General features: G+C 39.5%; 2 protein-coding genes across 3 annotated transcripts; both read right to left on the bottom strand.

Annotated features, from left to right (window-relative positions):
- Nucleotides 1-13,766: 13,766 nt before the first annotated feature.
- ap1m1 (adaptor related protein complex 1 subunit mu 1) lies at nucleotides 13,767-45,669 on the bottom strand. The gene is made up of 12 exons (XM_052134260.1): nucleotides 45,475-45,669; nucleotides 43,124-43,280; nucleotides 41,878-41,945; nucleotides 39,335-39,465; nucleotides 38,384-38,531; nucleotides 37,919-38,045; nucleotides 36,615-36,757; nucleotides 36,318-36,389; nucleotides 36,045-36,203; nucleotides 33,063-33,188; nucleotides 18,104-18,179; nucleotides 13,767-15,281 (listed from the first exon to the last, which is right to left on the bottom strand). Exons 1-12 carry the CDS (start codon nucleotides 45,514-45,516, stop codon nucleotides 15,259-15,261), a joined length of 1,272 nt encoding a protein of 423 aa, XP_051990220.1. The 5' UTR covers nucleotides 45,517-45,669; the 3' UTR covers nucleotides 13,767-15,258.
- A 7,080-nt stretch (nucleotides 45,670-52,749) lies between these two features.
- On the bottom strand, nucleotides 52,750-66,733 carry LOC127649242 (lipoprotein lipase). Of its 2 annotated transcripts, XM_052134255.1 has the most exons (10): nucleotides 66,569-66,733; nucleotides 65,456-65,631; nucleotides 63,069-63,248; nucleotides 62,745-62,853; nucleotides 61,659-61,892; nucleotides 60,742-60,984; nucleotides 60,219-60,339; nucleotides 55,480-55,656; nucleotides 54,240-54,347; nucleotides 52,750-54,136 (listed from the first exon to the last, which is right to left on the bottom strand). In XM_052134255.1, exons 1-10 carry the CDS (start codon nucleotides 66,657-66,659, stop codon nucleotides 53,989-53,991), a joined length of 1,587 nt encoding a protein of 528 aa, XP_051990215.1. In that variant the 5' UTR covers nucleotides 66,660-66,733; the 3' UTR covers nucleotides 52,750-53,988. The 2 variants fall into 2 exon arrangements, with proteins under 2 accessions (XP_051990215.1, XP_051990216.1); XM_052134256.1 differs by lacking the exon at nucleotides 63,069-63,248.
- Nucleotides 66,734-72,089: the final 5,356 nt, after the last annotated feature.

The raw sequence follows: 72,089 nt of genomic DNA, 5'->3' as shown, positions 1-72,089 counted from the left end.
TTTGCGAATTTGAGTAAATTCACTGTTAAATAAAATACATTTTACATGACCTTTCGGTGCTGGTGTTCCCAGCATGCACTGGGCTTGAATAATTAATGAGCTTGCATGGTTTCATAACTTCTTGTTTTGTGCTGTCTGAAGTTCATTGTCTGCTCAGAATGACCCGTTCATGATCAAAAAAATAAACGTGTGTTTGTAGGTTTATAAGTTCAAAACGTGAAATGTTTGAATAATGTTCAATTAATTAGTACTACTTTTAAAGGACCAATATGTCACATTGAACTGCAGTCCAAATTCAAAATATTGGAGAGAGTTGTCTCCCTGCCCACTCCTCCCCAGACTCGAAGCTCAGGGGGGTTGCCAGGTTTAGGACACGCAACAGGAATGAGAATACTGACAGTGGCAAGCGGCGAGCCTTACACTGTAAGTTGATCAGCTAATGTATACGTTTGCAATGTTTTTATTGTTTGCAAATTATAAACCAGCTCATGTGGATATTTGTAATAACTTTTAATGGCATCCATAGCTGCAGTGCGCTGTGTTTGTCCACTAACTTGTTTCAAATCTGGCAACGCGGGGTGTTGAAATACTATTGGGAAATGGGCAGTGGGCGGGACCACACAGGCCAAAACTCAAACGGAGTACCATGAATAACTTATTTGTAATATTATTAAGATTTACTTACATGTGCAATCAGTAACTTTTGTCTTTGCATCATCTTTCACTTACACTGACACCTAGTGGTGTGGATGCAGCATCATTTAAAATCAACAGTTTTCAGTTTTAGATGTTACTATAGAAATGTAGTATTCACAGTCAGCCATGATTACTTTAATGAATGAGTGAACGTGTCCAATAACAGGACGGTTACTGAGATTGAGTAGTATTCGACTGGTCATGTGATTCTAACATGGCCGCCCCCATGTGCAGACCCTCTCCATGTAGAATAAAACAGCTTTTATAAGGTTACTGATATGACTGGAGTCTAATATGATAATGTGAGTGCTCACATTTCAGTATGGCTTTCTTCCGGCACAGTTTAAGAAACATTATTTCATCAGTCAATGACTCATTAACTGCTTATCTGAAGCAAAGGAATGCAGATACAAGAATTCCTCAGGTTTTATCGTGGGGCCCAGCACGCCTCTGCAAAAGGATAATTTACCTTTTGACGTCATATTGAAGATTACAGTCCTTCCCAGGGCGATTACATAACTAGGGCATCCCTCTCTGAACCCGTGTTGCTAGGCAGCAGGGCTCCGTGTTGAAACCAAACACAGGGGTTCTGTGCGACGTGCCTTTGAGTGACCCGGTGAAACGCCACGCTGTCCGACCTGGTGAAATGACGCTAATCTGTTCCAGTTTCATAATAGTCTGAAATTACAGTCAGTAAAACTCCTTCACAGTGCGGTTTATTACCCGTGGGTTTATCTGCAGTGTGGCACATATAAACTTGCTGACAGTCACATCCTCTCCCCTGCGGAAATTAAATTTAACCAAAAATTGTACAATACAGTTTTGGGTTTTAGACTAAACACACCTGTTTTGGAAACAAAGTGCCAATACAATATGAATTTGATTAGACTGTGTTGTGATTTCTGAGACACTGGGGTGCATTAAAATGTAAAAAATATATTATTAACAGAACAATGTGAGTAAAAAGTTAAACTGAACAATTTATATGAATTCCACGAATTAAAGTGGGGCGCGTCTGGTACTTTTATATTTCCTGGCACTTTTAATTATGATCCAAATGCCATGTAACCTGACATTTACCCATATGGAAAAGCTAAGGATGTGTCCTACCTTAATCAAAAGCAAAAATTAAGAAATGCTGGGACAATGAACCTTTGAAGACCAGCTTCTGGCCAAATCCCAGATCTTTTGTATTCCGGCAGTACGGGATTTTTTTGATCAAAGTCATTTATTTCAGGGATGCTGCACAGATTTAAGACTTTTTAAGACTTGAACAAATAAAATAAGTACTGTATGTCCATGCCAGATCCACCAATATATCAACACGTACCAATTAGAAGTTGACCGATATTGGATTTTGCTGATACAATAATGTGTTGGAAGAAAGGCGATAACGGATAAATTGGACGATAGTTTTTAAAAATTGATACATTGAATGTGTTTAAAATGTTCTAAGTGTTTTTTACTGTGATGGGCACAGACACAGAGGTGACAAGAAACCAAATTTCCAATAATAACCATTAAAAAAAAAAGATGAAGTTTTGACGCATAACACAGGACTTTTAACTATAAACAAGCTGATAATACAATGGGGACTCTTATTTTGAAATAGCTGTACTCCCAGTTGCTCACACAATCATATAAGGGAAATATAATATGCTCACTTACAGTCATCTACAACTTATTACCATATTTATGCTGTAAAATAAACATTTGTAATGAAGCAATGAACTGATTATGAACCGCTTTGAAACCGCTATAAACACAGTATCATGAGCTCCCTGCATGCTTGAAGAATGTGCAACAGTTCTGTGTCTTCACTTTGAAGTGTGCAGCACATAAAGACTATAGAGTAGATTTAATTCATTAAATCACAGCCTTTTGCAGTTTCATAATTACATTCGGCCATATTGCGATTACTGTTTTTCTGTACATAAATTTAAGACCTCTTTAAATGATAATGAAGATTTTTGTTATACCATTTAAAGGTGCAGTATGTAAAATTTTTCATGTAATATTCACCTTTTTTTTTCCATTGTGTGAACAGCTTGTTATGCAACTTAAAAAACTTGCCCTTTTCAGACTTCCTAGGTTGTCTATAAACTACTGTGGACTGTTTTACATGTGAAGGGAGCGGGTCGCTTTTGCCGGGACAATCCAAATTATGTGACGTTTATGCGCGCTCTCGAGAGCCGTGGCTCCGTAATCACTTCTCTTCTGTTATTCAACATCGACAACAAACTGCAACACTAGATAACATTATCTTAGAGATGGAGTCCAGCAAACGACCAGCTCCCAGCACTACACCGACTCCTACACAAACTCAGAGTAAGCCAAAAAAAACAAAAACATTTATCTACTGAATCCCGTCTGGCTAAGCGGGAACTTGATCGTGGTCGAGCAAAAACTAGAGTGAACATCGACAGGGCATTTGATTCCTGGAGGGACCTTCGTTCGGTTTTGGGGATCAAAACTGACCCTGAATTGGCGTTTTTCTTATTGGACAGGTAAGCAACATAACTGCAAATCACGTGTGTGCACGAGCACGAGCAACAGGTAGCTGCTGCAGTTCACTTAATGGCCACAGGTGTCACTATGGAGTGTGTGCACGAGCACGAGCAACAGGTAGCTGCTGCAGTTCACTTAACGGCCACAGGTGTCACTATGGAGTGTGTGCACGAGCACGAGCAACAGGTAGCTGCTGCAGTTCACTTAACGGCCACAGGTGTCACTATGGAGTGTGTGTACGAGCAACAGGTAGCTGCTGCAGTTCACTTAACGGCCACAGGTGTAAATATGGAGTGTGTGTACGAGCAACAGGTAGCTGCTGCAGTTCACTTAACGGCCACAGGTGTAAATATGGAGTGTGTGCACGAGCAACAGGTAGCTGCTGCAGTTCACTTAAAGGCCACAGGTGTCACTATGGAGTGTGTGCACAAGCAACAGGTAGCTGCTGTAGTTCACTTAACGGCCACAGGTGTCACTATGGAGTGTGTGCACGAGCAACAGGTAGCTGCTGCAGTTCACTTAACGGCCACAGGTGTCACTATGGAGTGTGTGCACGAGCAACAGGTAGCTGCTGCAGTTCACTTAACGGCCACAGGTGTCACTATGGAGTGTGCGCACGAGCAACAGGTAGCTGCTGCAGTTCACTTAACGGCCACAGGTGTCACTATGGAGTGTGTGCACGAGCAACAGGTAGCTGCTGCAGTTCACTTAAAGGCCACAGGTGTCACTATGGAGTGTGTGTACGAGCAACAGGTAGATGCTGCAGTTCACTTAACGGCCACAGGTGTCACTATGGAGTGTGTGCACGAGCACGAGCAACAGGTAGCTCCTGCAGTTCACTTAACAGCCACAAGTGTCACTATGGAGTGTGTGCACGAGTAACAGGTAGCTGCTGCAGTTCACTTAACGGCCACAGGTGTCACTATGGAGTGTGTGCACGAGCACGAGCAACAGGTAGCTGCAGCAGTTCACTTAACGGCCACAGGTGTCACTATGGAGTGTATGCATGAGCGTGAGCAACAGGTAGCTGCTGCAGTTCACTTAACGGCCACAGGTGTCCCTATGGAGTATGTGCACGAGCAACAGGTAGCTGCTGCAGTTCACTTAACGGCCACAGGTGTCACTATGGAGTGTGTGCACGAGAAACAGGTAGCTGCTGCAGTTCACTTAACGGCCACAGGTGTCACTATGGAGTATGTGCACGAGCAACTGGTAGCTGCTGCAGTTCACTTAACGGCCACAGGTGTCACTATGGAGTGTGTGCACGAGAAACAGGTAGCTGCTGCAGTTCACTTAACGGCCACAGGTGTCACTATGGAGTATGTGCACGAGCAACTGGTAGCTGCTGCAGTTCACTTAACGGCCACAGGTGTCACTATGGAGTATGTGCACGAGCAACTGGTAGCTGCTGCAGTTCACTTAACGGCCACAGGTGTCACTATGGAGTATGTGCACGAGCAACTGGTAGCTGCTGCAGTTCACTTAACGGCCACAGGTGTCCCTATGGAGTATGTGCACGAGCAACAGGTAGATGCTGCAGTTCACTTAACGGCCACAGGTGTCACTATGGAGTGTGTGCACGAGCAACAGGTAGATGCTGCAGTTCACTTAACGGCCACAGGTGTCACTATGGAGTGTGTGCACGAGCAACAGGTAGATGCTGCAGTTCACTTAATGGACACAGGTGTCACTATGGAGTGTGTGCACGAGCACGAGCAACAGGTAGCTGCTGCAGTTCACTTAACGGCCACAGGTGTCCCTAATAACAAGGGTTTCTGAATCTTAAATACTGCACCTTTAAGATATTTAAGACTTTTAAGGGCCTTACATTTTGAAAACTGAATTTAAGACATTCTAAGGACTCGCGGGAACCCTGTATTTACAGGTTTAAATAAAAAACTAAATAAAATATCCCAGATTATTTTTTACATTTGGACCCGGCTATATATTTGGTTGGAAGATCTGAAATGTACTGTGACCTTTTCTCTCTTTCTGTGCCTAATCCTGCAGTGTGCCAAGTATCATCACAAAGAAATAGGGGCCAAGAAAAGTTCAGGCCAGTGAACCAATCCACACTGAGGGGTTTTCTTGTGGTTTATCCAGTCGCTATTGCAGTCTTGTGGTCTCTATGTCCATTTGTGTGTTGTGTAAGCTTTGAGCACCTGATATGAGTTATGTGCGTGGTATGAATGGAAGATCTAAAAGTGTGTAGAACCTGTTCATACATTCATACCTGTGAAATGCAGACAAGTCTTCCTCTTTTCTATTCCCACAGAAACTAGTCGAGCCGCCAGAGGTGGTGCAAGTGTTTTGCTGTCCAGAAAACCAAACAGTAACCATGGCAAACACACCTTCATCACAAAACCTTTTTTTCCTTCCATCTACAGTAGTAAACAAATTCCACTGTTAGAAGTTCAGAGAAGTCTCTTTAAACATAACGATTAATTCCTTGGTATGTTGCAAGTATATGCAATTATTATTATTTATATTTTTTTTTACCTTTTCCCCAACTTTTTTGGCAGATGACCCAGCCTATAAACTGCATTCAAATCTATAAGGAACTTCGGTTCAATACAAGTTAAGCTCTATCCACAGCATTTATGGCATAATGTTGATTGCAACAAAAGGGAATTTCGACTCGTCCTGTTTTCTTTAGAAAAAGGCCAAATCTGTCTTACAGTGCAGCTCTTAAAATGGAAGTGAATGGGGCCAATTTTGGGAGGTTTAAAGGTAGAAATGTGAAGCTTATAATTTTATATTGGAACTTACAGTGGCAAGAAAAAGTATGTGAACCCTTTGGAATTAGCTGGCTCTGACTGGGACATTTTCTTTTTTTGAAGTCATTCTGTTGTGGATTTACTTTGATCTTTAGGGTCATTGTCCTGCTGCATCACCCAAATTCACCCTGACATTATCCTGTGGGACATCTTGAAAACTTGGGAATTAATTTTTCCCTCGATGATGGCAAGCGGTCCAGGCCCCGAAGCAGCAAATCAGCCCCAAATCATGATGCTTCCTCCAACGCACTTGACCGTTGGGATGTATTGGGTGCCCTTTTTATGCCATACATAGTGCTGCGTGTTCTTCACAAAAAATTCAACATTACTTTCATCAGTCCACAAAACATTTTCCTAGTAGTGTGGTGGAAGTCAAAGTGGTCTTGGGCTAACTTCAGGTGAGCAGCGGCTTCCTTCATAGCGTCCTGCCATGGACACATACCTGTTTATTGTTTTCCATATAGCAGACTCATAAACAAAGATTTGAATCAGTTGCAATGATTCCTTCAAGTCTTTATCTGTCACTCTAACTTTTTGACCTCATTGAGCATCCTGAGGTGTGCCCTTTGAGTCATCTGGGCTGGACGGCCACTTCTAGTGAGAGTACCCATAGTACTAAATCATCTCCATTTAGATGAATGACAGATGAATATCTAAACTCTTTGAGATATCATTTTAACCCTTTCCAGCTCTATGCTTCATGTGAATAGCAAACTCAAAATGTTTGAGTGCTTTTTACAAATCAAAGTACCTCTAACCCACACCCCTGATCTCATTTCATTAATTGGATGCCAGGTTTGCCAACTTTTGTCTTTAATTAGCTTTTGAGAACGTCATTAGCCTAGGGGTTCACAAACTTTTTCCATACTACACTGAGAATGTTTGAATGATGTATTCAACATGTACAAGAACAATAAAATAATTTGTGTGTTAGTTAAAACAGATTGCGCTATTCATTATTGCAACTTAGATGAAGATCAAAACAGATTTTAAGACACATTTATACATGAATATTATGCATTATGCACTATAACAATTACAAACTGTATTCTCATATATTAACATTAAACCTGATTTGATACCAAATGCATTTACTATTGTTAAAAAGATATAACATTATTGTACAGTGTTACTCTTCGTTCATGGTTAGTTCACAATGCATTAGCTAATGTTAACACATTACTTTTAACTCGAGATTTTGTGACTTTTCTGGATACTGACTTCCGCCTCCACACCAGGGAATGTTTCTTAGAACAATAAAACTCTCGGCCAATTCCAGGAAAAATACATGTCAAAAGCATGGGCGTAATGATGAAAACGAATCCATTTGATCATGTCTTATGTGATCATTCACACAATTTTGCACAACTGGGAGTGTAGTTGCCACGTCCTGTGGTATAGCATAATATACTTCATCTGAAATTATTTAAACAGTATTTTGCTAATTCTTTTGAATTATTAAAGGAATATTACGAGTTCAAGTTAAGCTCAATCGAATGCATTTGTGAGAATGTTGATTAACAAAAAGACATTTTTCTTAAAAAACTAAAAAGCTTGAGAATGAGACTGATTTTTGGAGGATTTATAGGCAGAAATATGAAGCTTATAATTGTATAAAAGCACTGATATTAATTCTTCTGTTAAAACTTGTATTATTTGAGCTGTATAGTAGTTTAAATAGTTGTTAGGGTTTACAGCATTACGTCGTCATGGCAGCAAAGTAATAAATTGGCTATATGTTTACACAGATACGGTTAGTAAGTGATTTTGTCACACTATTATCATGTTAACACACATATTGTTTATGTCTTGTGGCTGTACTTTTGAAACGGTGAGTATTTTACATAAGATTTGGTCCCATTGACTTCCCTTGTAAGTGTCTCACTGGAACAGATTTTTGCTTCAATTAGTTTTATTAAGAAATGGAGGGACAAGTCAAAATGAATATTTGAAGTAATCATCATTACGCTGGAAATGCTGTTGATTGAGCTTACATTTATTTAACCTGGAATATTCCTTTAAGCATGCAGCATTTATGACCTCATATTAAATACTATATGGAATATTTGCACTTTAAAAAAATGCATTTATCACACCGCTGTGGGACCATGAAATAAATTAATTGACAAAAGGCAAAAAGAATACAAATGTCGATTTTTTTGCATTTTTTTAACAGTTACAGTGCCTAAAATATACACTTTCCCTTATACATTAATATAAAATGTAACCTAAAATATCCTGATGTTGATAAAAACAAGGTCCATGGAAAGTTTTGAATCAATCACCCATTTATTCGCAATATATGCAACATTACAATCGGTGAAATTATTTTCAAAAAGTAAACATTACAATAGTACAAGACCAAACACAATAAAGAATAATGTAATGAATGAAGATATGCAAAAAAACAAACAAAAAAAATATATATATATACATATATATATATATATATATACACATTTTATGTTAAATGTAAACGTTTGGTGTTTTGGTGATTAGCCACCCTACGAACATAGTCAAGTTTATTTTTTTTATTTTTTTAAGGGACAATTTTGTGCATTTACATTCTTGACAGACAATTTCCTACTTTTCATTTTGTACAATTGGAAAGCTATTAAAGGATTAGTTCACCCAAAAATGAAAATTCAGTCATTGTTTACTCACGCATGTGTTGTTGTAACTCTACATGACTTACTTTTTTCTGAACACAAAGGGAGACATTGTGAGTAAATGTTGTGCTCAGTGATGTCATACAGTGTCAGTTTATGGTGACCACCTCTTCAAGCTTCAAAAGAACACAAAAGTATCATTCAGAAGTCTAATTAATTATTCATGATACTCATGATTGATATGAAAGTATACGATAAGATTTGATGATATACAAACTGAAATCTGATGTATTATTTAGTGTAAATATTCACTGACCGTTGATCTCCCGTTTGCGTTCATGATTGAGCACGAGAGCAACAGTTCCCCTTGCTACATTGGTGCGTTCAAGCGAAAACTTGTTTGTTTATCTAACAACAGGTCCTCTACAGTGATAGTGACAACAGAACACAACACAACTGCACACAAAACAGAGAACAGAACTTACTAAACATGTCTGAAGAGTTTGTAGTCCAAGAATTGATGCATTTCTATGCCCAGCCTTATTTTTATGAACGGAGGACTCGGAAATCAGAGTTTTTGTGCTAACCAGCAGTGACGAGCGACGGTACATTCTATCAATCACTTGTTTTCTATTTTAGGCATCATGCCGGGTGAACTCAGTCCACTGGGAACTGGCAATGGTCCAAAAACATTCAAATAAATAAGGCTGGGCATAGAAATGCATCAATTATTCGACTACAAACTCTTCAGACATGTTTAGTAAGTTCTGTTCTCTGTTTTGTGTTCAGTTGTGTTGTGTACTGTTGTCACTATCGCTGTGGAGGACCTTTTTTTTTAGATAAAACGTGTTTTCGCTTGAACGCCCCAATGTCGTGAGGGGGCTGTGTGAACTGTTGCTCTCGTGTCCTATCATGAACGCACACGGGAGATCAACGGCCAGTGAACATTTACACTAAATTGTTTTGTTCCTCACCAAATCTTATTGTTATCTAGTCTCATGAATAATTAATTATACTTCTGAATTATACTTTTGTGTTCTTGTGAAGCTTGAAGAGTTGGTCACCATAAACTGCCATTGTATGACATCACTGAGCACAACATTTATTCACAATTTCTCCCTTCATGTTCAGAAAAAGAAAGAAGTTATAACACAGAGGTGAGTAAACAATGACTGAATTTTAATTTTTGGGTGAACAATCCCTTTAAGAGTAAAATGGACTTGCTATAAAACAAATGACATTTTAAACGCCAAAAAAATATGAGTGATGCACATCCTGTTTTATTCCACAAAAGTGCCGGGACAAAGGCACCCAAATGAAAATATAAGTACATTCAACAAACTGCTGTCTTATTGTCCATTTTAAAGGCCGCACAACCTGCTGTGATGACCTAACAGACCAAACTGAGGACTAACGTCATCATGAGTCGAGTAACAGGAAACTCATAAGCATTCAGACAGGACATCCCATATAAAGGAAAAACCAGTGACTTTGAGTGTATTTAACTGATTTACAGTGTTACAGACTGAATAAGGCCCTTGACCCAGGATAAAAATGTAAACCGTAGAGCATGTACTATTTGTTTGGATCAATCCGGTCCTGATAGTTCAGGGTAAGGTAACTGCCAATTTACCTTTTAATACGCCTTTGATTGACATGGTTGAACTTGTCTTGTGTGGGTTGTATAAGTTGATACATGCTGGCATGCCATCAGAAGCACTGAGCACGTCGGTGGACATGCCATACACATATCTACTATTGTTTTTAGGATGTGTTTGTTGTATTATTCCAGTAGGTGTGATTAAGGGTTGCATTTTTATTTTGAAGGAGCAGTAGTATTGCTCATGCTGTATTAATTTGGGGTTATATATATATTATATCAGCCGAGGAGAGAGATAAAGCCGATATATTGTTATTGTTAATATAATACACTCACCTAAAGGATTATTAGGAACACCTGTTCAATTTCTCATTAATGCAATTATCTAATCAACCAATCACATGGCAGTTGCTTCAATGCATTTAGGGGTGTGGTCCTGGTCAAGACAATCTCCTGAACTCCAAACTGAATGTCAGAATGGGAAAGAAAGGTGATTTAAGCAATTTTGAGCGTGGCATGGTTGTTGGTGCCAGACGGGCCGGTCTGAGTATTTCACAATCTGCTCAGTTACTGGGATTTTCACGCACAACCATTTCTAGGGTTTACAAAGAATGGTGTGAAAAGGGAAAAACATCCAGTATGCGGCAGTCCTGTGGGCTGAAAATGCCTTGTTGATGCTAGAGGTCAGAGGAGAATGGGCCGACTGATTCAAGCTGATAGAAGAGCAACTTTGCCTGAAATAACCACTCGCTACAACCGAGGTATGCAGCAAAGCATTTGTGAAGCCACAACACGCACAACCTTGAGGCGGATGGGCTACAACAGCAGAAGACCCCACCGGTACCACTCATCTCCACTACAAATAGGAAAAAGAGGCTACAATTTGCAAGAGCTCACCAAAATTGGACAGTTGAAGACTGGAAAAATGTTGCCTGGTCTGATGAGTCTCGATTTCTGTTGAGACATTCAGATGGTAGAGTCAGAATTTGGCGTAAACAGAATGAGAACATGGATCCATCATGCCTTGTTACCACTGTGCAGGCTGGTGGTGGTGGTGTAATGGTGTGGGGGATGTTTTCTTGGCACACTTTAGGCCCCTTAGTGCCAATTGGGCATCGTTTAAATGCCACGGCCTACCTGAGCATTGTTTCTGACCATGTCCATCCCTTTATGGCCACCATGTACCCATCCTCTGATGGCTACTTCCAGCAGGATAATGCACCATGTCACAAAGCTCGAATCATTTCAAATTGGTTTCTTGAACATGACAATGAGTTCACTGTACTAAAATGGCCCCCACAGTCACCAGATCTCAACCCAATAGAGCATCTTTGGGATGTGGTGGAACGGGAGCTTCGTGCCCTGGATGTGCATCCCACAAATCTCCATCAACTGCAAGATGCTATCCTATCAATATGGGCCAACATTTCTAAAGAATGCTTTCAGCACCTTGTTGAATCAATGCCACGTAGAATTAAGGCAGTTCTGAAGGCGAAAGGGGGTCAAACACAGTATTAGTATGGTGTTCCTAATAATCCTTTAGGTGAGTGTATATTGTTTTTATTAGGTAGTCAAGTATCTAAATTGAAGCTAGAACACGATGCAATGAAAAATTGAGCATCTCCAACGTCATATCTTGTGAATAATAATAAACTTTATTCCTCATTAAAACTCATCTGGTAAAGTATATATACACAAAACCCTTCATCTGGTGAATATGTACAGCCGTGGCCAAAAGTATTGGCAGTGACATACATTTTGTATCTTGGAAAGTTTGCTGCTTCAGTATTTGTAGATTATTTTATAACATGTTTCTATGGTATACAGGAAAACAATGATAAGCGTTTAATACGTTTTAAAGGCTTTTATTGGTTAAAAACATACAATTTATGCAGAGTCAATATTTACAGTGTTGACGCTTGTTCTTCATAACCTCTGCAATTCGCTCTGTCATGCTGGATATCAGCTTCTGGGCCAAATCCTGACTGATGGCGATCCATTCCTTATTAATGCTTGGAGTTGATCTCAATTTGTGGGCTTCTGCTTGTCCACTCGTCTTTTGAGGATTGACCACAGGTTCTCTATGGGATTAAGATCCGGGGAGTTGCCTGGCCACGGATCCAAAATTTCAATGTAATGATCTCTGAGCCACTTCATTATCAATCTTGCCTTGTGACATGGTGCTCCATCATGCTGGAAAATGCACGGATCATCACCAAATCGCTCCTGGATCATTGGGAGAAGTTGCTCTTGCTGGACGTTTTGATACTATTCTTTATTCATGGCAGTGATTTTGGGCAGGATTGTGAGAGAGCCCACTCCCTGTGATGAAAAGCAACCCCACACATGGATGGTCTCAGGATGCTTCACTGTTGGCATGACACAGGACTCATGGTAGCATTCATATTTTCTTCTCTGGACTATTGATTTTCCAGATGTCCCAAACAGTCGGAAGGGGGCTTCATCAGAGAAAATAACTTTGCACCAGTCTTCTGCTGTCCAATCCTTGTACCTCCTGCAGAATTCTTCTTTGCTGCCCTTCTTGACACCAGGCCATTGTGCAAAAGTCTTCGCCTCACTGTGCATGCAGATGCACTCACACCAACCTGCTGCCAATATTGAGCAAGCTCTGCACTGGTGGTGACACGATACCGTTGCTGACTCCTCAGGAGGAGACGGTCCTGGCGCTTGCTGGACACTCTGGGACGTCCTGAAGCCTTCTTCACTGCAGTTGAACCTCTCTCCTTGAAGTTCTTGATGATCCGGTAAATGGTTCTTTCAGGTGCAATATTCTTTGCAGCAATTTCCTTGCATGTGAGGCCATTTTGATGCAAAGCGATGATGGCTGCACGTCGTTCTTTAGATATAAACATTGCGAACAAGAACACAATGATTGGAAGCACTTCTTCCCTCCTTTTATAGCAATCAGTCTGCTCTTATAATCCAATCAGAACGATCGAGTGATTTCACCTGACTAGTACTCGTTCACACTTTCCCAGGTGCTGCTGATATGATTAGTGAAATTATGTTAGCTGGTCATTTTGTGCCAGGGACACAAAAACAGTGAAATTTGGGTTTTTGTGATAAAGTTAATTTTTTTGGCCAATGAAGCTTTTTGCAATTATTTAAAATGCATAAAAAGCTTAAAGCAGAAAAATTTAGAAAAACTACATTTATATCACTGCCAATATTTTTGGCCACGGCTGAAAGGTACAAAATGCATAATTGAATTACACTTAAATAAAGAGCATAGTAACGCAGCTTCTGAAGTTTCAGTCATTTCAAAATAAGAGCGTTTCAGGCTAGTTTATAGTAAAAACTCCCATTATTATTGGGATTATGATCGAACAAAAAACTACATCAGGGATTTTATTTATTTCAGAGTCTTGTATGTCTGTCATAGTAAGGAAAGACTTATTTACTAATAAATCCTTCTATAAAGTGATTTTAATAACTATTGGTTATCAGCCTTTTCCAGCACCTCAGTTATTGTATCGGCTAAATCCACTATTGGTCGACCTTTAGTTAATACAGTAACAATGTACAAGGAATTGAAAACAGTGCAACATGAAACAGATCAGGTGTGGTACTTTATTAACAGATAGTTTATGATGCTTGACATGTACAGACAGATGCATTTTGAGTTTGAGATACAGGAACATTGAGGGAATGCTTTTACAGTATGTTACATTTCAGCTCCACAGCATGCAGCACCATTGTAAATATGGTAACCTTCAAACTCTACACTCTCAAGGCAAATGAATACAACAATTTTTTTTTTTTTTTTTTTTTTTTAAAAGGCACCAAGAATGACTTTAAATGTAACTTTTGTAATATTTGCGAAGAGACAATTTAAATAAAATTTAATTCATGCGTTTTAGCAGTGCAGAACACGTATACGAGGTACTGAGACCAAAACTCCTGTAACCAATAATACTGAGAAATATACCTCAATGTAAATTAAAGCAAAAATAAACCAAACAAAATATTAATACCACAATGAATCGATGTGCAGGAATAACGTCAAAAACACTGACTATAAAAAAACATTTCAGGATGGTCCTGATGTGAAACACTGAGTGAAATGAAGTTGACCTAGAAGCATGACAGCGAAGGAATTAAATAGGTTAATTTGACCTTTTTAAGACTTCTCAACGAACACTTTTGACATGTTATTGAATGCACGGTTGAACATCAATATTATAAGGTAAATAAATCCGTTTCAAAACGTGAAGCATTTACAGTATGAAAACGTTCTCTTCTGAAATGTGACGTATAAAAGCTCCCTCGATATACTGATAGTTATGAATTTTGTTGTTTCTGTTGATGCCGAGTGAGAACAGGGTTTTAATTACATGTAAAGGAACGTGATTGCTGTTTACCGTCAAACACATATACACACACACACTGATGGTCCATTACAACAACACTTGAATTGAACGCACCCATCTGCACTATTGCAATTAAAGCACATCGAATAGCTACAAATCAATGATTGTATTGAGAAAAATCAACTTGGTGAATCTCACGAAACCTGTCGAGAACATTTCCAGGTCACAATCAAAAGTAGCATTTTTTAATTTTTAAATCATTTCAATTCGTATTTAATTTACTGCCTTTCATTTTTTTACTGTGATACACTAGAGTTAAATCCAGTAATGAGAATAATAAGAATGACAAAATCTCAAAAGTTAAAATTAGGGGGGAAATGTGCTTCACTGTCATGCAAAAACTCGTAATGGCTCTAAAAATTAGCCTGTGTTTATATACATTCAAAGTCTATTTTCTTATATCTTATCTTTTGATTTCAGGGTGAAATGAGACCTGCATGTGTTTTCATGAGATTCACCAGCTATTTTTTCAATGTATAGACCTTTATAGTTTGATTAGCAAATATTGGATAAATCAAAGTCAAAATCTAAGAATCCCTGTCGGGAAGATTCGATTCTTTTAAATTGTACAAATCACTAAATTCTTGTCGATACTGCAGATGTGCGTCTAACCCCATGCAGAGCAGAGAGAGCCTTCACCCACGATGCTCTGGACTAATGCCCCTCGTTTACTTCGTTTACTGCGTCCGCAGCTGATAGTCTGCACAGAAAGGAGGAAATGAGACGAGCTTAATTAAATGCACAGAATGACAGGAAACAGGGAAAAATGAAAACAAGGAAAGTTAATTGTGACAGCTGAACTTTCACTCTCCACCCATCAACAGCCACTAATCAACACTTAAATCAATAAAAGAAGATTGAATTTTAAGTTTCACCCAGGACATCAAACCCAGATTATAAAGTGAACAGTTCTGGGACCTGGATGCTGATTGGTCAACTTCAGCGTTTCAGTTGTATTAAATTACACACTATAGTATCAGCTATGACGTGAAACAGCCGTTTATCGTATATATCGCTGCACAGCACCCATAGAGACACACTATTAACAGCATCTTATCTCTTAGTGGACGGATGGCACATTATCATATTAACTAAAATATTTGTTTTAAATCAGAGCATTACTTGCATTGAAATAAATAGGAATAAAACTAGAAAGCACTCCAATTTACATCATTTATAACAAAGTTCTGCAGTTCATTGAAATCAAATGAATTGGACATCACTATGAAAGCAATATGGACGAAAAACTTTTTCTCCCCAATTTGGAACGCCCAATTCCCAATGCGCTCCAAGTCCTCGTAGTGGCATAGTGACTCGCCTCAATCTGGGTGGCGGAGGACGAATCTCAGTTGCCTGAGACCGTCAATCCGCGCATCCTATCACGTGACTTGTTGAGTGCGTTACCGTGGAGACGTAGCGCGTATGGATGCTATTCTCCGCGGCATCCACGCACAAATCACCACATGCTCCACCGTGAGCGAGAACCACATTATAGCGACCACGAGGTGGTTACCCCACGTGACTCTACCCTCCCTAACAACCGGGCCAATTTGGTTGCTTAGGAGACCTGGCTGGAGTCACTCAGCACCCCCTGGAATCGAACCCAGGTGTGGTAGTCAATGTCTTTTACCTGATTTCTATTCTGTTCTCTCACTGGTACAGAATTGGCCTTTGCCATGTTAAACCTAACAAAATCAAACGTACGGCTTAAAATACAAATAATAAATAAGGGATGGGTTAAAATGTCGATTTTCCAAATTAATCACGATCTTCATTTGAACAATCCCGATTTCAATCTTTTACACTTTACTTACTTTTTCCCAGCGTGTTGAGAGTAAAAGTTTCTTTTGACTCGTCCCGTGTAATGCATGTCCAAAGTTGAGATGCATGCAATCCCATTTGTTATTGAATAATGTCTCTTTTAATACTCTTTCTGTTCTTTACAGTTTGTTGAGCAAAAATAACAAAAAAAGGAAACATTAATTCTAATTAAACACAGCAGGGATGCGCTAAATGAACAGTTTGCATCATCTCTCATTAATATGCGCTCTAGTATTCTTAAAGAGACAGTACCGTTTTAATTCTTGTTCTACATATCAATGTAAATACTTGTAATTAGTACAAACTATGCATGTATTATAACTAAAATATGCCTTTTAAATGAAGTTAAAAGATTCAAGGAATCTGGTCAAATCTCTGTGCGTAAAGGGCAAGACGAAAACCACTTCTGAATGCACTCAGACGTCACGGTCTTAAAAAACATCATTCATCTGTTATGGATCTCATGAACATTGGCTTGTGATTCCTTTAGTAAACCTTTGTTAGTCAACACCATTTGCTGCTGCATCCACAGATGCATGTTAAGACTTTACTACGCAAAGGAGAAGCCGTACATCATCACTGTCAAGAAGCGCTGTTGACTTTTCTGGGCTTGGTCTCATCTAAGATGGAAATTAGGACAGTGGAACTGTGTTTTTTGGTCCGATGAGTCCACATTTCAAATCGTTTTAGAAAAACCAGTGCCTGTATGGGCCAGGGGTGTCTCAGTGCCCATGGCATGGGTAACTTGCACATCTGTGAGGGCACCATTAATGCAAACAGATATGTAAAGATTTTGGAGCAGCATTTACTTCCATCCAGCACCGTCTTTTCCAGGGATGTCCTTGCATTTTCAGCAGGACAACATCAAACCACATACTGGCCGAATAGGCAGAGTTTGTTGGTGCTAGATTGGCCTGCCTGCAGGCAAGACCATCTCCAGTTGCGAATGTGTGGTGCATTATGAAGCGCACAATATGGCAACGAAGACCCTGTACAATAATGCAGCTATAGACCGCATAATGGATGATTGGGGGAAAATTCCTCTTTCTAAACTTAACAAAATTGTGTCTTCAGTGCCTAAATGCTAGTGTTAGTAGAAGAAATGGTGATGTTTCACAGTGGTAAACACTCGACTGTCCCAACGTTTTTGGAGTGTGTTGCAATCATCTGATTGTAAATTACATAAATAAATAAACCATGATATTCACAAGATAAAACATATAATGTTAATTGTAGTGCTTTCAATATAGCAAAGGGTGAATAGAATTTACAAATCACTCCTTGCATTTACTAGCAGATTTTAAGACAAATCTCCAAAGGGTTCACATACTTTTTCTTGCCACTGTATATGCATGCATATGTATATATATGAAACAAATCAAGGCACAGTTTTGGTTGTAAACAGGTCTTCACCACGCACACCGTGCCAAACTTTAAAACGCATCAAGTAAAAATATCCCCTGCAAAAACACACTACACACTAACAGCGTTTCTAATTTTAGATACGTTTCACCATCTCTGCATGCGTCTGTCCAGAACATCCTCTTTTCAAAGAAGAAATTCACCTCACACTCGACACTAATCTGCCATCATACTTTACTACATTGCTTAATTGTTGCCAAATACCTGCAATGCTGTGAAAAACAATGACAAAATTAGAGAAAGAGAAGGATGAGAAAAGAGGATGAGAGAATTTCGTACCTCCATTCTGGGTAATGTATCGAACCCATGGAAGGGCCTGATATCCGCTCTTCTCAATGATCTTCAGGTAACGCACCTGTCAAACACAGAGAACACGAACAAGTATCATTTAACCAATCCTGCGAAGTAAGTCAGTCCAGTAAAAATACATGAAAGGCATTTGAATATTTGATGAAGGCCTGGCAAGTCAGTTTTAACGTGACTTTCACATAGGTCGAGTCTTTACGTTAAGTGGTTTGGGGTGAATGTTTCAATACTTAAGAAATATACTGCAATGAAAGAAAAAAAAAAACGCAGCATGGCAGTAAGTCTGTGATTACTTAACTTTCATTTTGCATTAGCTTTATTATTGTCTTATTTTGCGTTAACTTCATGACAGTTTTTTTGTGGGCATTGGGGTAAAGCGGAGTACATGGGCAGCAGAGCCTGGGAAAGTGGCAGATTGTAACATGAAAGCCGGAAGTGTATGAAGAAGTGAGATTGGGGAAACGGCACCTTTCTGTGCCGGGCGGTATTGAGACACCCGTTGTGCCCGTACGGCAGCGCCTTGCATCACCATTAACAACAGAAGCTTTTGCACAACTGTTCCGAACGTGCTGAAAGAGCACAATCATGTTTTGTAAGACCATTACTTAGAATTACAGCTGAAAAGTGTCGATTCTTCGATGTGCAGAGAAAACTAAATTTTTACATTTTATAAAGAGAAAATGATACCTGCAGGTGCAAAACTCACCAAAATGCTGGTTATGCTTTTCTGTAAGGCACTTCTAGCTACACAAGCTCGATTTTGTGCTGCGTTCCAAAATGTCACGGACAACAATTGATAACAACTAGAGTACGCGTTGCATCTCAATGTCATCTCAAGGGGTGTTTGTGGACATTTGTGTACACTCCCCACTTCTGTAGTGAGTTTTCTCATTCAAGACAACTACTCTCATGGCGGAGCAATGGTTTAAAGAGAATTTAAGAGTCATTTATAGTCTTAATGAATAATAAAAAATGTGACTATCATGATTGTTCTCCCTTGAAAGTGCCCTTAAGAGGGTGAGTTATGCCGGTTTGAATGCAGTCTATGATGATCTGCACGGTTGAGACCTCGAGACGGTCCACTTGTAATCACACGTGATCTGCACGGATCGGTCCATTGAGTCCACGGTGACTAATCCAGGTAGAGTGGTTTCTTTCGTTTCTGGACATTTTACCGTTTGATATTTCTCATGCGCAACAAAACACGACAGCGCATAATCAGAAAAGCCAACTTTGACGTTGCACTAGTGTGACCTCCTGCAAAGTTTAATTGCACTGTTAGGAAAAATGGTTGCAAAATGAGCCTTGCAATTTACGTTAAACTACAGTCTTGACCAACAAAAAATAAGTATCGTTTGAAAGCTTAAAAACATGCTGGCATTATGACCAAAACTGAACAAAGCTTTGAAATTTCCAGACAAATCAGTAAAATTCCTTTATAAAATTGATTAGTACATATTTTTGCAAGCGGTAAAAACATCAAATTGATCAAATAGCCATGTGTCATATGTTGTTGGAAAGCTCTTAAAGAGTTGAATACAACAAGCCTATTTGTGTTACTCACGGAAAAAAATTTAGCAAGCAATAGCCAAGTATATATCTTTGACAATTATATTGGTGTTGCTTATATGCCACATTTTCACTTATAACTTACGAAAAATAAACAATCACATACCATTACTTAGAGGTGATTCTCTTTCAAATAAGCCCACACACAAGGTAATCAATGCATACATAGATCATTAGATAAAGCACAATGTTACATATGGCCACCAGGAGATGGCGCCAAATACACCACACAAACTCAATGATGACTCAAATGGCACAGAATGAAACTCAATCAGTAAAATCTCATTACAAAAATCCTTTCTGCATGCTATACAAACCTTTAGTCATTGTTGTCCTTGCATGTGCAATTAGTACTTGTGTACAATTATTATGTATTATTTGTTTGGAGAGGCTTTTGGACACGATGCATCAACACTGTCACATCAACACAATTGTTTTCTCGGAAACAGTTGACGTGACAAAAGCAGTGAACAACAAAAGCAGTTTTTCTGAGCCACCTTGTTTACACCCAGAGATATATAATATCAAATAAGAAAAAAAGAAAGCACATTTTTGGCTCAAGTTTATTTTAATTTTTTCTGCAGTTTCTTTAGGTTGAGAATCTCAGAATGTGCCACCAAGGCTGGGACTGGAATATTCTTTAAAGCATCTAAAACCGGACAAAGCATTTACAGTGCATTGGCCAGGTGATCAAATTTGCAAAAAGTCAAAAGAGTCCAGATTTTCTGATCTTGAAATATGGTTTGGGTCCCTCCAACAAAACAAGTCTTTGTGTTTTTAAATCACCATTTATCATCCAACAGAAGAAAAAAAAATCTAAGTCTAAATAATAGCACACCCTTTGTCAATAATCCACATTATTATGTCAGCAGCACAACCGTGACAGTGTAAAGACTAGGGTATGCTTAGTTTTTCTGCATGGCGTTACATCTTGCACGCGTTCGAGTGCTCTAGCATTTCACGGTAAGTGTTTTTTTTTTTTTAACTGTGATCCTGTATGGATGTGCACTACGACTGCTTTGTGATGCTCTTTAGTATAGTCAACAGCAGGTACACGTGCAGATGACGCGTACAGTCATGGAACATCTGCATGTCTACAAAAAGGAAACTGCACAGGGACAGTCCATGCGTACTGTGCTAATGACGAAATTTGCATCACGTTCCACCGAAGTATATTTTGGCCTTAAGGGTTACATGTTTGGAAACAACATTCATTTTTGCTGCTAGTCACCTTTAAACTTCTTTTGTTTGCAGGGAGGACCATTTTTTTGGATTTATTCCCCCTTTTTCTCCCAAATTGGAATGCCCAATTCCCAATGTGCTCCAAGTCCTCGTGGTGGCATAGTGACTCGCCTCAATCCGGGTGGCGGAGGACGAATCTCAGCTGCCTCCGTGTCCGAGACCGTCAGCCCGCACATCTTATCACGTGTCTTGTTGAGCACGTTACCGTGGAGACATAGCGCATGTGGAGGCTTCAACTCACCACACGCCCCGCCGAGAGCAAACCACATTATAGCGACCACGAGGAGGTTACCCCATGTGACTCTACCCTCCCTAGCAACCGGGCCAATTTGGTTGCTTAGGAGACCTGACTAGAGTTACTCAGCACGCCCTGGGATTTGAACTATCGAACTCCAGGGGTGGTAGCCAGCATCTTTACCACTGAGCTACCAAGGCCTCCCTGCAGGGTGGACTTTGATGATTTTAGACAAGTGGAATTATAGTACGCCTATCCAGCGAGCTAACTATTTATTTGTTGACATTGCAGAGTTTTTCTAATCGTGGATTCTCTTCTCTGAGAGGACTGAAAACCTCCCTGTCCCAGTGTTTAAAAAAAGAACTCTGCAAACACAAAACTGAAGCACGGTCTTGCATAGAATAAGAGATGTATTCTAGGAATCAATGCATTGTGTATATATATATATATATATATATATATATATATATATATATAAAAAAAAAAAAAAAGACTTTCGAAGAACTGGCTTTAAATAAAACGTAAGAACAGCCCGTTTGTCCGCCTTTGCGGGCACATTTTAAAGGGTATTTTTAAGACACTGTGTCCTGGCGTCCATGGGCCGGTAATGTGCCACTCTTGGGTGCAGCTAACACAAACTTACCAGGCCATTATCAGTGTCCACCCTGGCGGGTCTAGGCGAAGGCTGGAGACGAGTACGATGAGACAGCCAGACTGTAAAAGTCTAAATGTAGTGCAATCTAAGTTACTGTTTGGTGTAAATGTAGCGATTCGGTCTTGTTTTGGTTGCGTTTGGTCCTCTTTGGCTTAAACAAGCCCTTGATGGATACAGGGAAACTTGGTGCAAGTCCATATTTGTAGTTGGATGCTCTCCAAAGGCACAGAGGACCGATGTGTGTGTATGGTGCTTGTCTGATGTAATGTAGCTTAACCTTAGTAACACGTCTTTCTGGACATCTTTGGATATGTTGGCAGTGCAGCGATCTCTGGCAGTGTGTTTGTGTGGTGAGTAGCTTTACTGCATGCCGGTCTCTCATTAGCATGTATGTTTCTCAGACGTCATGGCCTACAGAGTAAGCTCACACCCGGAGACAGACAGCTGGACAACACGAAACAGCCACAGACATGCCCGGACTGCACTCTCGGCCAGTACATGAACGGCTGATTCAGCTCTTAGTGAAGTAAACAAGCAAACTTGTTCATTACTGACTGTTTACTTGAAAAGTTTGGAGCCGTGTTTACATTAAGGAATATTCCGGTTACGCTCAATTGACAGCATTTGTTGCATAATGTTGATTACAAAAAAAAACTCCTTTTCTTTAAAAAAAAAAGATATAAATGATATGCATATGTTAACAGAACATTTAATTGTGACATAATCGCATAAAGTTCTATTCTATTCACAACTTTGCCATAAACCCTGTAATCCTGATAATTTAGTAGTTTGCTGCAATAACAATGATTTAAACAACTTTACTGCTCAAATAATGCACAAGTTCGAACAGAAGAATGAATGTAAGTGCTGTTACAATATTATAAGCTTCACATTTCTATATTTAAACCATCAACATTACGCCACAAATGCTGTAGAATGAGCTTAACTTTTATTGAAACCCGAATATATCTTTAAATAAAAAAATACTTTAAGACATGCCATTGTTTTAATTTAATTTGTTAACATTTATAATATTAATATTATTATTATTTTTGAGTGTGTTCAATAGCCTATTCGTTTAACTATAAGAAAAATTTGAATAAGAAAATGTATTTAAATTTGACTATTTTTCAAAATCTTTAGAAGCCACACAATTACTTAGTGTGAAGAATAGATGAAATTTAAGTCGTAATTCACTCTCAAATCAAATCATTGATCAACTCCTGTAAGCGAATATGTCAATAACATCATAACTAACTGCTTCTTGTTCTGTTCATCATATAAAGTAATTGCATGCATTATGAACACTTGGAAAATAGTGCACTAGTCATATCGGGTACTTTTTAGTTTTTATGTTTTTTTATCCTTTATGCCCCTGTTTCAACCTGATATTACGATGCATCTCGGGTGATCCGATCACATGTGGTCATGTGAGACACATCGCCGTTTACACCTGGTCACTTAAATGAACCTCCTGTGACCACTTGTGTTTGGATTTGGAGGGGAAGGTCTCTTTTTCATGACCACAGACATCAATCACTATGTCAGTGTGTTACTGCCTGATAATAAAGCGCAACAAAGTCAGAAAAGACAAAAAAATGCCACGCTGTTTCTCCCAGATGCGCTTGAAATTTAATCTAAGCACAAACGCTCTTGATTGTGCATGTATCCACTTTTTTACATGTTCAGATAATATGGTTATTTCTATTTTAATGTTGCTCATAATTGGTACATTTTAAACACTTGTTTTAGCGCAGTGGATGATTGACTGGTGAGGGGTGGAGCTTCAATGCTGCAGAGACAGGTTGGATTAGCGTTTTTACCACATTCATGTGTAGTTTTAGTGATCTGTTCACAAAACAGTTTAGATCATTTCACATGTGATCGTTTCACCGAAATGCATCTTAATACCAGGTGGAAAAGGGGTCTATGAAGCTTTACAACCCAGAGTCACACTTTACTCATTAGTCATTACAAGGCTAAAACAAAATCCTTTTGTATTTAACAGTCATACAGGTTTGGAACAACATGAGTGTGTGTAATTTTTGGTTGATTTATTCCTTTTGATTAATTTGAAGAGCTGCGTTGCCTCGCCAACCGCTTACAAGATCAGAAAACTGCTCTCTATAACCTTTTCTGCATGAACTTGCACGGCAGGCGATTCATCATGCGTAAATATAGCCTTGCTGGGAAAAGTATTCCTGATTTTATATAAAACCATGCATGCTAAAAATAACATGTTTCCAGTGTATGCATGTGTCTATTCGTGACTAAGACAGGGCAGTTGTGTTGTACCAAAGGGATGCTTGATGCCAGTGTCTGGGACACTGTATAGACTGCAGATCTTTAGATGCGGTTGGCCAGTCTTAGACAAATGGCCTGAGATCTAACGTCCAAACAAACCGCAACTTGGATCTTCAAGCGTGGGACAACCACACAATCAGCTGGCAGCGCTAATCGTAGGGGACTTGACGCCTACAGTACAGAGTTTGTCTCAGGCTCTGAGACAGGCGCTTAAAGGCATAGTTCATCCAAAAATCATCATGTCATCATGTTTTGAATCAGGACCGTCTGCTGTTTTTATGTTCCGTTTATGTTTCATGAACCAAAAATAACATCCGTTTACTTTTTACGGCTTTTACTTGATAAACACTTGGTCTGTGAGTGAAACAATATGCTTGTTAAATATGATTGTGTTGACTAAAAAATGCTTTAAAACGATTTTGAACCCATTTTGTGTTAAGTACACTGATGAGCCAAAACACTGACCACCTGCCAAATATGCTGTTGGTCCTCCACATGCCGCCAAAACAGCGCTGATCCGCTGAGGCATGGACTCTACAAGACCCCTGAAGGTGTCCTGTGGTCTCTGGCACAAAGACATTAGACGCAGATACTTCAAGTCATTTAAGCCGCGAGGCGGAACTGCCGTGGATCGGACTTGTTGGTCCAGCACATCCCACAGATGCTCAATTGGATTTTGATCTGGGGAATTTGGAGGCCAGGGCAACAGCTTGAACTCTTCATCATGTTCCTCAAATCATACCCAAACAATGTTTGCATTGTGGCAGGGCACATTATCCTGCTGAAAGAGGCCACTGTCATCGGGGAATTCCATTGCCTTGAAGGGGTGTATCTGGACTGCAACGATGTTTAGGTAGATGGCAGGTGTCAAATTGATGTCCATATGAATGACCGGACCCAGTGTTTCCCAGCAAAACATTGCCCAGAGTACCACACTCCCTCCACCTGCTTGTCGTCTTCCCACAGTGCATCCTGCTGTAATCACTTCCCTAGGTAAACGACTGTCCATGTGATGTAAAAGAAAACAGGACTTATCTGACCAGGCGACCTTCTTCCACTTCTCAACGGTCAAGTTGCGATGCTCGCGTGCCCATTGTAGGTGCTTTCAATGATGGACAGGGGCCATCATGGGCACTTTGACTAGTCTAACGCATCGAAGAGCCTTGGGTGCCCAACACAGTGTCGCCGGTTTGTGGCTTGTCCCTCCTCTGACCACTGTCGGTAGGTACTCACCACTGCTGAATGGGAGCACCCCACAAGCCTTGCCATTTCAGATATGCTCTGACTCAGTCGTCTGGCCACAACAATTTTGCCCTCGTCAAAGTCGCGCAGATCTTTAATGCTACCGATTTCTCCTGCAATTGACTCGTTGACTACGAGAACAGATTGTTCGCTCATCATCTAAACTACCCAGACCGTGACATGTAGCCTTGTAAGGAGTAGAGGTTGACCGATATATCACAGAGGCCAATAAAACAAATATCAATAAAACTTCTATTACATACCATTTGCAAATATGCAGATATCTCACTTAAAAAGATGTTATTCACGAACCTCTCGAAAATCCAGCATTTTCTTCCCATCGAGCGCTGCTCTAATATCTTCCTCTGAAGCGTGTATTGCATCAGCCAAAATCAAAACTTCAGGATCAGGATCAAATGTTCCTCTGATTCACAAACCTTGATGGTCATTGGTCACAATCCAAGCAGGCGATTCAGGCTGTTTAAACGGTCAGGAGATTGCTACTGCTTGCTGGATCCGCACGAGCGAGTGAGTGCAACCAAAGTCTTTCTAGGAAGTCAGTCCACTGTCGGCCATGTTTGGAACGCTCTCGGAAGACTATTTCCAGTCATGAAAGTGCAGCTCCTATCTACTTGAATGGGGAAAGACCAAAATATCCAAAACGGTTGGTCAAGTTTACGAACAAAGAACATATTTCAAATCAGCAGTAAAATCTGACAACACTGGAATCATAAAACGGTGCTTCTTTACCTCAGATTACGCTAAATTACGCAATTGTTCCAGCTTTCATAGCTAATACGCATGCGCCTTCTCGAGTTGATTGACAGGCGATGTCTGTATCTAAAAGGTGATTGGCTCTTTTACCTGTAAGGTGGGACTTCCTTTAAAAACCCATATCGGTCGACTACTAGTTCGCTTCACCTGTGAGTAGTCATATTGTTTTGGCTCATACCATATACAGTATATGCCAGATTTATGGAACATGGATAATAAATAATACATATGTAAATCTTAACATGTTTGTATACTTGATAAATTTTTCCAGCTACAATAATTTAATAATTACTTTTGAATCGACAAATTACATTGCTTTGGTTTATTTATGAACTGTATAATTATTTCAGAAATTAAGGCATGTATTGTCAATGCACTAGCATTTTGGCTGTGTATTTGCAGAGCGACGAATACACACCAAATATAGACGCAAATCACCACGTAGACCACCACATATGGAACTATGCCGTAGGTTTGATGCAGAAGAATAAATCTGCCATAACTTCTCCTTTTGTGGTCCACAGTAGAAAGAAAGTCTTACCCTAATGTTGTTTCAAACCTGTAAGTAATTGATGGCAGCATTTTCATTTTGGCCGAAATATCCCTTTAAGAACACTGATGCATCAAACCTGTGTTGGGCGGGAGGGCTTGCAGGCACGCTGACCGCAGTCGAGAGACGTTATCAAAGCTTTCCTGAGGTTACAGGCCGGGTTAGAACCCAGACTGCCTCTCTCACGGGAATGGAGAGTCAGCAAGCTTAAGAAGTTATGTGACCCAACCTCACGACACAAGTGGAAACCTTGAGACTACACGAAAAGCCAAGGTTTTCATGTTTGATGCACCTCTAATTGAAGCCCACTCTGGATCTGATGTGGTGGATTTGTGATAAGTCTTGATTTATGGACAAAATAACATGCATTTTACGTTCCCAAAACTGTAATTGTTTGGTCTGTTGAGGAGAAATAATCTTGAGGGAAATAACACAGAACGTTCTGGACAGCTGGGAAGCAGACTGCACATGAAAATGACAAAAAATTAGAGAGAGGGATTCTCACATAAGTTAAGCGCTTAATTTGATTTGACACACGGCTGACTTTGCCCTCATAATTTTGCCGAAACATCCTCACTCTGGGGGAAATTGAGTTTCGGGAGACGGTTTTATGTGTTTGATATCCGTGTGGGCTGCCTAACACAACTAACCATTGTAACAGAGGAAATCTACCATTCCGGTCAAATATGTCACGTTTAAAATCATATAAAATTAAGCATAATTTTATTGGAGTAGTTATGAATATGCACAGAGTTCACAAACAGTTCAGTCATAGCAAAATGCCATTTCATGTGTTACGTTTCTCCAAAACTCCACTTTTAAAAGTTTTGGCTATTTCTTTGTCATTTGCTTGATTCTGTATGTCAGAGCAGTCTGTTATTTAAGTGTGGATGAATTCTGGGTTTTATTGTCTTTTGTTTATCTGGTTTGTGGGTAATAGAAACAAATGGTTGAATGTCAATGTACAAAGATGGTAACTGGAGTGGCAACAGCTGCGAATAAAGAAATCTATCAAAAGCAATACACATTCACTCAGTTTTCTAACAAAATAAAAGTTAAATTTAAATGGGCCTATGAAATAAAAAAAATTAAATCACAGAATATAAACATATTAGGGCTGTCGATTTAACGAGTTAATTAGTGCGATTCATTTTACAAAAAATTTACGCAATTAATCGCATGCCCACGGACCATAATAAGGAAGATTCCTGAGAAATGCATGCTTGTAGTACCACCTGTTTACTCCAGGGGGCAGTAAGTGAAATTTCAGCTGTATGAGCAACACGCAGTTTATACAGTGAAGAAAACACTTCAGCAGCAACAACACAAACATGCGTTACGTTCTAGCGTTCAAAACACTTGAAGGTGTGCAAATCCGATCTAAGGGATCTCAATTTGTGTTTTAAGTATTAAACTATATTTAACTTGACACAGTGACCAAAACATTGTATGTTTATGATACAACACACCCGAGACGCTACACAAGCATGTCTGACGCAGGTGTATTTAAACAAGCCCTCATAATAAATCTCCAACTGATTGACAAATTCACTTGTGAAATGGATTGCCGTGAACTGTTGATCAATGATTGACTTATGATCAATAATATGGTAGTAAACAATACATTGTATTCTAAAGACGCTTTTTATATTGTCTTATCAATGATGAACTCTTCTGATACAAGAATGTAATGCATTTTAATTATCTGAATATTTTTATTATATATATATAAATCATTTTTAAATATTTAAAGATAACTTTGTATCATTATTATTACTATAACTACAGTATAGTAAAATGTGCTGTTGTACTGAATACATGTCTTCATCAGTATTTTTATTTATACTGTGGAGCTCTGATGTACAAGAATTTATTTTAAAAAAAAAGAAAAAGATAAAATAATTAGGGCAGTTGATTTAACGCGTTAATTCAGTGCGATTAATTATATTAAAAAATTTGGCGTTAAATGAACACAATCTTGTCCCCGGACTGTAATAACTAAGATTCCTGAGAAATGCAAGCTTGTAGTACCACCCGTTTTCTCCAGGGGGCAGTAAGTGAAACTCCAGCTGTATAGGCAACGAGCAGCTTATACAGAGAACAAACCGCACTTACTGACAGCAGACAGCACAAGGTGAGAACATGTTCTTGTGTACAAACACAGCATGATGGAGCGTAAATCCGAATGCAGGGATCTCAAGAGGTGTTTTTCTAAGATTGAAACTACATTTAACTTGACACAGCGACTTAAAATGGTATGTTTATGACATGACGCAACCAAAGTGAGACGAGAGAGACGAGTGAGATCTGAAAATGGCTGTGCACCGACGCTCCCCATCCAACCTGATGGAGTTTTAGAGGTCCTGCAAAGAAGAATGGGAGAAACTGCCCAAAAATAGGTGTGCCAAGCTTGTAGCATCATACACAAAAAGACTTGAGGCTGTAATTGGGGCCAAAGGTGCTTCAACAAAGTATTGAGCAAAGGCTGTGAATACTTCTGTACATGTGATTTTTATTGTATTTTTTTTTATTTCAAACAAACTTCTTTCACATTGTCATTATGGGGTATTGTTTGTAGTATTTTGAATACGATAATGAATTTAATCCATTTAGGAATAAGGCTGTAACATAATAAAATGTGGAAAAAGTGAAGCACTGTGAAGACTTTCCGGATGCACTGTATATATATAGATTTAATTTAATATTTCCTAATTATATATTAAATTATTGTTATTTGAGGAGCTTTCTCAACAAATATTTATATATGTGATTAATTGCTGTTAATTCGATTAATTAACTGCTATAAATTGTTATTAATTAGATGAACATTTTTAACCAATTGAGAGCCCTAATAATAATGTCATGCTTTTTTGAAAAATTATTTTCATATTAAATTAAAATTAATTAAACTTTAAAACATGGAATAAAAATTAAAAAAAATTATTTCAAAAGGGATCTTTGGAACGGTCTGCCTTTAACTTAAAGAATTGCAGTTCACCACTTTTTTGTTCTCTTTTTTTAATGCTCAAATGTTTTGTTTTGCAATAACTCTTTATTGCAAAACAAATTTTATTATTATCATCACTACTCTTTGTTTGTGTGGAATTAATTCTTTCATTTAAATCAGGATTTGTGGGAAGCACTTTGTATTACCCCTAATGGGGTGTTTTGTTTTTTTTTACTTTCCCAGCACTAACATTGCTAACATTGTTTTTCTTCATTAAATCTGCTTTAATTTCATGTTTGTGTGCAAATTCATTTTTTTTAAACATTTTAAAAAATGGGAACTACTAAAAGGTTCCTAAAAATATTTTTTACTCATCCACGAGTTTGTAAAAAGGGACAAAAACACATTTATACCATTAAGCCCCATTCACACCGCCAGCTACATCACGCGAGACAGCGACACGATCCCATTCGTTTTCAATGAGAGCACAGAGACTTCCTGCGACACCTGCCGTCTCGGCCGATGGCGACAGAGATCGTCCTGGAGAGCGGCAAGACAAGTTGAGAAAATGTCAACTTTATGCAAATGACGAGCGACATTAGTGAGCAACTACCAATGAGAGTGAAGACAGCGGAGCTAAAGTCATCTGTCTCCTGGCAGACTGGAGGCATTTTTATTGTTCTATATCATTTGTCTGTAATCACATGCATGGATATAATAAAACAATGATGCGTTCTGAGTGAATTTGATTTATTCATTCACGATAGACCAGAATCAGGTCTCATCTGCGATCATATTGTGCAGTCCTCCAATAACATCACAGCAACAAACACTAGGAACACAAATATCAACACCAAGCCACAAAGTCTCTGGTGGTGTGAATGGGGCCTTACAATGGAAACCTATCAAGAAACCGTCCAGCATTGCAAATAAACGAAAATACAACATAACCCCTTAAGTGATAGATTAGTCAAAAACAACATTCTGTCATCGTTTACATTATGTTGTCTATCATGTTGATCCAAACCTGTATGACTATCTTTGAACACAAAGTAGATATTAGACAGAATGACAGACTTCCTGTCATTGTATGGAATAAAGATACAATGAAAGTGAATGGTGACTGAGTCATTTTGCCATGAAGGAGAAAAAGTCATTCGTTCGGAACATGAGGGTGTGTAGATTACAGAATATCAATTTTTGGACTACGATTCATTTGACTTGGAATAAAAGTTGCGATTAAGGTCAAAACTGCACTGCACGACATCTGTTTGAGAAAAGCATCCTGAAGTCAACAAACATCAGACAGATTGTGTTGCATGCAGGGTAAGTTTCCACAAACACGACGCACAACTCAACTGCAGTCTTGTCCTGTAGACTTCAGCTCTGCCCACCTTTACAAACTGCTGAGGCAAGAGAAATCCACACACGACTGACCCTAACAAATAAACAGTGTCTGCTAAAACACAAGATTCAGCACAGCAGAAGCCACGACTCTGTTCGGTCTGTGCTGGCTTTGACTGTAAGCCAGTGTCTGGATCAGGCCACCATCACAACACGCACTGCACCGCTTCTGTGCTTCAAATGTGTGCCTTTGCATGCTTGTTTACTCAATCATTTGGCTAATTTGATGATGCTTTCAAGTCGACTTGAAATTCATAGCGAACGTGTTCTTGTGTTACAAAGCTAGAAATGGGGGTCTGGGTGTCTCGGCGAGAAGTGACGCTAGCGAGTTCGAATCCAGGATGGGCTGAGTGACTCCAGGCAGGTCTCCTAAGCAACCAAAATGGCTCGGTTGCTAGGGAGGGTAGAGTCACATGGGGTAACCTCATCGTGGTAGCTATAATGTGGTTCTCGCTCTCGGTGGGGCACGTGGTGTGCTGTGCATTGATGTCACCGAGAATAGCGTGAAGCCTCCACACGCGCTACGTCTCCGTGGTAACGCACTCAACAAGTCACGTGATAAGATGCGTGGATTGACGGTCTCAGAAACGGTCCTCCACCACCCGGATTGAGGCGAGACACTACGCCACCATGAGGACTTGGAGCGCATTGGGAATTGGGCAATCCAAATTGGGGGTGAAAAAGGGCTAAAAACACGGGTGTCACAAAGGGCCTTTATAAAAGCTGAATATATGTTAAATGGAAACAGTAGTGATGCTGAAAAATCAGCTAAATGCAGTGCAACGGCATAGACGTCTAGTGCAAGTTTACATGGAAAAACAACGGGAAAAGAGCGCTGATGGACGCAAAAACGTATTCGTGTGAATGGACACTTTTACCATGTTCTCTAGTACTCTAATCTATGGAAAAGACTTTATATAAGAAAGCGGAGCAGAATAATAGAAGCCATATTTGCAAACTTCCACACATTCCCCGCTCCGTGCATATTTGTTGTGGAGTGGTGGTGGTGTAGTGGACTAAAGCACATAACTGGTCATCAGAAGGTTGCTGGTTCGATCCCCACAGCCACCACCATTGCGTCCTTGAGCAAGGCACTTAACTCTAGGTTGCTCCAGGGGGATTGTCCCTGTAATAAGGGCTCTGTAAGTTGCTTTGGGTAAAAGCGTCTGCCAAATGCATAAATGTTGTGTATCAATTACTTTGTGGTGTGTGTTCCTCTCAGATCTGTTTAACATTTAAACACAATTTTGGCCACAATTTGTGCATGAAGAGAAAAAGTAACAATTCCTCACTATCAGTGTACAAAGCTACAAATGCATTCAGTTTAAATCTTGAATTTCATTTTGACAGCGTTTATGATTTCTTAAGAGTGCAGATTTGTAGCATCATCTAGTGGAGATCCAGGAAAATTCAGCCTGATCATCTCATGTGCCAATGCCTGAGTAACAGGTGTTCAGCAACCAGAGCACACACACAGCAGAACATTCCCTTAAGGAACGGGCAGTAACGCCACCTTGTGTCGCAAACAAGGAGTAAAATGAAAATAACTGAAATCAGCTCGTGTCAGGCAGACTGAAAACTGATTTAATATACATAGAATTTCTGTTGTTGTTGCAAAAGCACCAAAGTGTTCAATACTGGTGACTTTATTTTCTTGAATATGTGTAGCATTCATGTAACTATTGACAGTACAGACAGTAACCGTTTACAACCAGAGGTGCATTAATGCACGGGTTTACCCCAACTCCCAGGGTGGGCTCCCTTGCTCCCTATTAAGTGAATGACTTAACCGCTCTGTACAATTGTGTTGAGAAGAATATCATCTCTGAATGCTGCTCTGAGACACGGGTTGGCGCTGTTTGGGAGGCACGAGGGGGACCTACACAATGTTAGGCAGGTGGTTTTAATGTTGTGGCTAATTGGTGTAGATTTGTATATAAATAACCCCACACTCTGGTTATCAGTATTGGCCACTGAAAAATGAATATCTGTTTTTAAATTGAGCAGCACCTGTATTCCAGATGTAGTGAAATAGGGGATCTCAAACTTCACACTGATTGGTGGTTTTCCCTCCTTATCTTCTGCCTCCACACTGGGGAGCCCGAAATGAGCCCGCATCAGGTACTCCTTACCACCCTGAGAGAGAGACACATCGAAAGAGAGATCATGAATACATTGGAACAAAATCTGCATTTGTAAAGTACAATTTGAAGTATACATCATGAAAGTATTTTTTGTACTGAATTAAGCTTATTTTATTAAAAAAAAAAAAAATATATATATATATATATATATATATATATATATATATATATATAGAATCCGGAATCTGATAATCAGAGGCCAAGGACCGAAGGTGCGTAGGCACCTATTGTATTTCTTATTAATATTCCTCTCTTAACCCTTGTATAGTTTTCACTGCACAGTGAACAGGAAGAGGATATAAAGGCTGCTAACAGGTTTAAAAACAAATTAAACAACAAATAAACATGCAAATACATGACGCAATTTGTGACAATCAGACGTTGTGTTGAGTGATAGAGACTGTTTGAGCGATCATGAGCGCTTTTAGCTTCACGCTCTTTAACATGAGCGCTCTCTGTGTCAATCAAAGACAACTATTAATAACGGTTACATTATTGTTGAACTTCGGCCTGTTCAAGTGTAACGGTTTACACCATTCGTAAGTGTATGTTCGATTTCTATTCATCCATACAGAACTCAGTGGATTTGTGATATATTTTTGTACCTGAATATTAAAGTAAACAAACAAAAAAATGGTCTGCAGCTCTATTATCTAGGCAAATACAAGTATCGGATCGGGACTCCGTAGTCGACTTGTTAAATATCGGATCGGGGGCCAAAAAAGCTGATCGGGACATCCCTATTAATTATTAATTTGGGATGTTTGAAATAAATAAGGTGACTAAAATTCTAAGACTAAAGTATTGTTTTTGTAGTACCATGGGATGTAATCATTTATGGGACATCACTGCAAAAACTGACACTTCAAAACACCTCCAACAACAACAAAAAAAAAGCTACATTTTGACAAAATACTATATTTAATGTCTTTGATAAAGTCCAAATATATATGCAAATGCAAAAAAAAAGAAAAACATTTGCCACAAGCAGACATATGAATGGACCTCTGCCGCCACCTGCTGGTTATATATTGTAATTTAACTGGCAGCAATCTGCCCCAAACACATGGCATAATCTCCAAAAATATAAATGAGGAATGTAGATCTTCACTGATGTGAATTTAACATAACAATTCCTTATTATATGCAAATTAATGGTATTGTTTATTAATTTGTACTAATTTCTGTTTCATGGACTCGGCTGTACGTCATTGCTAATGTTGTGCGAGTGCCCACTACTGGCAGAACCCATGCAATGGGTTTAACTGGAACATAGGGCTGGGCGATATGACGATGTAACCGGATATCGACAATATTAACAATATCGACAAGGCTCCTGACAATATTGGGAAATTGCAAAATATATTAAACCCTGGCCAGGGTGTGAAATTAGCACCCACCAAATGTGACGAGGTTGAATCCAGTTTGCAAGTTCCTCGTCCAAATATATTTCATACCCGGGTAATTTTGCTCATTTACCCAAAACAAGCGGGTAACCTGTCTCGGTGACACATTACAAGAAATGCTGTTAGTCACACAGACAAGCACATGTAGGTCTCGTGGAACAAGCGCAAGTAAAGAGTTTTCACTCTTTTTTCCCCTGTTTCGTTCATCTGAAAACTGTTTGCAAGAATAATGTCATCTATGAGAATGCTTTCAATTATCTCTGATCATCTCGGGAGGTGCTGTTAGTTTAGTTTGCTTTACTTCCATGCGGTTCGCATGCACTGTGAACGCAACTCTGCATTTTGAAGCTCCACCCACTAGATTTTTCGAAAAACCTACATATCATGACTTGAGGGTGCCTGCAAAGTTTTGGCATAGCACCACCTAATGGTCAAGAAATGTGAAAATAAATTTGCTCATAACTTCCAAATAGTTTGACCTAAAATCATGAGACTCATCTCTTTAGATTCATTGCGGCATACAGAATCGATTGATTCCCAATTTTCCCATGTCGGCCATATTGGACATCGGCAATTTTGAATTTTGACTTAAATAACTGTATATTAAAAACGCATTTGTGTATCATTACGAAATTTGGTATGCGTCATCGGGGTAATGTCCTGAAGGTACTCAAAAAGTTTGGGGGCAGCGCCACCTAGTGGACTGGACTTGCGTCATTAGAATCCTTGGGTCAGGCAGAGCACAACAATACCAAATTTGTGATGGTCGGCCATACTTCCTGTCTGCAATTTTTTATTTAAAATGTACTTTTTCTAAATCCTCCGAAGCCTTACAACTGATTCGCACGAAATTGGTAGTGTATCATCTAGGGACAATTATGACAAAATGTTATTAAAAGCTTTTCAATAGATCAAACGGTTCTCAGATAACGCATCAATGAATTAAATGGCAAGACTCCTAAAAGATCTGAGGCTGAATCTTGGCAACGCTTTGGCGCACTGACATGAAACTTTGTACGAGTCATTGCACAACACCCTGACCGCACCATATCAATTTGGTGACAGCGCCACCTATTGGTCAAACGTTATAATTAATTTTATTGTAATAAAAGTAATTCTACTTGTGTTATTTTTATACCACTTTTCTTGAAATCAATCAATGAAGTCCAATCATGATTCCTTTCATGCCATAGCTAGGCCCTGTAATTGCTGCTTGCATCTATATTATATATATATATATATATATATATATATATATATATATATGAGAATTTAAGGGGCAGGATATGTTTAATGTCACAATGCAAAAAAGTGTCTTAATTTATTTTACACAAATTGCAATTTTTATTTTTTATTATGGGGTTAAATATGGCCTGGCCATTTCTTAGCTTAATCCATACAGTAACATGAGAGACCGTGTACGTGAGAATGTGTGTGCTTACAGGGAAAGACTTGATGGACCAAACAATCTCGCTGTTTTCTGGCACCCACTTCACGCTGCCAACCGTGGTCTTAAACTTGGGCGTGTCTGCGTCGGTCGGGACGGGAATATGAATCTCCACATTATTGGCAGTAGAGCGTCTCTTAAACTGAGATTTGGCCTGCAGACAAGTGTGTTTGAGAAATGAGCCTTTGTATAACACCACATTTTCAAATCATATTCAAGTGCCCAAGACCATAATAGTAAAAGTTCACTCCAGTGAACAAGCTCTCACTTTAATCATGTACTCGATCCTGCTGTGTGAATGCTTCTCAATTACAGACTCGATCCAGATCAGCGGCTTCACCTGTTCACACAGAAAATCAAACCCCATCAGAATCAAGCCATGTCATTAGTGGTTCACCTATATGGGTATTTCAGCCCATGCCAAAACGTATCACATTTACTCAAAATATATCAAAAATAGACTCTGGCATAACTACATGTATGTAGGCACACTAGGGGTTTGGAACATTGTTATGGTACAGTACAACACATTTGTTTTGTGTATGTTTAAAGGAGATATACACACGTGCGTATTAAGACGGTAAGACATGAGCTCAAACTCTCCATCTGGAGGAATGAAGGAGATTGTGCGATCGTTCTCAAAACGAGACAAACGCACACACTGATGGAACTTCACATCCTCCAACTCCACAGACTTACTCTTCCCACCTGAAGGAAGAGAATTAATGAACAATGACAACAAAAAAAAAACACACAGTTGCATCTAAAATTTAAAAGTTGAAAATGTATGCAATATATAGACAGCTGAACTACCAATCTATTCTATCTTAGAGAAAACAAGAAACTTCATTTCAAATGCATTTGACATCCGTTTACATATTGACATATTTACATATTTAGCCGACCCTTCAACTACACTCAATGTAGTACAAACCCTGTTGCTCAAGACCGGTTGCCCACTATAGCTAAGAAGTGTTGAGCCTGGTCAGTACCTGGATGGGAGACCTCCTAGGGAAAATTAAGGTTGCTGCTGTATAGTATAGTGATGGGGACACTGTATTATATAACGCACTAAGGCACCGTTCTTTGGACGAGACGTTAAACCAAGTCTCTGTGGTTGTTAAAAATCCCAGGACACTTCTCGAAAAAACTATGGGTGTAACCCCGGTGTTCTGGCCAAATTAAAGTGTTTTTTAATAGGTTTTAAGCACAAATTCCAAGCTAGGAACTCTTTGGAGAACTCCTAGTGGTAAGATAAAAATCTTTGTGAATATGGGCCTAAGTTTTTTGGATTTCAAGCTCGACTGCACTTCCTATAGAGCCATCTATAGCGTCTCAGCGAGTATTGACGCTGACTATCACACCTGAAGTCACGAGTTTGAATCCAGGATGTGCTGAGTGACACCAGCCAGGTCTCCTAAGCAACCAAATTGGCCCGGTTGCTAGGGAGGGTAGAGACACATGGGGTAACTTCCTCGTGGACGCTATAATGTGGTTCTCGCTCTCGGTGGGGTGTGCGGTGAGTTGTGCGTGGATGTCGCGGAGAGTAGCGTGAAGTCTCCACACGCACTAGGTCTCCACGGTAACATACTCAACAAGTCACATGATAAGATTGCAGTTTGACGGTCTCAGATGTGGAGGCAACTGAGATTCGTCCTCCACCACCCGGATTGAGGCGTGTCACTACACCACCATGAGGACTTAGAGCGCATTGGGAATTGGGCGTTCCAAATTGGGGAGAAATATATATATATATATATACCCATAATGTGTGTGTCTTTGGTTTCATATAATGAAATGTTGACATTAAGAGAGCTGAAATGTGAAATAGACAGAGACAAAGACAAAATAATTGAAAGAATCACTCACGTCCAGTGTTTTCAAACAGAACTTTATCATTCAGACCCAAACGGAGCTCTGGCATTCCCGAAAGGAATACTCTCATCTTAATGGAGCCAACAATCTCACTGCACAGGACGTTACCATTCGCACTGACCTGCAGAAAGATCAGCATGCATGAGGCAGTACTATTTGACAGAAAATTATTTGACCAAGAAATAAAACCAATTTAAAATGGTTCATCTCATTATTTAAACTCATGAACTGTACTATTTAAACAAAAAAAACAACAAAAGAAAAACAGCTATTTGTAGGAGCTATACCGAGTAAATATTAAAATTGTTATGAAAACAGCAGGTTCATCACCTTACATAACAAAGGCACAATAACATGACTGTTACTGTGACCTGCATCCTGTTTGTTAGGATGGATTCCTGTGTTTATTTTGAGCGAGTCTAGAGACATCTAAGAAACGTGGTTTTTCTAAAATCATACCAGGAGGTTGACAGACTCGATGACGTCCAGGAAAACCTCGTTCTTCCTGTACTTGATACCCTCTGACCTCCAGGACACAGCGTTGGTTACGGTGGCAGGGGGTCGTGGGGCACCAGTGTCCAACTTGTGACCTTCCTGAGTGATGTATCTGTGTATTGACAAGCACAATGACATGGGTGAAATAAAGACTGGAACTTTCTGCAAACACACTTATCTATAAGTTGTTCTTGAATGACACCTGCTGGTGTGTCACTGCATGGCCTGGAAATATTTCTAAGTAATTCAAGCGCTGGCAAAATCAAATTCAACATTATTGGCACACATTATGGGGATCTGTCAATATTTACTCAACCTCATGTCCTTCTAAAGCCAAATGCTATTAATTTACCAGTGGAACACAAAAGTAAACAATTTTGAAGAATTGTTAAGCAGCTTAAAGTACTAAATATGTAAATGTAAACAATAAAATAGTAAATATGACTGAGCGCTATATTCCAAGACTTCTGAAGATTGTTTCAGGGGAGGATTAGATTAAAATATAAATCATTATTCACTGATAATCTAGCCTGCCCTTAGTACACTTAGTTACTACACATGAGAACCAATTGCATTTTAATATCAATGATGTTGACGCCTCATTTTTAAACCTGAAATTGAGCTTCGATAAAGGTGAAGATTATCAGTGAATAACAGCTTCAATTTCGTCTGCTTCAGGAGACGTGATGTCCATGAAATGCACATCAGCACATGATGTAAGGACCACTTTTGCGATGCTATTTTTTCATTTTCTGGAGATTTACAGCCCCTGGTTATGATTCACTTTCACTGTACGATACATGAGTAGCTTGGACATTCTGCTAAACTTCTCTTAAACATTCGAGCCAAATGCAGGTGAGTAGAAAATGATCATTTTAAATTTTAGGTGAATGATTCTGTTCCATATGGACTCACTCCTGCAGGATTTTGCTGTCAGTAGTTTGAGGATATCCAAAGTCCATGAGTTCATCAAGCAGCTCGTAGATAATCACAAAGTTATCTCTGATACTCTCTTCCTCCAGCTCCTTAAAGTATTCCGAGAACACCTGAGACATACAAACACATCATTTTTATATGCTTGGGTCTTTAGCGACCCGACAGGTACTGTATATCTATCACAAATGGATCTACAAAATGCCCAAATAGTGTCAAATTATCAAATCATTTAAGACATTTCGAAAATAATAGAATATATTCTGATATATTCTGGTGTTTTATTTGTAATATATCAAAGAGATGATGCAACAAATATAGAACAGGATTCATTCATAGCCAAATCATAGTGTTCATGTGTTACACTTGCTATAGTTTACTTCCACATTGCTTTTTTGCATCAAAAAGCAATTTACAACGTAAATCAAGTCAATCACTGAAACAACAGCGCCACCTTGTGTAAGAAATAGCACTGTATATGTGTACATGTATATGATGATATTTCCTCATTGTTATGCAGAAATCAACATGATATACAGTTGAAGTCAGAAGTTTACATACACTTATGTTGAAGTCATTAAAACAAATTTTTTAACCACTCTACAGATTTCATATTAGCAAACTATAGTTTTAGCAAGTCGTTTAGGACATCTAATTTGTGCATGACATGAGTAATTTTCCAGCAATTGTTTGCAGACCGATTGTTTCACTTTTAATTGACTATAACAATTCCAGTGGGTCAGAAGTTTACATACACTAAGTTAACTGTGCCTTTAAGCAGCTTGGAAAATTCCAGAAAACATTATATCAAGTCTTTAGACAATTAGCTTCTGATAGGAGGTGTACTGAACTGGAGGTGTACCTGTGGAGGTATTTTAAGGACTACCTTCAAACTCAGTGCCTCTTTGCTTGACATCATGTGAAAATCAAAAGAAATAAGCCAAGACCTCAGAAAAACAATTATGGACCTCCACAGGTCTGGTTCATCCTTGAGAAAAATTTTCAAATGCCTGAAGGTGCCACGTTCATCTGTACACAAATAGTACGCAAATATAAACACCATGTGACCACACAGCCATCATACTGCTCAGGAAGGAGACGCATTCTGTCTCCTAGAGATGAAAGTAGTTTGGTGCGAAAAGTGCACATCAATCCCAGAACAACAGGAAAGGAACTTGTGAAGATGCTGGAGGAAACAGGTAGACGAGTATCTATATCCACAGCAAAACGAGTCCTATATCGACATAACCTGAAAGGCTGCTCAGCAAGGAAGAAACCACTGCTCCAAAACCTCCATTAAAAAGCCAGACTACAGTTTGCAAGTGCACATGGGGACAAAGATCTTACTTTTTGGAGAAATGTCCTCTGGTCTGATGAAACAAAAATTGTACTGTTTGGCCATAATGACCATCATTATGTTTGGAGGAAAAGGGGTGAGGCTTACAAGCCGAATAACACCATCCCAACCGTGAAGCATGGGGGTGCAGCATCATGTTGTGGGGGTGCTTTCCTGCAGGAGGGACTGGAGCACTTCACAAAATAGATGGTATCATGAGGAAGGAAAAGTATGTGGATATATTGAAGCAACATCTCAAGAAATCAGCCAGGAAGTTGAAGCTCGATCACAAATGGGTCTTCCAAATGGACAATGACCCCAAGCACACCTCCAAAGTTGTGGCAAAATGGCTTAAGGACAACAAAGTCAAGGTATTGGAGTGGCCATCACAAAGTCCTGACCTCAATCTGATTGATAATTTGTGGGCAGAACTGAAAAAGCGTATGTGAGCAAGGAGGCCAACAAACCCGACTCAGTTACACCTCTGTCTGGAGGAATGGGACAAAATTCCAGCAACTTATTGTGAGAAGCTTGTGGAAGACTACCCAAAAAGTTTGTCCCAAGTTAAACAATTTAAAGGCAATGATGCCAAATACAAAGTGTATGTAAACTTCTGACCCACTGGGAATGTGATGAAAGCAATACAATCTGAAATAAATCATTCTCTCTACTATTATTCTGACATTTCACACTCTTAAAATTAAGTAGAGGTCCAAACTGACCTAAAACAGGGAATGTTTTCTACCATTAAATGTCAGGAATTGTGAAAAACTGAGTTTAAATGTATTTGGCTAAGATGTGTCAACTGTAGTGGTGATTTGTATGAATGTAGTACTCATTTGTCTTGTAATAGACAATGAAATATATATCCTGTGAAAGTAAACTGATTTAGATATGCAATAATCATAAAAATATTATTTATGGAAGTGCAACAAAATGACACTATTACATATCTTGGGTCTTTAATAACCATATACACTTTAGGTAATTAAGCGGATATAAATATATATATATATATATAGATTCTTTGCAATTTTGACTATTATTTTTGATTTTTGATATACTATTCAGAAGAGAAAGGTTGAGGAATGCTAAAATGGTGTGGGCATAACTCAGCTGGAAAGAGGTCCTGGGTCACTAATGACCCGATGTATGCATTAAAGGGTTAAACTGACATAACATACAGTACCTGAACAACTTTGTAGAGGAAGGAGAAAACCAGGGAGACACAAGCATTCTTTTTGGATGTCGCAACAACTGTTTGGCAATAAGTTAAGAGGCAAAACATGCTTAAGAGAGATACAACAAATGAATCAAATTTGTCATGTTCATAGTGGAAAAAAATTATAAACGGGATACAACAACAAATATTGTTCAGTGAAATATGTGAAGAAAAACTAAATCTCCAAAAAAAGCTATAAAAGAGTCTTTATTATGGCAGGTATCATGTAATATCAACACTTATCCCCTACATCAATAGAGGAAATACAGTAGTGTAATTAGGGCTGTCACCATTATTAAATTTGGCTGATGATTTATGCTCTAAAAAATAACTGTGATTATGATGATTAATTGTCTGTTTATGGGCTTGTACGATTAACTGTCATACTTCCTAAAGAGTATGTGTGCTTCAAACATTCATTCAGATTTTTGTGTCAGCTTGTCAAATAATGTAACATGTTCCAGTTTTGTCCTGAAGGGGGCTCTGTAGGCCAGTAGTCAGTGATGTTGCATGTGTTTACATCGAACGGCTCTCTAATAAGTGCTATGCAAAGCCAGAGGCAAGATAAAAGTAATGTTCAGGAGCGTTCATGCCATCGTGACAAAGCGAAGACCACTCTAGGATTTCCAGTGGATGTGCAAGTTTTAATAACCCACCACAACACATACAAATTCTCTGGTAATGGTTACATTATTATACACGAACCAAATTAATTTCATGATGTTCGGTTTCATTAATGGTTCTTGAACCAGTACTTTTTAGTGGATCAAAGACTTACGAATCAGTCGGAGCTGATTTAATTAATGATTTACTCCAAATAAACCAAGAACTGTTACCATATTACATGTCCGTACTTTCTTACTAGTCGTTAAAATGACCAGGGGTGCATTAACGCACAGGCTTATACGGGCTGAAGACCAGGGGCCTACAACTCCCATGGGGCACAGCGGGAGGAGCATGTTTAAATGCTTTCAGCTGGAAATGCAGTTGTTGACATGGTGACAGTGCGCAACCGTTAAAGCCGTCCGTGTAGTGCTTGTTCAATGCACACAATAATAATCGCAATTAGACGATTATTTAATAATCGCGACAGACCTAAGTGAAAAACTACTGTCAGTCGATTAAAACGTTTAATTGCGATTAATCGACTGTTTTTTTTTATTATAGCTCTAGTCATAACAGATCTGAGAGTGAGCTGTGAGTGATAGGATACGGTAAAGATTGTTGTGTTTAATCCACATGAAACGAACACCTCCGTGAGCCAGAATTGGCGATAATGTGCCCTCCTCCTCTTTATCCATCAACAGGGTCATAAAATGCTCAATCTCGGACATGTCCACATCGCCGCGGTAATTACGGCAAATCAGGACCTGAAACACACACACACACACACACACACACACACACACACACACACACACACACACACACACACACACACACACACACACACACACACACACACACACACACGCTCTTAGAAAACAGAAAATAATGCACAACAACCCAAACCATAATTCACTGATTCATGTTACAGAGCAATTTCCAAATCCTGTGGTTTCCTATCTGACATTATCTGAAAATACATATTCTTGAGTGCTAAAACATTGTCTTGAAGGAACTCTGTGACCATTGTAATGGTATCATGTAGTTCCTTATAAATACCATGGTACATAAATGGGACATTCCAGAATTGCAGGACATTTTCAAAGTATAGATGCTCAGAATACTGAACAAATATGCTTACTAATATGCATTTCAAAAAATGTATTCAAATTCAAGCACACCCCCTACAATAGCTATTTTTCCTGATCCCATATTGTTAATGGCCAAATTTCCTGTAAAATATAATAGTTAAAATTATTATTATTTTTTTTTTTGTATGATGTGATTGATAAAAGTGTATTTTAACGGTGTAAAAAAACAAAACATTTTAATTTATTTTAAATATTATTATCTTTTCACCATTGGTTGCTTTCGTCAATCTACACAACTCAACCCGTTTACTAACATTATCAGTACAAAAGACTTATTTCAGTTTTCTTTGTTTATTTCATAAATATGAGTGTAAAGATCTTGACATTGACATTTAATTCACAAATTAGCATCTTTCCTTGAGAAACTGCTGATATTAGTGCGAGTGTGTGCAACCATTACCGTTGCATCCTCGTCAGTCTTCTTAACCCTTGTGCGACCTTCGGGATACCTTTTTATTTATTTTTTTCAATCATTTTTGATGTGTTAATGACAACTGCATACATTTTGCCAAAGGTGTGTATTTTTTGGTTCCTATAATACATCTATAATACACTGTATACACAAAATAGTCACACTCAGGACCTTCAGGACAAAAATGTCCCCATTGAAACCCATTAAAACTGCAATATTTGATCCCAGAGCCATAATAGCATAAAATCATGAATTATATGATATTATGCTTTCATTCCGGAGCCCTGGCTTCAAAACTGAAATTCCACCAGATGGTGCAGTTTTTCTCATTTTTAGCCAATGGAGCAAATACATACTTTTCTCCAATTTTCTATTTGCTGTATTATAGAGCACTGCAGGACAACTGAATAAATGATGCAGCTAAAATTGTGTGGGTGTATTTGTATGGATGTCAGAGTGTGATTTGTATGTGTGTATTGAGAAAAAAGTGTGTGTCTGTGTGTGTGTGTGTGTGTTTGTAAGAAACAACAATGGCATTATGTAAATAAACTGGCTTGTTAAAATCCTGAAAATGAATGAATATTTGGTAGTTATGATCAGGACTGATGTTGGTTAAAATTAACTAATTGAAAGTGGAAAATAATATAAATATATATTATTATTATGTCAGTTTTTTGACGCAGACATATTTGTCCTCCAAGGACCTCTTAGTAACTTTTTTTAATTGACACACAAGAGGTTTCAAATTTATATTTGATGCCAAGGCTGGAAAAATACAGTTTTCTGAAGGTTTATTACGTCTTTTCTTAAAATACATATCAAAATATGTCAACTAAGTAAGTACAAATTTGAAGAATATTGATGCCTAAATTGTCCTCCAATTCTGTAATGTCCCAAATATGACCTGTTACTTATCAAAGTACCAAGGTTCAACCATAATACTTTTCTAAGGGGTGCATGAAACAATTTGCCCACTCAACACCAAAAATTCACATTAAAAACAATAAAAAAAACTACATATAAAAGGCCAGCCTTAATTTATATAGTAACACAAAGTGCGTTAGAAATAATTGAAAGCTTAAATGTCAATAAAGAGTGAGTTTAAATAACGATGGATGTGGGGATGAACATTTTATCTACTTTTAATTGATAGTGATTGGTAATAATTGATTTGATCAGTCACTTTATCCAACAGAAATTAATTCAGTTAATAGTAAACAGCTGCTTTGTAATGGTGAATTTATACATGGAATAATACATCAGGATATGGGCTGTTAAACCCCTAAGATTTTCAAAACATGAGAAACATATTTATTTTGACATTATTTAAATCTCTCAGATTTATGTTGGGTGTGATTAGCTTTAGCCAGCTGTGCTAGTGAACCGTTATCTCACCTTCCCCTTCAGATCTAACACATAAACCGCGCTGGCAGACATCTCTCCACCTCTCTCGACCACTTTTATCGGTAATGTAGAGAAGTACGTTCACTTCTGAGGCATCGGTGTCTTTAATGAAGAACTGTCATCCGTTTAAGACGTTCACAAAATCATCAAACAGCGGATAAGAGATTTAGAGGAACCGGGTGTTGCCGCGATCAGCGCGTGTGTGACTGTAGCGCCACCTGCCGCACTGGATGAATGAGAACACTGCAGTACCACTTACAGACAGACAGACCGCACTAGTCTAACCTAACAAGTGCAGAACTTCATATTTTCCTGTTTGCCACCAATTCCAACTGTTATATATATATATATATATATATATATTTGGAAAAAAAACAAAAAAAAAAACATTTTCATCTGCCATCACTTCAACACCTTATCCTTGAGTAATCATGCTAAATTGTTAATTTGGTACTAGAAAATCAATTGCCATTTTATCAAACACTGCTGAAAGCTATTTGGTTCATTAAATGAATCTTAACATGGTCTTTGTGTTTGTTTTTGAGTTGTCACAGTATGCAATAAACTGGCATGTCTTAAGGTCAATATTAGGTCAAATATGGCTTTCTCTAGAAACTCATCAGTCAATGAAGGCTATACAATGCTTGAAATTGGAAAAAAAAACTACACTACAGTCTTCAAAGACAAAGGACAACTGGCTCTAACAAGGACAGAAAGAGATGTGGAAGACCAGATGTGCAACTAAACAAGAGGATAAGTACATCAGAGTCTCTAGTTTGAGAAATAGACGCCTCACATGTCCTCCGCTGACAGCTTCATTGAATTCTACCCGCTAAACACCAGTTTCATGTACAACAGTAAAGAGAAGACTCAGGAGGAATTATGGGAAGAATTGCAAAGAAAAATACACTTTTGAAACAGAAAAACAAAAAGAAAAGGTTCGAGTGGGCAAAGAAACACAGACATTGGACAACAGATAATTGGAAAAGAGTGTTACGGATCTAAACACAATTGAGCATTTGTGGGATCAGCTAGACTGTAAGGTGCGTGAGAAGTGCCCGACAAGACAGTCACATCTATGGCAAGTGCTACAGGAAGTGTGGGGTGAAAGGTCAAGTGCTACAGGAAGTGTGGGGTGAAAGGTCACCTGAGTATCTGGACAAACTGACAGCTAGAATAAGAAGGATCTGCAAAGCTGTCAATGCTGCACATGGAGGATTTTTTGATGAGAACACTTTGAAGTAGTTTAAGATGTTCACATGTCAGCAACACTGACATTCCTGTCTTGCAGGAAATCACGCACAGAACGTGCAGTATGACTGGTGGCATCGTCATGCTGGAGGGTCATGTCAGGATGAGCCTGCAGGATGGGTACCACATGAGGGTGGAGGATGTCTTCCCTGTAGCGCACATGCATTCAATTGAGATTGAATGCAATGACAACAAGCTCAGTCTGATGATACTGTGATACACCACCCTAGCCCATGACGGACCCTCCACCTCCATATCGCTCTAGAGTAGAGGCCTCGGTGTAACGCTCATTCCTTCGATGATAAACGCGAGTCCGATCATCACCCCTGCTGAAACAAAACTGCGACTCGTCAGTGAAGAGCACTTTTTGCCAGTCCTGTCTGGTCCAGCGAAGGTGGGTTTGTGCCCATATGTGACATTGTTGCCGGTGATGTCTGGTAAGGTCCTGCCTTACAACAGGCCTACAAGCCCTCAGTCCAGCCTCTCTCAGTCTATTGCGGACAGTCTGAGCACTGATGGAGGTTGTGCGCTCCTGGTGCAACTCGAGCAGTTGTTGCTATCCTGTACCTGTCCAGCAGGTGTGATATTCGGATGTCCTGTGCAGGTGTTGTTACACATGTTCTGCCAATGCGAAGATGAACAGCTGTCATTCCTGTCTCCCTGTAGCGCTGTCTTATAAGTTATCTTTACAAAAATACAGTGTCCCGAAAAGGGATGTTTCTTTTTTGTTTTGTTACGTGTTCTACAATTAAACATACACTTTGGGAATATACAGTGTGTGCTCATAATGTGATGTCTTGACATAAATGCATTGCCATTTGTGACAGTATCTGGAAAGTGTTTGCAAGGCATTTATTTTTCATTTTTAGAGGATTCTCTTTATTGGTTCTGCTCTGTTCATAGCTGTTGATGTCAGTCTTTCCACTAGATGTCACTTGACGCTAAGCAGTGCTCCGTATATGACTGTGACTGTCCGTCTGACATCCCCTATGACTGTCATTTGCAAAGTTATAGAACGTAAAATTAGGTTCAGGTGAAATTTAAACAGAAAATATCTTGAAGCAGTATGAACAGGATGCATGTGTGTATATCATATCAAATGAAACTCCTTTAGCTGTTCAGCTCAATACATTTCAAATGTGTCCCCTGTTCTAATAATGTCTTTTAAGAAAGATGTAATGGAATCAGGTCATGATATAACTTGTTTGTCTAAAGACACAGAGTCATGGCATAGCAAGCGTTTTATTGGCCCTGTGTCTACAGAAACATGTGCATTAGATGATCTAGAATTTCAGGCTGTACGTGTGTCCATATGTTCTGCATGCCATTGTTCAGAATGAGATATGACTCTGACATCAGACATGGTACATTTTAACTTTGAGATGTGGACAACTCTAAGGACTTTTTGTGAATAAGTACATATTAACTATGTATAACCCCCAAGAGAGAAGATAAAAAAGAAGGAAAATGTGAAATTGCTTCTTGATATTAGTCAATAATACAATAAACTGCCAATGAACGTCATGTTTGGTGAAATCTTTGCTATCTCGAAAATCCTAATTCTAACAGTTTCTCAATTTTCTTACGATCAGCAATTCTTTGTATTATGCTGCAATCAGGGACGGATTACTGACCGGGCCAATGGGGACAGTGCCCTGGGGCCCTTGAATGCTCAGGGGTGCCCTGGGCTTTAAGGCTGTGTGATCTAGTTTTGTGATCCCCCCCCACTTGAAAACCCTTTTGGGCATGAACAACGAACAACCCAGACCCCAAACCCCCCCTCCCCCCCACCCCCACTCAACAACGTTTTGGGTGGCCCCTGGGCCTTTGTAAATCATAATCCGTCCCTGGCTGCAATGGCTTTTTTCCAATGCAACTTGTACTCGTTAAACCTTTTTTCACATTTATATGAGTGAAACCTTTTATTCATGTCTATCGTTAATATTAAAGTAATTTCATTATAGTCATCTTCAGGGTTGGGAGGGTTACTTTTGAAATGTATTCCACTACAGATTACAGAATACATTCTGTTAAATGTAATTTGTAAAGTATTCCGTTAGATTACTCAAGGTCAGTAACGTATTCTAAACACTTTGGATTACTTCTTCTGCACTGGTAGATCCATCCATCCTCCATCCATCCATCCATCCATCCATCCATTCATCATCCATCCATCCATCCATCCATCCATCCATCCATCCATTCATCATCCATCCATCCATCCATCCATCCATCCATCCATCCATCCATCCATCCATCCATCCATCTATCTATCTATCTATCTATCTATCTATCTATCTATCTATCTATCTATCTATCTATCCTCAGTTGTTCTGTGTTGCAGTAAGGATGTAATAATCCAGAAACCAGCCAACAATAGCCATTGTAACACTGCCTTCTAATCCTACTGCAGTTCAGGCCTTCACAGTAACACCCATTCATCTGACCAATCACCAACAGGATGGATAAAGACGCATGACATCAAGCACAACATTGTTCAAAGACTCTCATTGTCTCTCTCTCGCTCTTTCTCTCTGTATTTTCTAATAGTCTTTTTAACCTCTTCCCTTGTTTCCAGACCCGTGATGTGAGTTATTGCTGCTCTGTCCTGGTTTCCAAATGTGCAACTGATCCATCTACTTTATGAACACACAGATACAGTGCCGAGAACAGACAGTCAAGCATATAACAGAGCAGTGTTGCTCCACTGGTGGGACTTGTGACCCCAAAATGAGTTGCAGGTTTGGTCTGATTGGGTCATTGACTTAATGTCAAATTTGAAATTGTGAGATGCTGAGTGATGAATTTGGTCAAGTGGTGTCTCTGGGACAGTTTTGTGAAAGACTCAGTGCAAACTCAAAGCACTTTACATTGCATTCACACACCATTGACAGCAGAGCTGCCATGCAAGGCGCTAGCCTGCCATTGGGAGCAACTTGGGGTTCAGTGTCTTGCCCAAAGTCACTTTGGCACATGGAGTCGTGTGGGCCGGGAATCGAACCACCAACCCTGCGATTAGTTGCTGACCCGCTCTACCACCTGAGCCACAGCCGCTCTATAAAGTCCATAAACACAGTGTGAGACCCTACCATCGCTTCAATCTCTAATCTGTGATTTCACTGTCCATACTGATGCTGGTTGGCTGTATAAAGGGGGCATTAGAAAGACTGAACTGCCATTCCTCATAACAGTCACTGACATGCCCGAGTTGCACGCTGCTCTCTAAAATGTTGTAGCATTTATTGGGGATGCGAGAGAAACATGGCACTCAAAACAGTTGCCTGACAGGTTTGTCAAAACAGCATTGAGGCATGGTGCTGTAAATCAGCTTTTAGATCTTAAAGGCACAGTTCACCCAAAAATGACAATTCTATTGTAATTTACCACCTTTGTGGCATGCCAAACCTGGTATGAATTTATTCTGTGGAACACAAATGGCATTCAACATCACAAACTTTGATTTGAAGCACCCAAAAAAGTATTTGAAAATCGGACAAAAAGTCAAACGTACTCGACGAGTTTAATGAGGGAATGAACTACAATCCCACGAGCATTGCGAATGATGTAATCAAATTCAAAACTATGAAAAAATATAAAAGGATTGATTTACAGTTGTTCACTAAAAGCATAAAAGCAATTTATTTATATTATTTATAGAGCGCAACAGTCTAGTTCCCGGAAGTAAAAATCACATTCATTTTCTCCATTGACAAATTGATTTTAAACAAGAACTTATAAACCTAAAAATAGACCAACCGTGAGCTCCGAGGTTTTACATTGATCGTACATGCTTCTGTTGATGCCATCAATCCACGTTATTTCATTTTCATTTTAATGGTGGTATTTCCATGTAAATAATGATCCGCCAATCAGACATTCCTGGGCAACAAAGTGCGCCAACAGAGCTTTGTAGCGATCGCCCACTCCCATGACACACTGTGAATGACGCAATCGAGTCGCTCTCCCAACAACTCTCAAACTACTTACACATTTGCATATATCTGAATATTTTGCAATTAAATTAAAATACACAGTATTGTTTCTAGACCTGTAATGAACCACTTTAAATCAATAGTTTTATGTTTTTCCATCGTTTTTAATGCAATTACGTCATTCGCAATAATTCGTGGTTTGGCAGTTCAGTCCCTCATTACTACACAGTCTTGCACCTTTTGTCTTTTTGTCCAATTTTGAAATACTTTTTTTTCTTTAAATGAAAGATTGCATTGTTGGGATTCACCTCGGAGCTGGTTGGTTTGGGTCATAACTTAGAACGGTGTTAGGAAGGATTTTATGAAATCACTATGGAAAGAAATGATGGGAAAAAAATTTCCAGCTAAAAATGACTGCTCTATTACCTTTGAAGCAACCAGACTTACAATGTTCATATCAAGAGTCATATCGAGAGTCTTGGGGGTGGGCTCTTTTGACTTAAGACCCCTTCGAACACCTTAGCAAACGCAGAGCTGTAGCAACCACCCACAACACTCCAGCGTTGTGGCAAAGACTTTTGCATGGGCAAAAACCATGCATTTCTTCACATATTCACTAGCACATTTGAGTAACAGCTTTGTGTTTCAGTCACAGTTTCAGTCGCACTACAACTCTAAAACAGGGAATGCACCAGCAGGTGACAAATATAAACAAGTTCTTCTTGTGCCACCAGTTATATTCAACCGAACGAGACTGCATGTGTGATAAGACTGCAAGACAGTTAGACAAGGAATGAACTCAAACCGCACAGCTATTATTGTGTGATCACGAGGATTTTTAAAAAAACTAAAATTGTTTTGGAACTATTTTAATCAGGAATGAATCCCTCATTTTAATGCCATGGGGGAATTGTTCATAATAAGAATGAAGCTCTGACACAGTTTGAGTATGTTACTATAACTCTATGTATTTGTAATAAGCTACTGTATATTAGTAATGGGTCAATATAGAGATTTGTTAATATTGCCTATAATGACACCGTTCACTTTGGTGCATAATGTTCATCGTTTTATGTATAAAATGTGTGTTCAGAATATGACAATAGGTCATGCATTGCTTAGCATGCTTACTTAACCTCTCCATTGCCTCTCCGATTTCGGAAGATGGGACATCTTTTTTATTCAAGGAAGTTATTGGTTACACTTTTCGTAGAACACAATCTCTTCCTTCAACTATGAATATAAGTCAATGCGACGTCCTCAGTAATATAGTCAAAGTGCTTTTGTGTGCATGAGGACAAGATTGATTGTGTACTATCATTTGGGATGGGAATCGTAAGGAATTTAGCTACAATTCTGATCATGATTCATTTTAGGCAGTATCTATTTACACTAAATGCAAATAGTCAACCTTGTTGGCAAAGGCTATTTCCACTAACTCCACCCACTTTTGCTCAGGCCATTTAACATTAGTACAAATGGCATATTTTACTTCTATTTACTCTTTGGCCCCAAATTACTATGATCTCATATAACAGGTGCTAATACACTAAGTAAAAACGCATAAATAACAACACATGTAAATGTGTTGGACACACCCTTCAAAAGGAGGCTATTGCGTGTGGTACTTTCACCAAATGCAATTATATGATTACAGCTCTCACTAAATACCATTTAATAAAAAATGTCAATATGGAATTTATATGTTTATATCATAAAATCCCTGTGTGGCAGTGCTCCTCGTCCCCCGGCAGCTGGCCGCAGCTGCTCCGTTGGGGTGGACGGTAGTGGCGAGAACTCTACTATGGCGTATCCCTCCTACTTTCCGGGTTTCGGCACCACTGTAAAGGGATCAATGGAAAGGAGGAGGCGAGAACCGGCTTGACAATATAAATAATAGTTTTAATGATAAACTTAAAAGACAAACACACACATGACGGACATGTCTGTAAACGATCTCTCTCTCCCGCACAATCCTCTGCAGTCGACCTTTATCCCTCTCGGAGGCTTAATTAGCCTAATACGGGACCGGGTGTGTAGGATCACGACCCGGCCCCGCCCTCCGCCCTGCCACACCCTGCTATTTAACAAGTGTAAATGTAGTTGATGGGAATGCATAAAACATTCTTCACTTGAAATCAGGGCTGGACAGGTAATCTGGTATACCGGACATTTTCCCGGTGGGCCGATGCACTTTGGGGCCGATCAGGGCCGGACCGGCCATCAGGAGAACCGAGCGGTCCGAATGAGCTGCCGCTATGCGTAATGGACCACAAAACGGCACCAGCGAACACTTTTGGGCCACTTGCTATGTAAAATCCCAGGCCGATTACTCTTCCCAGTCCAGCCCTGCTTGAAGCATTCATAATTCACAAAGATAATACAATATTAAGTACAGTAAGAAGTGTCGGGGTCAGAAGGGTGGCACGGGGTGGCAGCTGCCACCCTAAAAATGAGCTTTGCCACTCCAACTCGGATCCCGCTCGCATACTAGAGATGGTGTGCAGTAGCATTCATTTATTGAGATACATTTACAGACACACATTCGGTTATTACGACCAACCCTATATACATTTCAGAAGCATACAGCATTGTTGCATTCACAAAAGCCACTGGTCAAACTGAACAGAACAGTTTGCCAGTATAAAGTTTTTAAATGATGTGCCAATCGAAACTATGATGTTACTTTGAGTGTATTAATCTAATGACTGTACAAACCAAAGGTACTACTAAAAACACACATTTACACAAATATACATCCAAGATACTCCCTTGGAATACAGCAGTCCATTCCCTGTCAATCATCAACGATATAAACAAAGGCAGCACATTCATAAGATGTTGGGAGTGTAAATTGACTGTATGCAATTCATTGGAAGAATATAAATATGCATTGATATTATTTTGTGAGTCCTTGTTAAATGGGACATGTTCCCTTTATTACAGAGAATGTAAGGCTTATTATACATCTAAATACAAGTCAAAAATATTATTTAACATCACTGAATCAATCTTAATACATTAGATTACTCCAGCATTACTCATTTTAAGGGTAAACTCAGGTTGAAATAGCTACTTCAGGTACAAATTGGAGGTTACCTCTTTTTACACCAGTGTATATTTGGGTTGAATCTGATGAAACCTGTTAAGAGCATGTCTAAATCATAATTCAAAATCATAAGAAATGATACTTGCATATATATAATTTTCATATTTACATTTTAAATGAAATGAATGTCACAAAAACAGGCTTCCATTTCTTCTAATTTTAGGGTGCAATATGACCTGAATATGTTTTCATGAGATTCATTTGCTAAAAATCTCATGAAGTTGTGTTTGGCTTTGTTGTGGTTTGTGGCGTGAGTTCTGTCGATACAGTAAAATTCAGTAACAGCAACTCTTTACTCATATCAGCTGATGCTTCATTCACACCCTTAAAGAAACTTCCGTGATGCTTCAATCTGTGCTGCCTGAAAATACAGCAAATAGAAAGAGACTCAGGGATATTTGTGTACGAAGAACTGATATTTGACTGTTAATAGTGTGTTAAAACCAAAACAAAGCTATCCTTACCTTTCCTCTCTCCTGCTCTGCAGGGTTTCACTGGACTTCACGAAGATAACGGGGACTCCACCCTGCACGAGGAAACCAAATTCTCCCTCTTTTGGTCTGAATATTACCCTGGAATAACAGAGAAAACTAGAGATGTTAATACACAGTCTTTGACAGATAAAGGAAATATTTATCTGCCATATATGGTGCAGAATTTCTAGAAACAGAAACATTCTTAAAGTGGCGGTCACACTAGGTTTTAAACCCATTCTCAAATTTCATTAGCTTTACATCCTTGATGTTGAGATTTTCTATTGGTTAACAATTTTTTCCCTATACAAAATTGAATACAAGTTCACAATACTTAAAAAATAATTCCAAGGTTCCTGATAATGTCTCTGAGGAGAAGCATGTACAAGGAGAAAAGCAGAGGACCTAATACTGAGCCCTGCGGCACTCCATACTTCTACTTGATCTGAAAACGTCTCGTTAACAAAAAAATAAGTGGTAGCAGGCAGATAAATAGGACCTAAACCATGCTAATGCCTGTCCACAAATGACAACATCATTCTCAAGCCGATCCAAGAGCTTGTTGTGATCTATCGTGTCGAAGGCAGCACTAAGATCTAAAAACACTAGAAGAGAGATGCAGCCATGGTCAGATGATAATAGCAAGTCATTTCTAACTATTATAAGTACAGTCTCTGTAATACAGTGGGGCCTAATTCCTGATTGACATTCTTCACAGATACCATTTCTCTGTAAAACATTCATATTGTTGGGAGGACACTAACTTTTCTACTATTTTAGACATAAAGGGTAGATTAGAGATCGGTCTAAAATTAGCCAACTCTCCAGGATATAGCTGTGGCATCATGATAGGCGGTTAGATAACTGCCAGCTTAAAAGTCCTGAGGACATGCCCTAAAGATAGCGAAGAGTTAATAATATTAAGAAGATTTTCTGAGATTAAATGAAACACCTCATTCATTAGCTTAGTATAGGTTAGGTATAGGGTCTTGCCTACATGTTGTTGCTTTAATATATTTTGTTAACTCTTCCTGTACTCAGTGAAGGACTGAAGTTGCTGTTAGGGAATACTATAAGACAAGAAAGACATACAGCTCATGAGGATGAGTAAATTACAGAATTCAAATTTTTGGGTGTACTGTCACTTTAAGACAAGTTCACTCTATTGTAATGAGCTAATAGCAACTAACGTGGGTGAAACAGTGTGCTCTATGGACCTGAAATGACTCACTTGGCTTGAGTTTCTCCTGATTTTATCCTCATTCTGCGAATCATGAATTGATTGGTGCTGAAGAAGCCAGACAGATACGAGTCTTTCTCCCACTTGATCTTCAACCTCAGCAACTCTCCGATGTCCCTATCGGACGTCACCAAGAAGGAGATGGTGCTGTTGGTTATCATAAAGGGCCTAGGAGGCGAAAATAAGACAAAATAATTGCTCCAAAGAGAACAAAACCATCGAAATTTAAGAGAACACATTATAGTGTGTGTGTGTGTGTGTGTGTGTGTGTGTGTGTGTGTGTGTGTGTGTGTGTGTGTGTGTGTGTGTGTGTGTGTGTGTGTGTGTGTGTGTGTGTGTTTGTATGCATATACATGTTGCATTTACTGTATTGCTATTGTTTTGTGGCATCTATGTCTCTGCTGCTGTAACACCTCAATTTCCCTCCGGGGATAAATAAAGTATTATCGTATCGTATCGAATAAAGACAAGAGTTTTTCTAAACATTTGTCATGGTAATATTAATAAATGACCATTAACAAGCATATTAATACCTTTCAATTTTACGGGCATTTCTGTTTACTTTTATACGATTTTGGTGATTTGTTGGATAGCCAGTTGATGTCTAATCAATGTAAAAATCTGGGTCATAAAGCAAAACCAGTTTTGAACTACTGCTATAAAACATGTAAATAAATAAACTGAAATCTGCACATTTTTACACACAAATCGGTGCAGAAAAAGTGAAGAAGTGTCCATATTCAGTGCTGGGCTAGCTATTACCTTAATGTTAGAATAATACATATTCAAGTGTATTAAACAGTCAATTTAGATTTCTTTATTTAAGATTTCTTTATATTTCTTAATAACTGATGTCCTTTCACAAGTTCACTGGTTCATATAGTTCTGGAACAAGGCCTTGACATTAACACCCACCCACCTGCCAAATGAGGGTAGAAATCAGAAGTGGGTCACTCCGTTACTCTTATTAGCCACTTTGACAGGTGACGTTTTCAGGGCTTTTCCCGCATTTCAATTTCTGCGAATGTCAGGCCGCCAAAGCAAATTCAATTATATACATCTTGCGTTCACTACTTTAAACACAAAATATTCTTTTAGTCTAAAATGTGTGTTTTGTTCGCCATGACTGAAGTCTGGTTTTCGCTTGAGTTTGGTGCCAACCATAACAGACGCACTTGCCCGAGTGAACTGCACTGTGCGCAATTCTATCTCTGGAGCGTGCACGTAAACACGCTTCCCTCATTATGCTTGCTCCAAAGACAGGATAGCGCAGAACTGATCACATGCTTAATTCAACCAGGCTTCCATCAATACAATCACAAACATATGCAACCTATTAGACTAAACCATCAATTTTGAATAATAATTGGCTTAGGCGTTATAAAAAATAAGGGTGGAGATAGGGAAGTGGAGGAATGCCAAAAGAATCATCACTGATGCGAGGGAATCAGCTGCTTATACTGTATCCTTGGGATATGATTGGCAGGCCTAGATGAACACTGGTGTTCCTCAGGATTCAGTGCTTGGACCCCTCCTTTTCTCTATCTACATTTCATCACTCAGACCTATCATTAAGGCACATGGTTTCTCCAATCACTGCTACGCTGATGAACTGCAGCTCCAGCCTGACGACCACACCATCTCTGCTCATACCTCTGCCTGCCTCTCAGAGATCTCGGCCTGGATAAAGGAAAGTCACCTTCAGCTCAACCTTGCCAAGACAGAACTCCTCGTGATCCCAGCCAACCCGTCTGTTGACCACAACCTCTCTATTCATCTTGGCTGAACAACACTAACGCCAACCATAACAGCACGGAACCTGGGAGTGGTAATGGTGGATGACTAGCTTATCTTCAACGCAAACATCTCATCAACCACCCAGTACTGCAGGATCATGCTTTACAACATCAGGAAAGTCTGACTTTTCCTGTCTGAATATGCTACACAGCTCCTGATCCAAGCTCTGGTCATTTCAAGGCTGGACTACTGTAATGCTCTGTTAGCCGGTCTCCCAGCTAGCACGATTAAGCTACTGTAGATGATCCAGAACACTGCAGGACATCTGGTCTTCAATTAGCCAAAGAGGGCTCACGTCACCCCACTCTTGATTTCACTCCACTGGCTGCCAGTAGCTGCCTGAATCAAATTCAAGGCTTTGACACTGTCCTTCAGGACAGCTAATGGAACAGCACCCTCTTACTTCAATTCACTCCTCCAGGTCTATGTCACAACTCATTCTCGGTTGTCAATGAACGAGCAGTGCCTGGTGGTCTCGTCGCAAAGAGGCAGGGTTGTGGACTTGAGTCACATGACTTGGACTTAACTTGGACTCGAGTCACAAATTTGATGACTTGCGACTCGACTTAGACTTTGACAACAAAGAGTAGTGACTTGACTCGTGCCTTCTGACTTGGAAAGGCTTTATACCTTCTAAAACCAAAGATCATATAAAAAGGTGTAGCAAATCAATTATTTATTTCCCCAATAAACAATTTGTTTGATTTTCAAATATGCATTCCATGTTCCACATTCAACCAATCAGAGAACCATCCAAACATCTTTAACGAGAGTAAGTTTGAAGACTGCGCATTCAAGGATGACACAGCCAAAATAATACCAAAGGTAATTTGATTTGGATTTAAAGAATACAATATCGAAGGCACTGTGGACCAACGAAGGTAGGGTTACCACCCATCCCATAAAATACAGGCTCTCCTGAATTTAAAGATGAAATGATGCGTCCCCAATCAAATTAATACGGGATGTGATTTGTCCCATATTTAAGCTGGTAAGATTGTGTAATGGCTAAATCGTTCCAGATCATTAATTTAACATTAAGTAGAACATTTTGCCTACGGTGGGTAAGGGATTGTCTGAAAAGTCCAGACATTGTGCTAAAACGTAATGATAACTTGGAGGGTGAAATTACTATAGTAATTCAACGTAATATTCAGACATTAATTTGGGGAAAGCGCATTAATGACTCGTTTATGACTTGATGTTTAAATTTGAGGACTTGGGATTGACTTGACTTTGCATGTCTTGACTGTCTTGACTTGGGACTTGACTTGGGACTTGCCTGTCTTGACTTGGGACATGACTTGGGACTTGCCTGTCTTGACTTGGGACTTGACTTGGGACTTGCCTGTCTTGACTTGGGACTTGACTTGGGACTTGCCTGTCTTGACTTGGGACTTGACTTGAACTTGCCTGTCTTGACTTGGGACTTGACTTGAACTTGCCTGTCTTGACTTGGGACTTGGCTGTCTCGACTTGGGACTTGATTGGGACTTGCCTGTCTCGACTTGGGACTTGACTTGGGACTTGCCTGTCTTGACTTGGGACTTGACTTGGGACTTGCCTGTCTCGACTTGGGACTTGACTTGGGACTTGACTTGGGACTTGACTTGGGACTTGACTTGGGACTTGACTTGGGACTTGACTTGGGACTTGCCTGTCTTGACTTGGGACTTGACTTGAACTTGCCTGTCTCGACTTGGGACTTGACTTGGGACTTGCCTGTCTCGACTTGGGACTTGACTTGGGACTTGCCTGTCTTGACTTGTGACTTGACTTGGGACTTGCCTGTCTTGACTTGGGACTTGACTTGAACTTGCCTGTCTTGGCTTGGGACTTGACTTGAATTTGCCTGTCTTGACTTGGGACTTGACTTGAACTTGCCTGTCTTGACTTGGGACTTGACTTGAACTTGCCTGTCTTGACTTGGGACTTGACTTGGGATTTGCCTCTCTTGACTTGTGACTTGCCTGTCTTGACTAGGGACTTGCCTGTCTTGACTAGGGACTTGACTTGAACTTGCCTGTCTTGACTTGGGACTTGACTTGAATTTGCCTGTCTTGACTTGGGACTTGACTTGGGACTTGCCTGTCTTGACTTGGGACTTGCCTGTCTTGACTTGAACATGCCTGTCTTGACTTGGGACTTGACTTGGGACTTGCCTCTCTTGACTTGTGACTTGCCTGTCTTGACTAGGGACTTGACTTGAACTTGCCTGTCTTGACTAGGGACTTGACTTGAATTTGCCTGTCTTGACTTGGGACTTGCCTGTCTTGACTTGGAACTTGCCTGTCTTGACTTGGAACTTGCCTGTCTTGACTTGGGACTTGCCTGTCTTGACTTGGGACTTGCCTGTCTTGACTTGAACTTGCCTATCTTGACTTGGGACTTGACTTGGGACTTGACTTGGGACTTGACTTGGGACTTGACTTGGGACTTGACTTGAAATTGCCTATCTTGACTTGGGACATGACTTGGGACTTGACTTGGGACTTGACTTGGGACTTGACTTGGGACTTGACTTGGGACTTGACTTGGGACTTGACTTGGGACTTGAATTGGGACTTGAATTGGGACTTGAATTGAGACTTGAATGCAAAGACCTTGTACTAACTTGTGACTTATAAATCAATGATTTTGTCAAAAAATGTGTTTTGGATTGAGCTTCCAACCACCACACGATCAACTAATACAGCTGTAAACACATCTGTTTTGCGAGCACTTAACCAATAAACATTAATTTCACTTTGTCTCTTTATTCTGCACTAGCATATTTACTACTCCAGCCACTGTGCTAACTTTTTTATGACAAATTGCTTGGTTTGTTCCTCATTTGTAAGTCGTTTTGTATAAAAGCATCTGCAAAATGACTAAATGTAAATGTAACCAGCTCATCCAGAATTTACATTTGTAACTTAATTAAAAATACTCACACAGTGACAGAGATGTCCTCCCTTTCGTCAGTTGTGCCGAACAGCGACACTTTCATTGGCTGTTCCAACATAGTCATGTTTTTATCACTAAAAACGTGAAGCTTAATCTGGTAATGAAACACTGTAAGTGAATGAGGGGGATTAACACAAAAATCATTAGAAGCTGTTGAATTGAATTAATGCAATCAATTCAACAGTACAATTCTGAAAACAAATCAAACGAAACACTATTTCCAACCTAGTTTACGTCCATAAAGCGACACATTTCCAAGTGAAATTCAACGAGAAAAAAAATGAAGGGTGGGTGTTTCAGAAGTGAACCACGTTGTAACATTTCGAGAAAATATAGCAAAGACAAAAAAACAATATCTTGGAATAAAGTGCACTAACGAATCATGATCAGGAATTTATAAATGGGGTCAAATGTGATTTCAGGTTGACTAATTTTATAATGTATATACTATGTGTGTGTTTTTATTATTTTTATGGATCTATTCAAGTCCAAGTTTTAAGTAAAGCTCACCCTTGAATGGCATCATCTCTCTGGTTTTGAGGTACATTTTTGCGTTCCTGGTGGTTCGGATCTTGTTGACGTTGTAGCCGAGTTTGTTGCAGCGGTTCTTGCGACAGCTTAGGCACAGACCTTTGTTGAAGGCGTTTCTGGAGCTGCAGCGGTACGCCCAGCTCTGTTGAGCCGGATTTAACAGTGAATCGATGAACAGGTGCACGGAGCGCTCGTGAGAGCATTTCACAATCTGGTCCATGTCTGATAAGGGGCAAAGTGAGAGGTCAGAAACAGATCTTTCTAGAGTTAAAACTGAAGGTACAGAACAATAATAAACGACATAATAGGGCTGCAACTAACGATTATTTTGATAATCGACTAATCTAATGATTATTCTAATGATTATTCGACTAATCTACGATTATTACTACGACTTTTTGTTACTGTTTCTCCAAAAGACAAACTCTGCTGTGATCAGCGCCATGTTGTTTTGTCCCATGACTCTGTGCGTCGAAAGTTTAACACTTTACTGACAGCACAGAGTCTCCTGAACTGAGATCAGTTAGTTTAAATGAATTTAAATTATGTGTTGCCTTTGGCGAAGCCAAAATAAACAAGAAACAGGGCTTGTTTATGCACTTATAATCTGCTGTTTTACTCGCGATTTCTATGAAAGTGAATAATGTCATTGTTGTTTTAGTAACTCTAGTGTTTGTTTCACCAGGAAACTGCTGCGATAAATACAACATGCCACGTAAAAACATGTGGTATGGTAGCGTGATTCTATTAGAACCCGTAGCTAATATAGACCAACGGTCCAGCAACTAGGCATCCTCCAGCAAATTAATTTGCTAACATTCTGAACGCAACTTTAGACAGATGTCTATGGCTACTACTGTTAAACTAAAGCATGCAAAGTGATGACAGTCACATACTGTAGATGCCATAGGTAGCGATGAGCCTCATGGTATGTTGAATGCTGCAGCCAGGTTGGAAAGTTCCGCCATTGGGATAAATGTCCACGTGACCCACTGGCCTCTGGATCCCGATGCTGAGGTCTGGCGTTCCTCTGGTGTTCGTGTGCAAGACATCAACAAAGCTTGCATCGTCAGGTGAGAGACGCCTAAGACTGTCGGCATTCTCAAAACTGGGTCCTGCTGGGTCAAGACCTACAACACAAGGGGAATAACATGAGATCAAACTACATTTAGCAAATTTGTAGGAAATCACAACCCAGTAGGAAAGAATAGTAACTTTAGCATCTAACATGATTTTTAAACAATGAAGTTGAAAGAACGTGGGCGGATTGCTTTAACGGAAGCATATTCCATCGATGAACAACATCGCTAGGTCTGTCTTTAAAGTTATCATTGAAAATAAATTCATCTATGGGATAAATGAAGTTTTAGTTTAGGGAGTTTTAGTTCCAGAACAAGACTGTTGCACTCTATAGCCTGAGTTTGGGGCGTGGCTACTTGTTCAGCCGGGTTATATGAACATCCATGGCAGACGTGTACACAGGAAAATAAATGTAGCGTCGCCAAAATTTGACAGAGAATGGAGAAAAACCAGAGTGAACATTGCCGTCACATTTACAAGGTGGAGGACACACACACACACACACACACACACACAAACACACAAACCACACAAACACACCACCACCATCAGAAATTATGAGATCACTCTGGCAAACGAGAATGGCAATAACGAGATCGCCGCGCAAGTCGTTAATACACTGCCGTCTCGCCCGTTAACAACAGCGATCCTGGCTAGGGTGCCGAAATGGTCAGAAACTGTGTCTATATAATATAGTGGTCTTGTTCGTAATGACGTTAAATGCTTATCACCTTTTATTTAGTATGGCCTATTTGTTCATAGGGAATCAGAGAGTGCGAAAGGGCAAGAAGAGTCTAAGTTATTGGCTAAGGTTGTTTGAAAACATACTTCACTTTTGTAATTCCGTTTGGTGCCACTAGTAGCGCAGAAATTACACGCTTCACCTTTAAAGAGCTTCCCACCTGTAATTCGGTTCACTTTGTTGTTTGTGAGGTTTCCTGCCACACCTGCTACATGTGCACCAAGACTGTAGCCTAACAGATGCACCTTGTCTAGCGGGTAATCCAACTCCTTTACAGTATACAAAATAAACAAGTAAACAAACACAACAACCATTAGAGTAATGGAAATAGAGACAAAAATGTATTCAACATTCAATTGGGTCCAGACTGAAACTTAAAACTGTTGTTAAAGGAATAGAATATACATTTTAGGGTGTACTGTTTCTTTAATAAAATGTCAGGCCAGTAAAATTAACAGTGTAAATAATGGCTTTCTTTGCACACCTCCAACCAATTGACAAATTTGGCTACATCTGCCCCCACCAGTCTGGTGTTTTCTGCTGATGTGGGGTAGTGTTTGTTCGCCCGATTCAGCCAATCGACCACAATGACATTGGCGCTGGGTTCACGCTCCAACAGGGCAGTCACGAGTTTATAGATCCAGCTTTCAAACAGACCTGCAACCTAGAGGTGATTTCACAGATTCAGTATATCGGTCACACTCAAAAAAAAAAAAAAAGAAAAGGATTTATGCTGCTTGTTCAAATTTACTTTCTAGACAACTTGATTTCACTGCGTTCTATCCATTCCAATTTTTTAAATGGTAGTTTACTTAATCCATTTGAGTTGATATGGAGTCGATTCGGCAAGGCACAGGTAGGCCTGTTCGCCTCCCGGGAGTCCTCCCACTGCCCGCTCTGGTATGTTCTGACGGGAGCTCCCCTCGGCACATATGCGTTGGCACACATCTCCCCCAGTGAGCCAACTTCCACAGGTCTTGTGAAAGGTCAGGGTAGACGGGCAGCCGGTCTTCCGGGTTCTCCTCTCTCAGGGATGGGGCACCCTCTGGCACACATGCCCAGACCTCTGGAACCTCCATGTCTGGTCCCTGGATGGGACACGGAAGACCTAGGCGGCCTCACGCCTGCAGTGGTTAACACGATCACTCAGGCTAGAGCTCCTTCTACTAGGCAGCTCTACTCCCTGAAGTGGCTTGTCTTCGCTGAGTGGTGTTCTTCCTGTGGCGAAGACACCCAGAGATGTGCAGTCAGGTCAGTGCTTTCCTTCCTGCAGGAGAAGTTGGACGGGCGGCTGTCCCCCTCCAATCTCAAGGTCTATGTAGCTTATATAGCAGCATACCACGATACTGTACAATGTACTGTAAGTCTCTCTGTAAGCACGACCTGATCATCAGGTTCCTAAGAGGCACCAGGAGGTTGACCCCTCCTAGGCCACACCTCTTTCCCACATGGGACCTCTCCATGGTCCTTCTAGGCATTCAGAGGGCCCCCTTCGAGCCCCTCGAATCAGTTGAGATGAAGGCTGCCCTCCTGACCACACTCATTTCCATCAAGAGGGTCAGGGAACTCTCTCCTGCAAGCACTCCCTGTTAGCAAAGAGTGCCTAGAGTTTGGTCCGGTAGACTCTCACGTGATCCTTAGACCCCAACCGGGCTATGTGCCCAAGGGTCCCATGACCCCTTTCAGGGATCAGGTGGTGAACCTGCAAGCACTGCCCCTGGAGGAGGCAGACCCAGCCTTATCGTCACTGTGTCTGGTGCATGCTTTGCGCACCTATTTGGATCGCACGCAGGGTTTTAGACGCTCTGAGCAGCTCTTCGTCTGCTTCGGCAGACAGCGGAAAGGGAACGCTGTCTCCAAACAGAGACTTGCCCAACGGATTATGGACCCAATTTCTCTGGCTTACCAGACCCAGACCATGCCCGCCCCATTGTGTATAGTGCCTTTCCCCTCCAAGAAGGTGAAGCCGTGCACTCTTCTCTCCCATGCGTGTTCCCGATTTGTGAATCCTGGATGTTCTTCCTCCTAGCCCTCTGTTTCACGAATTCAGCGGAGGAATTTGCAGTCAGACCCAGTATGTGTACGAACGTATCCGATACTGGGGTAAGTGCTCCAGAGGTTTTCGGTTTCCCAGATAACCTCCTGTGACGCATGTTCCACGGTACGGTCTCCCGCTTTCTCGGCAGACCCGTGCCTCCCTTGGCAGAGCCCTCTGCTCATGAGGTCTTGAAGCAACTCCTCCCCCATGATGGGTAGGATCAACCTCCGCGCCTCTTCCACATGCGGCATAAAAATGTCAGCCCATGTGTCGTATTCGCCACTCTTTATCCCCCCCTTTTTGGGGCAGGGTGTGGCCTCCACAGGGTCTTTTCCCCATGAAAGAATAGGAATGGAAAAGAACGCCTTCCCGGCGCATTTCATGAGCATTAAAGGCCCCAGCCGAATCCATTCTTCTGTGGAGAGGTAAATGTATAGAGAAAAGGCCACGGCTGGCGCGGCCCGCTCCCATACTTGGCAAACATCCCCTTTCCCCCCACTTCAGGGTTATGGGGAAGCACACAACGTTTTGGGGTGCCTGGGGAGATCTTAATTTTGTTAATCCAGTGTCCTTTTTCTGTTATTAAAGTTTTGAGAGAACATTTGTGCAAAATAAGTGTTTATTTCTATTAAACGGTTTTGTGTACAGTATATTTGCTATTGATAGATGTGTATCAAAATCCTGCCCAATATTTACTCTTTAACCTCCAGCGAGTACCATGCTACGTTTCAATCTTAAACATTGATATTGACATCAGATATAAATACTTCTGCCCGTGCTTGTAATAATATCCTGTCTTGGCAAGAAACAAAATTGCATTATACGGAACTCACCGACCATCCATGGATGATAAGGAAGGTTTGTGCATCAATTTTGAAGTTACATTCCAAAAAAGATTCCAGTATTCCTGGGACAAGATAGCACAGATCCTCATCTGGGAATTCTGCACTTCTGATGGAGAACTTTGACTCGATATCACTGTAGTCCACTGTCTGCTCAGTGGAGTTACCTGAAAGAGCCAATACCTGTTAATCTGATATATTGTTGTTTATATTGGCCATCATTATAGACATTTGTTTACATGTGTGCCAGTCAGAAGAGGATGGGCTCCCCCTGCCGGATCTTGGCTCCTCCTAAAGTTTCTCATTTTACCAAAACATTGTTTTTCCTTCATATTATTTGACACCGTTGAGGGTTTGGAGAGCATTATTCTGCTATGGAATAACATGTACTATGCAATATGCTATACAAATAAAACTGAATTGATTAATCTTTCTTTATTTGCTGATCCAGAATAAATTTCTATACAATGACCAGATTAACTAGATTACAACAAACAAAACCACACTGACCCTGGACCTGTGCTTGTTAGTTCCACTTCCACACGTGTATCTGTTCCCAAAGTTCAAGGCCAAAATGGGTCTAAATAATAGTTTTTCTTTCATCTTTATAAGGTGAATGCAAAAATAAGCTGTTAAAGACAAATGAGTCAAGACAGACTCATCCCAAAATCTATCTATAATAAAGTATTTGAGCCACCAGGAGTACAAGTTTTGCTTTTACAAACACATACAGTAATGATTAAAATATTGTATTTACAAGCTATATATTGTACATACAAGCAATTTATAAAAACTACTAATAATAATGCAACTAATATTATATTATATACATATATTGTATTTATTAATATATACACATACAATAAATAATATATGTATAAATAATTTATTTAAATAATGATTATACATTTTATACAATGCTATACTACATATATAATGCTTATTTTTTATTATAGTTTTTGCTGATATTCCACATTCATTGTTGAACAAGAAATTGGGCAATAAATTAACGATGCAAATTATATTTAAAGCTAAAATTAAAACTGATTAAATATGTATAATAAAAAAAACATCTTCAAAACAATTTTAAAATACAAAACTCACGTGCAGTCAGTGTTTTAGTTGAGTTGGAGAGAGGTTCACTCGCAATCAGAGAAAATAAGATCATCAGCAAACTTATACTTTCTTTTCCCATAGTACAGTATAAATAAATAGTTTAAAGTGAATTTTCCCAAATCCCAATGAAAAGAGGCAACGAAATCGCGCTGTTTATTCTCAGGCTGAAAGTCTCTGTGAACCTGCTGCTGTCCTTTTCATTTATACTGAACGTGTGTGGTTTCTTGGCTCTGCAGCGATTGGCTGAAAGTGAGTGGGGGCGTGGCTATGAAGCTTGCAGTGGGCACTATTAGCAAATCAAATGGGCGCGATTTACATATGACCAACTGTCAATAATAAGCGTAACATAAACAACTGCGTATGTATAAATGGGTCCTCAAGTGCTTCCGGTGGCCTGTGTGATATAACGCTAAAAATTTATGCAAAATCTTTAGTACGTGTTTTTCAATCAGACTGATATTTACTGATTTGTGAATGTTTAAACCTTACTTGTGGTATTTTTGCTTGTTGTATTGCTAAAAATGTGAGATGTCTTTTTTTTGTGTGTGTGATTTTCAATGTTTAGGCCAATGTTCAGCATCAATAAACTTTAACCTCAAGACTGTGCTACAACAAGTGCTTATTTGAGCTATATCTTGATATAATTCGCAAGAATGCTAAATAAGATCCTACTTGATAAACAGAAATTGAATTACTTTATTTAAATTTCAGTTTACCAGTAGGATATTATTTGCTTCTTGGCTGATCCTATTAGAATTGATTCTAGACAGAGCTGGACAGGGAAGAGAAATCGGCCCGAGATTTTACATAGCACCTGGCCCAAATGTTGAGGGGTGTCTGGCGGGTGTCCGCTGTCCTTTTCTGCATATCGTGGTGCCGTTTTAGCTCATTTTAGCTTTTCGCGGTCCATTCAGCCCGTCTCGCGGGCGACCCACTGGCCCGCTCGGTTCTCATGATGGCCAGTCCGCTCCTGATCGGCCCCAAAATGCGTCGGCCCACCGGGAAAATGGCCGGTATGCCAGATTACCAGTCCAGCCCTGATTCTAGATGATATTTGTTGTTGTTGTTTATTTGCCCACTTGGAATCCTTAGTGTAAGGTATTGAGATCTTATAGTCAAGCTTTGTTTGCTTAAAAATAATATTTGTTTGTTTATTTATTGATCGTTTTGTATCCTGCTGATTATTTCATGCTCATTTTGTTTGAAAGCTTGGTCTATCTTCTTTTAACCTCAAATACCTTTTGTGATTAATGCTTTAAGACAAAGTTTCAAAAAGCTCTTCATTTACTCCATTTAAATGGAGTGGTGGTGGCGTAGTGGCTAAAGCACAGGGCTGTTAATCAGAAGGTCACTGGTTTGAGCCCCACGGCCAACATCAATGTGTCCTTGAGCAAGGCACTTAACGCCAGGTTGCTCTGGGGGGATTGTCCCTGTAATAATTGCACTGTAAGTCGCTTTGGATAAAAGTGTCAAATGCCAAATGCATAAATGTAAATGTAAATTTACTCATTGGTGTCTAGGAGAGACAATAATGAAATTAAAGAGATTTTATTAGTGATATATCATGTAAATTGTATAGTTGCATAGACAGCCATAGTGGTCCTCATTTCATTGTACAATATGTTTATGATGTCCCGTCAGGAATGTCTTGCAAATGAACATCTCCCGACTGCCTTCACATTTTGCAACTCTCTACATGAATTTGAAGAATTCATTTTTTGTAATTTTTTTCTGCTTTCTGATATTTTCTGCTCTCTCTCTCTCTTCACAGTAGGTGACTGCATAGAACACCGCTGCCATCTACTGGCTATTAATGTCATAACATGATTTTCACAGTTCTCTCTCTCTCTCTCTCTCTCTTCACAGTAAGTGACTGCATAGAACACCACTGCCATCTACTGGCTATTAATGTCATAACATGATTTTCACAGTTCTCTCTCTCTCTCTCTCTCTCTTCACAGTAAGTGACTGCATAGAACACCGCTGCCATCTACTGGCTATTAATGTCATAACATGATTTTCACAGTTCTCTCTCTCTCTCTCTCTCTCTCTCTCTTCACAGTAAGTGACTGCATAGAACACCGCTGCCATCTACTGGCTATTAATGTCATAACATGATTTTCACAGTTCTCTCTCTCTCTCTCTCTCTTCACAGTAAGTGACTGCATAGAACACCGCTGCCATCTACTGGCTATTAATGTCAAAACATGATTTTCACAGTTCTCTCTCTCTCTCGCTCTCTCTCTCTCTCTCTCTCTCTCTCTCTCTTCACAGTAAGTGACTGCATAGAACACTGCTGCCATCTACTGGCTATTAATGTCATAACATGATTTTCACAGTTCTCTCTCTCTCTCTCTTCACAGTAAGTGACTGCATAGAACACCGCTGCCATCTACTGGCTATTAATGTCATAACATGATTTTCACAGTTCTCTGTCTCTCTCGCTCTCTCTCTCTTCACAGTAGGTGACTGCATAGAACACTGCTGCCATCTACTGGCTATTAATGTCATAACATGATTTTCACAGTTCTCTCTCTCTCTCTTCACAGTAAGTGACTGCATAGAACACCGCTGCCATCTACTGGCTATTAATGTCATAACATGATTTTCACAGTTCTCTCTCTCTCTCTCTTCACAGTAAGTGACTGCATAGAACACTGCTGCCATCTACTGGCTATTAATGTCATAACATGATTTTCACAGTTCTCTCTCTCTCTCTCTCTCTCTCTTCACAGTAAGTGACTGCATAGAACACCGCTGCCATCTACTGGCTATTAATGTCATAACATGATTTTCACAGTTCTCTCTCTCTCTCTCTCTCTCTTCACAGTAAGTGACTGCATAGAACACCGCTGCCATCTACTGGCTATTAATGTCATAACATGATTTTCACAGTTCTCTCTCTCTCTCTCTCTCTTCACAGTAAGTGACTGCATAGAACACTGCTGCCATCTACTGGCTATTAATGTCATAACATGATTTTCACAGTTCTCTCTCTCTCTCTCTCTCTTCACAGTAAGTGACTGCATAGAACACCGCTGCCATCTACTGGCTATTAATGTCATAACATGATTTTCACAGTTCTCTCTCTCTCTCTCTCTCTCTTCACAGTAAGTGACTGCATAGAACACTGCTGCCATCTACTGGCTATTAATGTCATAACATGATTTTCACAGTTTTCTCTCTCTCTCTCTCTCTCTCTTCACAGTAAGTGACTGCATAGAACACTGCTGCCATCTACTGGCTATTAATGTCAAAACATGATTTTCACAGTTCTCTCTCTCTCTCTCTCTCTCTCTCTCTCTCTTCACAGTAGGTGACTGCATAGAACACTGCTGCCATCTACTGGCTATTAATGTCATAACATGATTTTCACAGTTCTCTCTCTCTCTCTCTCTCTCTCTCTCTCTTCACAGTAGGTGACTGCATAGAACACTGCTGCCATCTACTGGCTATTAATGTCAAAACATGATTTTCACAGTTCTCTGTCTCTCTCTATGTATATATATATATATATTGGTTTAGGGTTATATGTATATTTTTCATTAAGGAGCCATATTAAAACAATTTTGGTTGATGCATTTTTTCAAAAGAGCCATAGCACATTGCTAGTTTTTCTATTTTCTATTCTTAAGTTTTTCAAGAAAATAAAATGTTTATATTGCCCATAGACTAATCAAAAAACAAAGACAAACAAATATGCAACAATAAATAAGTAACAAGTTGCAATATGGAATTGAGTACATGCGTTTGTGCGGGTCTTCATAAAATTACTTCATTTAACAATTGTTCATGAAAAAGTTCACTTCCCTGTTAGGCTGGGCGATAGGTAAAAAATATATTATCAATAATTGCCTTAAAAAAAAAAGGATTCTTGATATCTGATTACATCATCAACCCCCTGCCAGGGGTCAGTGAATATTTTAGCTTTATTGATTTTGCTTTAAAAATTAAATTCATTTATTGAAACATGAAAAATTAAACAAAAGACATTTCTAAATTCAAATTTCACTTTAAATGATAAAAAAATCTTATATATAACCACCTCCCCAAATCCAAACATTTACCGTCTCCAACATTTGCCATCACGCAAGCATCCGTCAATGATAACATTTTAAAAATTACTAATAGCCTACAAATTAAGAACTCAAGACAATTATCAATGTAAAGATAATAATAATAATACTCATAATAAATAAGCCTAATAAATTCACTTGTGTTCCCAAAAAAATTACCCGCCATTGCGATTGAAAAATCCGCATTTGGCCGGTGTTGTTTATAAACCTTGTTCACCAGGCGTAGGCTGTCTGACAAAATTGGGAGAAAGGAAAACAAAACAGTGTCTATGACTTCAAGCTTTGCAATGGCACCCACACTTTCTGCAGGAAAATTATCTCTAGAAAGTTTTAAACGATCATGTGTTGATAAATGGTGAGACACACGGCGAGCCACTCGCCAGCCATAGGTTCCCAACCCCTGGTCTAGCTGATCCCACAAAAGCTCAATGGTGTTTAGATCCGTAACACTCTTTTCCAATTATCTGTTGTTCAATGTCTGTGTTTCTTTGCCCACTCGAACCTTTTCTTTCAGTTTTTCTGTTTCAAAAGTGGCTTTTTCTTTGCAATTCTTCCCATAAGTCCTCCTGAGTCTTCTCTTTACTGTTGTACATGAAACTGGTGTTGAGCAGGTAGAATTCAATGAAGCTGTCAGCGGAGGACATGTGAGGCGTCTATTTCTCAAACTAGAGACTCTGATGTACTTATCCTCTTGTTTAGTTGCACATCTGGTCTTCCACATCTCTTTCTGTCCTTGTTAGAGTCAGTTGTCCTTTGTCTTTGAAGACTGTAGTTACACCTTTGAATGAAATCAAAGGGAGGGTTATGGCAATTTCTAGCATTGTATTGCCTTCATTCCTCAAAACAATGATTGACTGACGAGTTTCTAGAGAAAACTTTTTTTTTGTTTTGTGCCATTTTTGACCTAATATTGACCTTAAGACATGCCAGTCTATTGCATACTGTGGCAAATCAAAAACAAACACAAAGACAATGTTAAGCTTCATTTAATGAACTAAATAGCTTTCAGCTGTGTTTGATATAATGGCAAGTGATTTTCTAGTACCTATTTAGCATGATTACTCAAGGATAAGGTGTTGGATTGATGGCTGCTGGAAATTGGGCCTGTCTAGGTTTTTATCAAAAATTACTTTTTCAAATAATGGAAAGCTGTAAATGTCCTGAGTATACTTTGTGATCAGTTGAATGCCACTTTGGTGAATTACAATACCAATTTCCTTCCAAAACTGCAAAATCTGTCCATTATTCCAAACTTTTGGCAACTGAGATTCGTCCTCCGCCACCCGGATTGAGGCGAGTCACTACGCCACCACGAGGACTTGGAGCGCATTGGGAATTGGGTGTTCCAAATTGGGGAGAAAAATACAAAATATCATTTAAAATAAAAAATTATTACAAAAATAAGACTTTCTCTGTAGTCAATGTGCCTAGGT

Source organism: Xyrauchen texanus, chromosome 9 (assembly GCF_025860055.1).
Source record: "Xyrauchen texanus isolate HMW12.3.18 chromosome 9, RBS_HiC_50CHRs, whole genome shotgun sequence".
NCBI classification, from domain to species: domain Eukaryota; kingdom Metazoa; phylum Chordata; class Actinopteri; order Cypriniformes; family Catostomidae; genus Xyrauchen; species Xyrauchen texanus.
This window is presented reverse-complemented; position numbering and strand designations above follow the sequence as displayed.

What these genes read in the sequence shown, in the direction of transcription:
- ap1m1 (XM_052134260.1), bottom strand. Translation starts at nt 45,516, where the DNA reads ATGTCTGCCAGCGCGGTTTATGTGTTAGATCTGAAGGGGAAG. An exon ending in TCGAGTCTGTCAACCTCCTG is followed by an intron (nt 38,046 to 38,383) that starts GTATGATTTTAG and finishes ATCTTTCTGCAG; the next exon opens with GTCAGTGCGAATGGTAACGT. An exon ending in TCTGTTTGAAAACACTGGAC is followed by an intron (nt 36,758 to 37,918) that starts GTGAGTGATTCT and finishes CTCTTCCTTCAG; the next exon opens with GTGGGAAGAGTAAGTCTGTG.
- LOC127649242 (XM_052134255.1), bottom strand. Translation starts at nt 66,659, where the DNA reads ATGGGAAAAGAAAGTATAAGTTTGCTGATGATCTTATTTTCTCTGATT. An exon ending in AACTAAAACACTGACTGCAC is followed by an intron (nt 65,632 to 66,568) that starts GTGAGTTTTGTA and finishes TGGCTCTTTCAG; the next exon opens with GTAACTCCACTGAGCAGACA. An exon ending in CAAAGTGAACCGAATTACAG is followed by an intron (nt 61,893 to 62,744) that starts GTGGGAAGCTCT and finishes CTTGTGTTGTAG; the next exon opens with GTCTTGACCCAGCAGGACCC.